Genomic DNA, 72,089 nt, shown 5'->3' on the forward strand with positions numbered 1-72,089 from the left:
TACCATTATCCCTGTACAATATATAATTGCATATCCAAAGATATGTGATAAATTCGGCAAGGTTATTGAATGATTAAAGTTGGAGATTTTTCCTGATTCTTCGATTCAAGCAAAATCTCGGGGGCTACTGACATAGGCATCCCCAATGGGCCTGCCGAAGATGGTACCCGGGTTTACTAAAAGCCCATAACTCGAATAATAAGAAGATTCGGATGCCCAAGATGTTATTAGGGAAAGCTAGAGTTGTATTAGGAAAGATAACTTGTAATCTTGCGGGACGGGTTTGAAACCCTCCCGGACTCTGTAACTTGTGTGTTACGAATCCCTCGGCTCTGCCTCCTATATAAGGGGGAGTCGAGGGACGAAGAGAGGATCGAAATCTGTTGTCAACAAAACCCTAGTTTCACAATCGTCGAGCACTTTTCGGCTGAAACCTTCGAGATCTACTTGCCCTCTACGTCCAACGAAACCCTAGTCTACAATACATAGGCATTGGCAAGTTAATACCTTGTCATTGGGCCTCCAAGAGAAGAGGTTTGTAGAACAGCAGCAAGTTTCCCTTAAGTGAATCACCCAAGGTTTATCGAACTCAGGGAGGTAGAGGTCAAAGATATCCCTCTCAAGCATCCCTGCAATTAAGATACAAGAAGTCTCTTGTGTCCCCAACACACCTAATACACTTGTCAGATGTATAGGTGCACTAGTTCGGCGAAGAGATAGTGAAATACAAGTATAATTGATGATTGTAAGTAGTAATTGCAATCTGAAATAAAGACGACAGCAAGGAAACATGTAGCAGAACTTGTTGGAAACGGTGTTTCAATGCTTAGAAACAAGGCCTAGGGATTCTACTTTCACTAGTGGACACTCTCAACATTTGTTATCACCAGAATTTGACCGAGTCAGAGGTGGGCCGCGACCAAGGTGGACTTGAAGATTTTATGTTGAAGAATATACGTGAATCGGCCTTGCTTAGCAAGTTTGGGCTAGTTTGCCCTTGTATCTGTAACATAGTAGGATACGTGTCGGTTAGTTAGATTTGGGCCCGTGCCCGGTTGGGACTATTCCCACGATTAGAAAGTCCGCTGGACTATAAATATGTATCTAGGGTTTATGGAATAAACAACAACTCACGTTCAACCCAAAACAAACCAATCTCGGCGCATCGCCAACTCCTTCATCTCGAGGGTTTCAATCAGGTAAGCGACATGCTGCCTAGATCGCATCTTGCGATCTAGGCAGCACAAGCTCCACGTTGTTCATGCGTTGCTCGTACTGAAGCGTCTTTGATGGCGAGCAACGTAGTTATCATAGATGTGTTAGGGTTAGCATAGTTCTTCGTATAACATGCTTACGTAGTGCAACCCTTGCATGTCTAGCCGCCCTCACGCCTATCTCAGGTGTGGGGGCGGCACCCTGCTTGTTCGTCATCTAGTAGATCTGATCCGTTACGATTGCTCCTTGCTCTGCAAGGATTAGTTTAATATCTGCAATAGTTAGGCCTTACAAAGGGGTGGAGGATCCAGCGGCACGTAGGGTGGCGTTCGCAAGTCCTAAACAGGATGTTCCGAGGATCAACGTTATGTTGGTTTTTAGGCCTTGTTTAGGATCGGCTTATGAGCACCGTGCGTGGCCGCGAGGCCCAACCTGGAGTAGGATGATCCGATTATGCGGTGAAAACCCTAAATCGTCGTAGATCTCATTAGCTATATCTTGATCAAGCAGGATCACCAAGTATTCGTGCACCCCGTACGAATCATGGGTGAATCGGCTCTTTGAGCCGATTCACGAGATAACCCTGAGAGCCGATCGAGGCTCGTATTTAATGTTTACGTGTATGCCATGCGGGGAACTAAGCGAGGCATCCCCATCACCTTCCCGACCAGGTATAGGTCAGGTGGCACGCCTTGCACTTCGCATCGCCGCGTGTGACCGAGAAGAGCATTGCGGGCCGTCGCTCGGAGGGGTCTCGGCCAGCCGCAGCTCTAGGCTCTTCCGGCTCTGCTTTGTGTTGACAGGCCGCTGCCCGCCGGTGGGTTTTGGCAGTCAACACATTACGGCACGCCCGGTGGGACAATCGTCTACATCAACCACATCGCCATCTACATACGAGATGGCGGCGGACGGCACGCCGATCACCTACGAGGAGCTGCTGACGAGCTCAAGAAGAGATATGACGAGATCAAGGTCACCCTCGAAGCCGACCTCATCGGCTCTTTCGGAAGAACCCGTTCCCATGGCATCGGATGGAAGGGATTCTCACCGCAAGGTGCACTCGATGGGATAGATCTCTGCCCCGTCGGAGGAACGCACCAGGGCCTACGGCGGAGATCAACTACTTGGTGGCTCACTCACTACACCGCCACTCTGAAAACTTGGTCAACGTGTTGGAGCGTCTCGCTCTGCGCGTGATCCGAGGAGATCATGAGCCACCGGTACTCGCCGTCAGGACCAGCTCTTGGGACGCATCAAGGAGAGTTGCCGCTCCGATCCGTCCACCGCTGCCATATGCGTTGGCAGCACCACTGAAGTGCCGGCTACACCGGCATTCGTCGTCTACAAGATTGGTGGTGACCCTAGTGACTACCAGTTCTTGGTGAGGCGCCTAAGGAGATCCCTCAAGGATACGCGTGCACGTATGTGCCCAGTTGTGGCAACAGCTGGGTACTCTCAAACCAGGCCACAACATCAGGGACTCCGGCGAAAACAGGAGAAACGTCGGCGACGAGCTTGAAAAGCAGACGTGGCTAACTAAGTACGCCACCCCGACGAAACTCCGAGCCCAGCTCCTGCGGTTGGCTCAGAGCTGGAAAAGCAAGCATGGCTGGCTAAGTACGCCACCCGGTGAATCTTCGAGTGCAACCTGCAGCCGGCACGACGGATCAGATCGGTACCATGCGAGAGACCAGTTCGGCATGGTGCCGAAAAGAAGGGCAATCGGCTATTCCAAGCCGTACCACTGACGAGTACGAGATGATCCCGCTGCCACCTAAATATCGGCTCACGACTTCTCCAAATTCGGTGGATCGGATGGCTCCAGCTCCATCGAGCACGTCGGCCGATATTTGGCGCAGCGGGACCGGCCGGTGTCGGATCAGCTACGCGTGAGGCTCTTTTCCACGGTCCCTCACGGGATCGGCTTTTGGATGGTACACCTCTTTGCCAGCAAACTCCATCCGATCTTGGAAGCAATTGGAAGAACAATTCCATACGCAATACCATTCGAAGCCTCCGAGTCTAGCATTGCCGATCTAGCACAACTACGTCGAAGCGCGGAGAAACGGTGACAGAGTACATCCGAGCGCTTCAGAATCTTAGGAACCGATGTTATTCGGTTCGTATAAGCTGAAAAGGAAACGATCGAGTTGGCAGTAGCTGGCCTTGCAACACAGCTCAAGGACATGGCCTCCCAAGCAGATTATCCCTCATTGGCGCACATGGTTCAGAAACTATCGGCATATGAACAGCGCCACGGACACTGTACCAAGACAAGTTCAAGCGTGCGATAGTCATGGTCGATACGAGAGGAAGATGAGGTGCACTGCGGGAGACCAAGAAGTAACGATGGCTGAGTGGACTCGGGGAGGAGCCCCCGTGTCCTGCAAATGGGTAAAGCCACCAGGGCCGCCCAGGGGATTTGATTTTGACGTGACCAAGACTGAACAAATCTTCGACCTCCTGCTCAAGGAGAAACAGTTGACGATTCCTGAAGGTCTCAAGTTCCCCACGGCACAAGAGCTAAACGGAAAGCCGTACTGCAAGTTCCACAACTCGCTTTCCCATGCCACCAACTGCGAGGGTGTGGCGTCGGCACATCCAAGCGGCGATAGAGAAGGGCGTCTAATTTTCAACCATGCACGCCATGAAGGTCGACACCCAACCCTTCCCCGCCGTTAACATGGTAGAAGTCATCTACCACGAGGGTTGCCAGCCAGGTCCCGCGTTCGGCATCAACATGGTAGGACACGGGAACCACTCTGGCAAAGATGGAGATGAGGGCAGCTGCTCTCATAGCAAGGATACAGAGGAGGCCGCTCCACGCGATCGGCTCCATCATGATGGCAAGCGCTACGTCACAGAGGGAGAGGTGAAGAACATAAGATATCAACGACCTCTCTCTGATCACCTCCTCAACAAATATGTGAGTCAGCATGACCAACGCCGACGGTCCAACTATGATGATGAAGGAGATCGTCTGGCTAGAGAAGCCAGAAGACATCGTCGGCATGATCGCGATGAGGAGGAGCACGAGCGCCGTGCCACGGAAAAATCAAGGGAGCAAGATGACAACGCCAGACACTGGGACTGCCCCTTCTTCAGACACTGCTGGGATTCAGGAATGAGCCGATTGCCCACAATCGGCAATTGCCCAGAATGCAACAAGAAGAAGAAGGAGGCAGCCAACGTGTCCGTGTTCAAGCACTTAGGGCCTCTCCCGCCACAAAGCAAACGTGCTGAGTCCCCTCGGTGGGCAGATCTCGAGGATTCAGAAGACGAGGGACAAGAAGAAGAAGACAGGTGCCACCGTCCTAGGTGGTGCCCTGATGGACTCAGCCGTTCCCAAAAGCGCAGGGTTCAGCGTTTGCGCGGCCTGGAGGAAGCCGAAAGGTTATACTTGCATACGCTAAGGAAGGCACGACCTGATCTGGCTGCAAAAGTTCAGCGAACCCTGGATGAAGAGGGTCATCCACAGAGAATGGAGTGGCGCCCCAAACAAAGGAAAGCCGATGATGAAACATCGGCTGGCACAAATATGGTGCTCGTCCTTCCGACGGAGCTTAGTGCTCCACGATTATACGATGCACTCAAGGTGGACGACGGCAAGCGCATAAAGTCAGAGGTTGGGTTGGTTTTATCCAGCCTGACCGAGTAGCAAGAACACACCAGTGAGCAAAACAAGGCGAGGCTGATCCTTGTGATCGGCCCCAAAAATTATGAAGGAGCATTATAGAACCTTCAGTCAGCGCTCCAATGGATATGGAGGCCGATTCCAGCAATCGGCCAAAATTATCTTCACCGCATATTCAGCACATATTTTGCTTGTGTTCAGCAACGATCTACTGGGCAGCGGCCGCGTCGGCAGATGAAAGTCAGCATGAATCTTTACGAAGCCGATGTGCAAGTGCAGTGCCCTGACTAACCATAAAAGCCGATATCTGCAGTCATTTGGCAGATTCGGCTCGGGGGGCACCTGAACACGATGAACATGGGAACAGGTGCAGGAGGACATGTGTGCAGCGAAATATTGGGGCCGATAGGAGAAAATCGGCCAGTAAAAAAATTTTTTTGGACAGCCGATGCAAGGGCATCGACTTTAGAATTGAGAAGCAGCCGGTGCGCAGCCATCGACTCTAGTGGAATTATGCGAGGTTTACCGAATCTCCACCAGATCCAGGCCAACTGTGGTGCCTTCTGCTTCTTCGCAGGAGTAAAACAATGGAAATTTCTTCAGCTGCTTCGAGCCGATCCGGGTTCCTGAACCTTCTTGGCGAGGATTTCCAATCTTTGGTGATAGTTCAGCCGTGTTGACAGAAGGGGTTGTCGGCTTTCTAAGGAGGAAAGGTGATCGGCTTTGGTGCGTCCTCTCTGACATTCTCGCCCCGAGTAAGGCTCGGGGGGCAGCAGGCCTGGTGGATACTCTGTTTAGGAGCCGATTGGGGTACCATCGGCTGGTCTTTCGTCGCCACCTTCTTCACAAATGATGAGTATTAAAGAAGACCATTAGGTTTGGTTGGAAGAATTCAAAGGCTTCCCTGAAGATTCTACATTATCCACCAGATTTCAAAATCATCAGTTGAAGGATGGAAGGGTGAATTTTAAAGGACCGATGCGTTGCTATCGGCTCATTACGCATTGGCAAACAGGGGACAAATCGGCAAGGTCAGTATGAGAGGGAATCGGCTAAATTGAGCTCAAAGGAAATCGGCAAAATCAAATTGGGGAAAGTTCTTCATTGATAGATTTCTTACATAAAGAGCTGATTGCTCTCAAAAGGAAGTACTAGGGGATACATTGCCCCATCTACTACTACTGGCCCTATACTAGAGGTCCTATCTACGGGCCGTCACTGCCCTCGTCGTCGCCGTCGTCGCCGCTGTCGGCGCTGCTCCCGGCGGGCTCGTCGTCGCTCCAATGGCCGCCGACCGGGCCCTCATTGTCCCCGTCCTCTTCATCAGCGTCATCGTCGCTGTCGAAGTCGCTGAGGTTGCCCGGCCAGGGGCAGAACCGCTTGGCCGGCGGCTCGTCAGAGGAGGTGTCATCCTCCTCCTCTTCCGGCTCCTCCTCCTCCTCGGAAGAGGTGAAGTCGCAGGAGAAGCGATCGTCATCGCTCTCCTCCTCCTCCTCCGTCTCCCCGTTGGCGAGGAAGCGGAGGTCGCTTTCCCCGTCGGTCAAGGACTTATCGTCCTCAGACCAGACGGAGAAGTCGTGGCTGGACTCCTCCCCAGCTTCAATGGCGCGGCGGGTGTTCGCCGCGTGGACTTCCTCCTGGGTCGGCTCCGGCGTCGGCTCACGGGAAGGGGAGGACTGGTTGGAAAGATCCGATGGAGCAGAGGAGGAGGAAGACATGGAGGCAGGAGGGCTTTTGGAGTGCTAATGCGGAGGAGATGCAGAGGAGAACTGTTCATGGCGGTTAAATAAAAGGGGGATATAGTGGAAATTCAATGCCACAGCAGTTTCCGAGGAAGTGGTGCCTAAAGAAAAAGAAAAAAAAACTGCCAGATCACGCGGAGAAGTTGAGAAGGCAGGACATCATGATGAAGGATACTGCGACGGTTCTGCCACGACATGACCCGACGAAGGAGTGATTTTGGAATTACCAATTCCAAAACCAGGGGGGCATGTGTTATCACCAGAATTTGACCGAGTCAGAGGTGGGCCGCGACCAAGGTGGACTTGAAGATTTTATGTTGAAGAATATACGTGAATCGGCCTTGCTTAGCAAGTTTGGGCTAGTTTGCCCTTGTATCTGTAACATAGTAGGATACGTGTCGGTTAGTTAGATTTGGGCCCGTGCCCGGTTGGGACTATTCCCACGATTAGAAAGTCCGCTGGACTATAAATATGTATCTAGGGTTTATGGAATAAACAACAACTCACGTTCAACCCAAAACAAACCAATCTCGGTGCATCGCCAACTCCTTCATCTCGAGGGTTTCAATCAGGTAAGCGACATGCTGCCTAGATCGCATCTTGCGATCTAGGCAGCACAAGCTCCACGTTGTTCATGCGTTGCTCGTACTGAAGCGTCTTTGATGGCGAGCAACGTAGTTATCATAGATGTGTTAGGGTTAGCATAGTTCTTCGTATAACATGCTTACGTAGTGCAACCCTTGCATGTCTAGCCGCCCTCACGCCTATCTCAGGTGTGGGGGCGGCACCCTGCTTGTTCGTCATCTAGTAGATCTGATCCGTTACGATTGCTCCTTGCTCTGCAAGGATTAGTTTAATATCTGCAATAGTTAGGCCTTACAAAGGGGTGGAGGATCCAGCGGCACGTAGGGTGGCGTTCGCAAGTCCTAAACAGGATGTTCCGAGGATCAACGTTATGTTGGTTTTTAGGCCTTGTTTAGGATCGGCTTATGAGCACCGTGCGTGGCCGCGAGGCTGGCTGGAGTAGGATGATCCGATTATGCGGTGAAAACCCTAAATCGTCGTAGATCTCATTAGCTATATCTTGATCAAGCAGGATCACCAAGTATTCGTGCACCCCGTACGAATCATGGGTGAATCGGCTCTTTGAGCCGATTCACGAGATAACTTTGAGCCGATCGAGGCTCGTATTTAATGTTTACGTGTATGCCATGCAGGAACTAAGCGAGGCATCCCCATCACCTTCCTGACCAGGTATAGGTCAGGTGGCATGCCCTTGCACTTCGCATCGCCGCGTGTGACCAGAAGAGCATTGCGGGCCGTCGCTCGGAGGGGTCTCAGCCAGCCGCAGCTCTAGGCTCTTCCCGGCTCTACACTGTGTTGACAGGCCGCTGCCCGCCGGTGGGTTTTGGCAGTCAACAACATTGCAATCATAATTGAATATAAATAAGCACTTCATCATACTACTCTCCTGTTGAATAAAGAACTCAAATTCATTGGGCAAGTGTGCAAAAGCACACCTCAAAGGCGTATTCCCAAGTACTAATAAACACCCCACACCGTCACCGTGAGCATTCATAGGAGGTACTAACACACCACAATTCATAAGGGAGTTACACACGGCGCACACACTGTCACCATTACACCGAGGTCACAGTAACTCCAAAGTTCACATAATAAAACACTTGAATAGCATATGACATCTAGATTGCAAAGCCTACGATCACATAGATGAACAAATAAGTGCTACTCTCAAACACTCTCTTGTTGGATAACAAACACCATTCATTGTGTAGGGCTACAAGAGCACACCTCAAGCCGGAGTAAACAAGCTCCACAACATCCGGAGTTCATATTAAAGTAACCTCTAGAGTGCATAATAGACAAGAGTAACATCTACATATTCATATAGATCACACCATGGGAGAGAGAGATGAACCACATAGCTACCGTTAGAGCCCTCAGCCTCGGGGGAGAACTACTCCCTCCTCATCATGGGAGACAGCAACGGCGATGAAGATGGCGGTGGTGTCGATGGAGATGGATTCCGGGGGCAATTCCCCGTCCCGGCGGCGTGCCGGAACAGAGACTCCTGTCCCCCGAACTTGGCTTCGCGATGGCGGCGGCTGCGTAACTTTTCTCGTCTCGTGGCTTATGTTTTTAGGGTTTTCGCGACGAAGAGACTTTATAGGCGGAAGGGCAGCCTCGGAGGGGTCCCGAGGGACCCACACCATAGGGGGGTGCCCCCCCTTGGCCGCGCCGCCATGTGGGGTGGGGCCCCCTTGGCTCCCCTCTGGCCCCTCTTCGGTGCTCTGGAACCTTCCGTGAAATATAAGATCATGGGCTTTTGTTTCGTCCAATTCCAATAATATTTCCTGTGTAAGATTTCTGAAACCAAAAACAGCAGAAAACAGGAACTGATGCTTCGGCATCTTGTTAATAGGTTAGTTCCAGAAAATGCATAAAATCATTATAAAGTGTGAGCAAAACATGTAGGTATTGTCATAAAACTAGCATGGAACATCAGAAATTATAGATACGTTGGAGACGTATCAAGCATCCCCAAGCTTAGTTCCTACTCGCCCTCGAGTAGGTAAACGATAACAAGGATAATTTCTGAAGTGACATGCTACTATCATAATCTTGATCAATACTATTGTAAAGCATATGAGATGAATGAAGTGATTCTAAGCAATGGTAAAGACAATGACTAAACAACTGAATCATATAGCAAAGAATTTTCATGAATAGTACTTTCAAGACAAGCATCAATAAGACTTGCATAGGAGTTAACTCATAAAGCAATAGATTTTTAATATAAGGTTTTGAAGCAACACAAAGGATGATTAAGTTTCAGCAATTGCTTTCAACTTGTAACATGTATATCTCATGGATAATTGTCAACATAAAGCAATATAATAAGTGCAATAAGTAAACATGTAAGAATCAATGCACACAGTTGACACAAGTGTTTGCTTCTAAGATAGAAAGAAGTAGGTAAACTGACTCAACATAAAGTAAAAGAAAGGCCCTTCGCAGAGGGAAGCATGGATTACTATTTTTGTGCTAGAGCTTTTATTTTGAAAACATAGAAACAATTTTGTCAACGGTAGTAATAATTCATATGTGTTATGCATAAGACATCCTATAAGTTGCAAGCCTCATGCATAGAATACCAATAGTGCTCGCACCTTGTCCTAATTAGCTTGGATTTACATGGATTATCATTGCATAACATATGTTTCAACCAAGTGTCACAAAGGGGTACCTCTATGCCGCCTGTACAAAGGTCCAAGGAGATAAATCGCATTTGATTTCTCGTTTTTTATAGATCTCAACTAAGGACATCCATACCGGGACAACATAGAAAACAGATAATGGACTCCTCTTTAATGCATAAGCATTCAACAACAAATAATATTCTCATAAGAGATTGAGGATTGATGTCCAAACTGAAACTTCCACCATGATTCATGGTTTTGGTTAGCGGCCCAATGTTCTTCTCTAACAATATGCATACTCAAACCATTTGATCATGATAAATCGCCCTTACTTCAGACAATACGAACATGCATAGCAACTCACATGATATTCAACAAAGGTATAATAGTTGATGGCGTCCCCAGAAACATGGTTACCGCTCAACAAGCAACTTATAAGAAATAAGATACATAAGCTACATATTCTTTACCACAATAGTTTTTAAGGCTATTTTCCCATGAGCTATGTATTGCAAAGACAAAGAATGAAATTTTAAAGGTAGCACTCAAGTAATTTACTTTGGAATGGCAGAGAAATACCACATAGTAGGTAGGTATGGTGGACACAAATGGCATAGGTTTTGGCTCAAGGTTTTGGATGCACGAGAAGTATTGCCTCTCAGTACAAGGCTTTGGCTAGCAAGGTTGTTTGAAGCAAACACAAGTATGAACCGGTACAGCAAAACTTACATAAGAACATATTGCAAGCATTATAAGACTCTACACTGTCTCCTTGTTTCTCAAACACTTTTACCAGAAAATATCTAGACCTTAGAGAGACCAATCATGCAAACCAAATTTCAACAAGCTCTACGGTAGTTCTTCATTAATAGGTTTAAACTACATGATGCAAGAGCTTAAACATGATCTATTTGAGCACAACAATTGCCAAGTATCAAATTATTCAAGACCATATACCAATTACCACATGAAGCATTTCCTGTTTCCAACCAAATAGCAATAAATGCGGCAGCTTTTAACTTTCGCCATGAACATTAAAAGTAAAACTAAGAACACAAGTGTTCAAATGAAAAAGCGGAGTGTGTCTCTCTCCCACACAAAGAATGCTAGGATCCGAGTTTATTCAAACAAAAACAAAAATAAAAACATACAGACGCTCCAAGTAAAGCACATAAGATGTGACGGAATAAAAATATAGTTTCACTAGAGGTGACCTATAAGTTGTCGATGAAGAAGGGGATGCCTTGGGCATCCCCAAGCTTAGATGCTTGAGTCTTCTTGAAATATGCAGGGATGAACCACGGGGGCATCCCCAAGCTTAGACTTTTCACTCTTCTTGATCATAGTATATCATCCTCCTCTCTTGACCCTTGAAAACTTCCTCCACACCAAACTCAAAACAAACTCATTAGAGGGTCAGTGCATAATCAAAAATTCATATGTTCAGAGGGGACACAATCATTCTTAACACTTCTGGACATTACCCAAGACTACTGAAAGTTAATGGAGCAAAGAAATCCACTCAACACAGTAAAAGAGGCAATGCGAAGTAAAAGGCAGAATCTGTCAAAATAGAACAGTCCGTAAAGATGAATTTTTTAGAGGCACTTAACAGGCTCATATGAAAAAGCTCAAAACTAATGAAAGTTGCGTACATATCTGAGGATCACGCACGTAAATTGGTAGAATTTTTTTATTCTTCTACAGAGAGATCTACTCAAATTCGTGACAGGTGGAAATCTGTTTCTGCGCAGCAATCCAAATCTAGTATCAACTTTACTATTAGAGACTTTACTTGGCACAACAATGCAATAAAGTAAAGATAAGGAGAGGTTGCTACAGTAGTAACAACTTCCAAGACAAAACAAAACAGTAGCAAAATAAAAACATGGGTTATCTCCCAAGAAGTGCTTCCTTTATAGCCATTAAGATGGGCTCAGTAATTTTAATGATGCTCGCGCAAGAAATAAGAGTTGAAGTAAAAGAGAGCATCAAGAAGCAAATTCAAAACACATTTAAGCCTAACCCACTTCCTATGCATAAGAATCTTGTACACCAATAAATTCATGAAGAACAAAGTGACAAGCATAGGAAGATAAAACACGAGTAACTTCAAAATTCTCAACATAAAGAGGGGAAACTTAATATTATTAAGATGCATATAACCACGTTTCCCTCTCTCATAATAACTTTCAGTAGCATCATTGATGAAATCCACAATATACCCATCACTTAAAACATTCTTATCATGGTTCATATGCATAAAATTATTACTCTCCACATAAGCATAGTCATTACTATTAATTGTAGTGGGAGCAAATTCAATAAAATAGCTATCATTATTATTCTCATCACCATAATCATCATATATAGGAGGCATATTGTAATCATAATAAACTTTATCCTCCATAGTAGGTGGACTGAAAATATGATAGTCATCATTGTAATCATCATATATAGGAGGTAAAGTATCATCAAAGAAAATTTTCTCCTCAAAACTTGGGGGACTAAAAATATCACAACCAGCTTCCCCAAGCTTAAATTCTTCCATAGCATTAGCAATAATAGTATTCAAAGAGTTCATGCTAATAACATTGCTACAACTATTTTGCAAACAAAGCTCCATGGGTTTTTTAATTTTCTCTTCAAACACATCATGTCCTAATTCAAGATAAAGTTCATAAAGATCTCTAATTTTTTGTTGTTTTCCATTATGCCTAACTAGTGAAAAATAAAAACAAGAAACAAAAAGATGCAATTGCAGGATCTAAAGGAAATAGCTTCGAGCACTCACACACCGGCAACAGTGCTAGGAAATAGCTTAGTAGTCGGAGGATGTGAATACCTTTTACCTTACCTCCCCGGCAACGGCGCCAGAAAATAGCTTGATGTCTACGCACGCTTCTATTCCTGTAGACAGTGTTGGGCCTCCAAGAGCAGAGGTTTGTAGAACAGCAGCAAGTTTCCCTTAAGTGAATCACCCAAGGTTTATCGAACTCAGGGAGGTAGAGGTCAAAGATATCCCTCTCAAGCAACCCTGCAATTAAGATACAAGAAGTCTCTTGTGTCCCCAACACACCTAATACACTTGTCAGATGTATAGGTGCACTAGTTCGGCGAAGAGATAGTGAAATACAAGTATAATGGATGATTGTAAGTAGTAATTGCAATCTGAAATAAAGACGACAGCAAGCAAACATGTAGCAGAACTTGTTGGAAACGGTGTTTCAATGCTTAGAAACAAGGCCTAGGGATCCTACTTTCACTAGTGGACACTCTCAACATTGCAATCATAATTGAATATAAATAAGCACTTCATCATACTACTCTCCTGTTAAATAAAGAACTCAAATTCATTGGGCAAGTGTGCAAAAGCACACCTCAAAGGCGTATTCCCAAGTACTAATAAACACCCCACACCGTCACCGTGAGCATTCATAGGAGGTACTAACACACCACAATTCATAAGGGAGTTACACACGGCGCACACACTGTCACCATTACACCGAGGTCACAGTAACTCCAAAGTTCACATAATAAAACACTTGAATAGCATATGACATCTAGATTGCAAAGCCTACGATCACATAGATGAACAAATAAGTGCTACTCTCAAACACTCTCTTGTTGGTAACAAACACTATTCATTGTGTAGGGCTACAAGAGCACACCTCAAGCCGGAGTAAACAAGCTCCACAACATCCGGAGTTCATATTAAAGTAACCTCTAGAGTGCATAATAGACAAGAGTAACATCTACATATTCATATAGATCACACCATGGGAGAGAGAGATGAACCACATAGCTACCGGTAGAGCCCTCAGCCTCGGGGGAGAACTACTCCCTCCTCATCATGGGAGACAGCAACGGCGATGAAGATGGCGGTGGTGTCGATGGAGATGGATTCCGGGGGCAATTCCCCGTCCCGGCGGCGTGCCGGAACAGAGACTTCTGTCCCCCGAACTTGGCTTCGCGATGGCGGCGGCTGCGTAACTTTTCTCGTCTCGTGGCTTATGTTTTTAGGGTTTTCGCGACGGAGAGACTTTATAGGCCGAAGGGCAGCCTCGGAGGGGTCCCGAGGGACCCACACCATAGGGGGGCGCGCCCCCCCCCTTGGCCGCGCCGCCATGTGGGGTGGGGCCTTCTTGGCTCCCCTCTGGCCCCTCTTCGGTGCTCTGGAACCTTCCGTGAAATATAAGATCATGGGCTTTTGTTTCGTCCAATTCTGAGAATATTTCCTGTGTAAGATTTCTGAAACCAAAAACAGCAGAAAACAGGAACTGGCGCTTCGGCATCTTGTTAATAGGTTAGTTCCGGAAAATGCATAAAATCATTATAAAGTGTGAGCAAAACATGTAGGTATTGTCATAAAACTAGCATGGAACATCAGAAATTATAGATACGTTGGAGACGTATCACCCAGCTGTGCTTGAAGGATATAGTGTTTCGAATTAGATCGCTGATGTAGATGAACTCTACGCCACTAATGGGTATGTACGCAGTATCATGGAGATCTTGTAAAAAAAATCATATTCACAAGGTCAACTATGGAAGTAGAGCTTGCTGCTTTGGAAAGATCCACTATTGAATCGGAATGGTTGCGTGAGCTCTTGATGGACTTGCATGTGGTTGATAAACGTATTTCGACAATTCTTTTGAATTGTGACAATCAAACAGTAATTGTCAAAGTGAACAATTCTAAGGGTAAATGTGAACTCATCAAGACATGTAAAGAGACATTTCAAGTCTATCAGAAAATTGCAAAATGCTAGAGTAATAACTGTTACGTATATTCAAACAAACAAAAATATACCATATCACTTTACGAAGTGGCTATCAGTCTATCACGTAATGTAATAAAAAGTGCGACGAGGGAGATGGGTTTGAGACCCATAGATGTTACACAATAGTAGTAACCCAACCTTTCTGATCGGAGATCCCATGAATTAGGAACTCGGAAAAAACAAGCTAGTGATTTAATTGAGGAGAGTATTCTGTAACCCTCTCTATGTGAAGATGCATAACTCTCAATGGTTGTAAGGCAACATGTTACCACCATGCTTTAACGTTTTTTCTGTTGGCTATTTTAACAAATATGTTGGCCTACAGAGTATTCTTGAAAGAACACACCTATATGAGTACGATTATTAAATGTCGCAATCTGTGAGATTTAGGTGATCTCTAAGTACACTCATGAAGAGACCAAGAAGTGTGACATACATGGTTCACCCGCGGGGTAGGCTAATGATAGCCATGTACTGGTTATGATTTTGAGTGAAATCTATTAACGCAAAACTTACAATTCAAGGCATAGTACATTGTTAAAGTGTGAAGGGATGTATCTTAAAGCTCTAGGCAGAAGTTTAACTTAATAGTCTCTGTTGAAACACTAGTATATAAACAAGCAGCGAGTATTGGTAAATATCTAAATGAGAATTTGAGATCTGGTGAGGGATTGTTGAAATAATGGGCTAAATACTTGGCCCGTGTAGTATATCAGATTTTCCTATAAATTTAAAAGCCAACATATGTGACAACCCATGTGAGTTTGAACCCAAGTTGGTAGCATCTCACAAGGGAGTGGAAAGAGAAGTGGGAGCAAAGTTTAGTCCCACATGGAAAGTTGGGAGGAAGTTGGACCACCTTATAAGATGGATTGTTTCACCACTAGTAAGTGAGTGAGAAGAGGAGTGGTACACGCAGGCTCCTCCTCCTCGCCTGTCTCGACTCGACACGTCACGACGCACCCGTGTTGAGTGGATTGAGCATTGAGCCGAGACTTGCTTTCTTTTTGTTGTTCAGGAAAACGAATTGAGTTCTAGATGGACGTGTGTCGCAGTTAGTAGGTTCGGGTCACTCCCGGATCATGGGCTAGTAACCGACTCGAAACGTGCGACGTGGGCGTGACCGACGTTGCCTAAGGTTTCCTGAGCCTATATTATCCCTTGCCCGACTACGATAGAAACACAGTTGATACACGAGTTAGAGTTTTGCCACCTCTCACTGCTTGCGCCACCACCGTAGCCTATTCCATCCCACCGGCATGCGAGAACGGGAGAACGGGTCTCTAGAACGACTCGCATTTGCGATCCTGTACGAGAGAGGACGAATTAGCTTTTTCGGAAGCACTCTACGGGACTGCTCAAGCTCTTCATAATGGGTCGTCTTCCTTATTAGTCGGGCGGTGCTCCCTACCATCATTGTCAACGTCGTCTACTTCGATCCGTCTTCACCAACTTTGTCATCAACAACATTACCGTTGCGACGACGACTACTACACCTCCACCAAATCGGTATGTGCAACATATCCCAATCTGTTTAGCGATGGATGTTGTAGCATATGCACTGTTGTTGTTCATGTTGCTTAATACATCTAGTGTGTTCGAGTTTCACATGTTAGTAGCTGATGTATTCATATTTAATATTCTGGAATTAATCACGGAAAATCTGCTAATTATCCAACACTGAGCACCGGGGCCGAGCGGAGCGATAGGCATCATCCGCCCATGGCATTGGGTCGCGGCGGCGCGACGCCAAGGAGGAGAATCAAGGGGCGAGGAGGGGGATCAACGGGAGGAGACCTAGAGATTGGTTGAGCTAGCCATGGTGGGCAACACTGTTCGCAACTCGCGTGTTCGCTTCCGTGTGGTTAAACTGGGGAAAGAGTAAGCAAAATTGGGCTTGCCGGCTGGGTCTGTTGATAGGCTGGTGACGAGCTAAGTTACAATACCTAGTAAAAGGAAATTACATTTTTGAAAGGAGGGCAACAACCCACTTTCGCCTCCACGATGCGAATCCCGTGAGTTGTCGTGGTTTTAGTTTATTATGAAACGGAGGGCATACCATATTTGTATATCTTCAATGCAACTGAATATGGTGTGGCCAGGAGTTGCTTCAACGTTAAGAAAAATACCAACCTCTTTTCCACCTCCGCTCTCTGTCTTGCACCCAACACTCCATCCCTCCTGCCACCCAAATTGACCGTACCACGAGAGCCGCTTCCTGCAAGGAGACGATAGCAATCTAACCATCAGCCACCCAACACTCCATCCCGCCGGAACACTTCTACCCGTCGTCTTGACATGTTGTAATATGTTTTGGTTGACTACTGATAAGGGAACTAAGATACTAACCAAATCACCAAGTGGTTTATGTTTTAGTCCACTGCAAGTGAGATTTGGTCACATTTCAAGTCAATGGTGACCCTCAAAACGTGAGAGAAGTTAAAAATATCAAGGCTAGCCTGTCGTTTAGTCATAGCTACGGCATGCTATGAAAATGGGTAGACTAGAACGAGCAAAAGAAAATTATAAATCTCTCATAATAATTCCTGCAGAATATATAATTTATTGGTATATCTACTTTTTCATAATATTAGAAAGTTTGAAACTATCGAGCCAGTTGGACGATGCTTGCAAACATGTGAGAAAGAGAGTTGTTTGGTGCAACAATGTAGTTCGATCCTTTATATGTATGATTTTTTGAGTTTTGTGGAAAAAAAACTGTCATGTTAATGGGTTGCTCCAGAGGCGTCCATATGGAAAATGGTTCAATCGGTGTTATTTGACGCCAAAAAAGGACAAACCCTATTTATACATTAGCATGGGCTATTGCACCCCGCTCACGAGGGAGAGGCTTGGGCCACGACCCTGGCAACAAGAACCTAGAGATTTCAGGTTTTTTTGCAATTTTTTTTGAAACTAGGTTGTGTGTATTACTTAACAAGTAGAGTCAACGGTACAATAACCCTTACAATCCCCGTTAACCCTTTCCAACACGCAGGAAGGAAAAGAGTCCAATAACACACCCCCATACCCCACATTTTTACAAAAACTAGTAATATCATGTGCCACATAATTACCAGCTCTATTGACCTTTTGCACTTCATAACCTGGAAGCATACTTAATAAATCTTTTATGTCCGACATGACAAAAGCCAATTGGGAATTTCTCCTCCTTAATCACATTAGCATTGTCACACTCCACCACCACGTGTGTTGTTGCTAGTGCAATAATAGCTTTAACACCTTCCAGAACTTTCAGCCATTTCTGCATTGAGGCAATGATTAGTTAACCCCTAGGCCGTAACTAATACCTTGCCTTCATGGTCTCTTAACACAGCGCCCTAGGTTCCCTTATTTTCCTCAATTGAGAAGCTAGCGTCAACATTTAGTTTTTTGCCATCTTTGGAACATTCTAGAAGGTTCTAGTCAGTTTTTGGTTCTAATCTCGGTTTTTCTGATGGATTTTAAAACATGTTCAAATATTCAAGATATTCATTTTAAAAAAAGTTCATATTTTGAAAATGTTTAATTTTGAAAAATGTTTAGATTTTAAAATAGATTTTGGAAAAATGAGTTCCGTTATTTTGGGCCGCTCCCAATGCGGCCCATGCAGGTTGGCGCTATCAGTACCGTGCGTGAGCGGCGAATAGGGGCTCCCGAAGGAGTAGTATTATTCTATACATTCGCCTCCAGCCCAGCCCGGCCCACCCAGCAGATACTACATGCAGCTCGAGAAGAGCCCTGTGTGAGCAGTAGCCAGTAGCCGTGCGCGCGCGCGAGCGAATGCCAGGCGAAGCCGCCGCTGTGACGGTCCCGGCGTACCGCACGCTCATCCACCGCCTCGCTTCCACCGGCGGCGTCGATGCCGTCCACGACGCGCTCGCCGCCGCGCTCTCCGCCCTCGCCCCCGCCTCCCTCCACCCGCTCTATGTCGCCTGCATACGCGCCTTCGCCCGCGCCGGCCACCTGCAGGCCGCCGTCGACGCCTTCGAGCGCATGGACCTCTTCGCCTGCCCGCCGCAGGCCCCCGCCTACAACGCCATCATGGACGCCCTCGTCCGCGCCCACCACCACCACCAGGCCCACAAGGTCTACGTCCGGATGCTCGCCGCCGGCCTCGCCCCGGACCTCCACACCCACACCATCCGCCTCCGCTCCTTCTGCCTCACCGCCCGCCCGCACGTCGCCCTCCGCCTCCTGCGCGCCCTGCCAGACCGCGGATGCCACGCCAGGCCCGTCGCCTACTGCACCGTCGTGTCTGGCCTCTACGCGCACGGCCACGCCCACGACGCACGTTGCCTGTTCGACGAAATGCTGCGCGGACCTTCACCATTCCCTGACATTGCTACTTTCAACAAGGTCCTGCATGATCTCTGCAAGAAAGGGGACATCTCCGAGGCCGCCGCGCTCCTCCCCAAGGTTCTCAAGCGGGGGATGTCCCTCAACCGGTTCACCTACAACATCTGGATCAGGGGGCTCTGCGAGTGCAGCAGGTTGGCCCAAGCCGTTGCGCTTGTGGAAGATATCATGGACGAACACATCACTCTCACGCCAGACGTCGTGACCTACAACACCCTCATCCGTGGCCTTTGCAAGGGCTCCAGAGCACGGGAAGCTGCGCAGTATCTTCGTAGGATGATGAACCGGGGCTGCACGCCAGATGATTTCACCTACAACACTATCATCGATGGGTACTGCAAGATGGGCCTGATGCAAGAGGCTACCGAGCTCCTAAGAGATGCCGTCTTCAAAGGTTTTGTGCCGGACCGGGTCACGTACTGCTCCTTGATCAACGGGCTGTGCGCTGCGGGTGACGTCGAGAGGGCGCTGGAGCTGTTTAATGAGGCTCAGGCAAAAGAACTGAATCCCGATCTTGTCGTCTACAACTCTCTTATCAAGGGGCTCTGTCGCCAAGGGCTCATCTTGCAGGCCTTGCAGGTCATGAACGAGATGTCTGAAGGCGGCTGCCATCCCGACATTTGGACATACAACATTGTTATCAACGGGCTATGCAAAATGGGAAATGTTTCAGATGCTACAGTTGTCATGAACGATGCCATTTTCAAAGGATACCTTCCTGACGTCTTCACCTTCAACACATTGATCGATGGCTACTGCAAGAGGTTCAAGCTGGACAGTGCTCTTCAGCTGGTTGAAAGGATGTGGACATACGGCATCATGCCTGATGCCATCACATACAATTCCGTTCTCAATGGCCTCTGCAAGGCCGGGAAGGCCAACGAAGTCAACGAAACATTCAAAGAGATGACCCTTAAAGGATGTCACCCAAACACTATTACCTACAACATACTCATAGAGAATTTCTGCAAGTCCGGTAAACTGGAAGATGCCTCTGGGGTGATAGTGAGGATGAGTCAACAAGGACTAACCCCTGACGCTGTCAGTTTCAACACACTTATTCATGGATTCTGTAGGAATGGTGAGCTTGAGGGAGCTTACATACTGTTTCAGAAAATGGAGGAAAGAGGCTACTCCGCAACAGCTGATACATTTAATATCCTAATTGGTGCCTACTGCAGTAAGCTGAATATGCAAATGGCTGAAAATATTTTTGATGAAATGGTCAGAAAGGGCTATAAACCTGATTCATATACCTATCGTGTCCTGATTGATGGATCATGCAAGACTGCAAATGTCGACTGTGCATACGAGCGTCTCGTGAAGATGGTAAATGACGGTTTCGTTCCTTCGATGGCAACTTTTGGTCGTGTAATAAACACACTCGCAATGAACCATCAGATTTCAGAAGCTGTTGGAATTATTCATATTATGGTGAGAATTGGAGTTGTTCCTGAGGTTGTAGATACCATCTTGAGTGCTGATAAGAAGAAGATAGCTGCACCAAAGATACTTGTTGAGGACTTGATGAAGAAAGGTCATATTAGTTACCCTACTTATGAAGTGCTGCATGAAGGAGTGAGAGATAACAAGTTAAATAGAAAGCATCAACAAATAGAGTATATTTAAGAGGCTGCCTCACAAAAACAACATCAATCATTCAGAAGCACCAAGGCAGCACAACTTTGATGGCGTCCCTATGAAGTGCTTATTCGAGAAAAATCACTAGAGGTGCTTATGTTATTAGGTCCTCAAAATATTGGATGCAACCAACCTTATTACCTCTCAAGGCTATGTTATCATGTTCTGCTCATACTATGCAGAGCATCTGTTTCTTGATGCAGGTTGACAAAGGTCTGTGGTAGTTCTCTATGCTTCACACTCCTTATATTTAAATTCTTCTGCATTAATTTCAAACTGCGTTACATTAAAGGTTAATGGGCAAGGACATAAACAAGATTGCAATCTTACTAATATTTGAATAATTGTCCTGGAAATACTTAGATTTTCTACTGTCTCCAAGGTAAAAGATGCTGCATGAACTTGCTTCGCCGTCATGTGTTGTTATCTTCTGGGATTACAGTTAATATACTTATGTTACTTTTCATGTCAGATGGAGAATCTTGCTACTGGAAATAAAGTGGTGTTGTGTGATCATTCGCCGACAAGAGTTGTGCTTCCCCTGCAATTGGAAATGGTTTCGGTATGCCAACCCTTCAAAGAAGATTAGAATGAGCTCAAGTATCAAGGTTCTGGATTGACATACGTGCAAATTAAAATCTTCAACAGTCCGCCGAAATGGTCCTAAGAAGCATCTATAGTGGGTTTTCAACAAAATAGCAGCTCCACCTAGGAAGCATTAAGCATATATAATGGGTTTTCACTTTTCAACAAAATGGCAGCTCTACAGTAGTCTTATCACAATCATTGACAAGAGAATGGTGACCCCACTTCAGCTGTTATTAAAGTTATCCTTAATACTTTATGAATTAACGTCATTCATATTTTATTTTCCAGCTAACTACATTCACAAAGTCAAAGAACTGAGAACTAACCAACAAGGTATCTACTTTTTCTTCTACTCCCTCCGATATATATACTTGTATATATTACTTGCCATTAGTATAGATGTATCTAGAACTAAAATGTGTCTAGATACATCTATAGTAGAATCAACTAATATGGATCGGAGGGAGTAGTTTATATTTGTCTTCCTAAATTCCACTGTGGCTTTATATAAAGAGGTACAAGTCAACTGAATGCATACTATCAGTAAAGTTTGAAACTGAGGATTGATATGTACTCTTGAGGTGTTAAAATTTGCCCCAGAATGTAGCACTTGGTATGCAAAACTTGTAGTTCGTACATAGAACATTTTACTCACTTTATTGGATCAACAGCAGGACGGGGCCTCTTTTTCCTTGTACTGGAACCGAGGAGGTGTTGCTATTAGTGTTGATGATTGTATTTGTATAGTTCTTGCACTTGTTCGTAGCAAAATGATTCGTGGCGTATTTGTTAACTTGCTGGGCCATGGTTATTCCAGAAATTAGATTTTTTTTAGTTAGCTTCTAGTTGCACTTGTAACTTTGTAAGTTGTATTGAAAGGCAAACTATGTACGCTCTTAAATTCATAGCTGTTTGGAAGAGCAAGAGGGCATGGAAGTAAATAGCATGAAAATCCGTGTCATGAAAATTTATACATGCCCATGTTCTTGCAGCTAGTTTTGGTTGACTCTTGACAAAATAGTTGTAGTTGACTTTTTTTAGGGTTAACTAAAGTATGATTTGAAAAAAAAGGAGATAATATGGGGAAAATCTTTTAGCGTCAGATAATATACTTATCCTCCAGTCGAAGTAACCATCTTCATGCATGCTTGCTCATAAAATAGTAGTTCTATGAGTGGACTTACTGAACCACAAGACAGAATCAGCATAAACAACATATACACAGACAGAGAGAGGTTTCCATTTCTTTATGTAGACATTTTTCAAACCTGGTTGGCAGGTTGCATCCCCTTAGGCCATGATCGATCCTTATCAGCTTATGTCATTAGAATATAAAACAAAAAAATACCAAAGATAAGCCTTTTCAATTAAAATCAGGACTGGGTACTACTGATAGAACATAAAGTGTTTTGTTTCCTCTACCTTCTTGTCTTGTTCTGTGTTTTATTCAGCACATGGTGACGGCATTGATGTCGTATGGTTGTGCAGTGGTGATGGAAGAACTTTCCTCATTCTTCAAAAAGAAAATCAGAATCAAATATATAATGCTTTGACTTATCACAGGGTAGCTAGATTCCAGCACCTACCAACTATTTGTTTAAGCTTAATGCTAGTGCTAACTCATTTCCCCATTCACTTACACCCACATTGGGTCTGCAACTGCCAACTGTGGCCATGGAAAGGATCAACTTGAATTAGTATATCCATATTCTGATATCATGATGCTAATATCTCCTCCACTCTGCTCTAGCAGTTCTATATTTATTGGGGGCAATGTTTATTGTTCACATGTAGTGTTAAACTGCAAATTGCACTACACTCGAGAATATACTAGTATTTTGATAGACATTATTATTTAACTACTAACAGGACGGTCGATGGTTGGACAGGTCTTTCCCTTCAAAATTAAGTCATGTTGATATGAGGCCATTCATGCCCACCTCAAACTCTCAAACGCACCTGCTTTCTTGGCACCACCTCTCATCCCTTGTTGTTTGCTGAATCTTCTACAGATTCATTATATTCCAGTAAGTTCCAGGTCTCATCAAAACCTTGTTAGCTAGCATCCGATCAAACTTTTCTTTAGGGGTATTATTTTGTGCTTTCTTGTACATCTGAAATGGAATACTTGATTTTGAAAAGTTTTCCCCTCTTTCCGCTTTCGCCGTTAGGGAATATATGGAGGTTAATTGTTGAAGTACAGACCTCATAAGCTTGTATATCTAATCTCACGAGTTACAACCCACATGTTTAGGTGTTCAAAGTACTAGTTAGAGAGTATGAGCTGTTCGTTGATTTGCCCAACCAACAATCACTTTGTTCTTATTCTCATTCATTTCTGGAAGTCATTTTTTGCTGATGTCTGAATAAAAAACCTGCAGCACCGGACTCTCAACCAGAAAAGGTTGTGTTCTTGCATTCAGGTCTGCAGCAGCTGCTTTCAAGATGTTGCCGCTTGAACATAAGCCTGAGTGTTGAAATTTGTGGATGGCAGTGACCTGCAGAACCTCCATGATATCTGCCTTCCTTTCTTTCAATTCTTGTGCTTCTTGCTTTTAATCTCTCAAGGTGTTTCAAAGGGCAGACTCCCACTGCAAGTGAGCGCGTGAGGGAGGGAGAGTTATGGGAGTTGTGCTTCTGGATTTCTTGGGCCAATTGATCAAACAACGAGCTTGTCTACGGTGGAAGCAAGCAGGCCGAGCTTCTTACCGTTGCAGTTAGCCACTTTATATTTTCTGAAAGCTCACTCGCAGTCTGCCACTTCTCTTTGCTTGTGTTTGTGCATGAGATTGAGCTGTGGCCGCATGGGGCTCAACAAAGAATTGTTGCAAGGTTTGTGTTCTGATGGTCTATGGAAATATGCAGTTTTTTGGTCACTCGAAAGCGAGAATGGGTAAGCTCTACAGTTTGTTATCTTGGATTTCTTCTTATCTGATTGGAGAATAGTATTGAACCAACATGGTGCATCAAAGAAAAACAATGAAGATGAATCAAAATGATGATGATTCTCGTGTCATAAAATTTATCAATGCTTATGACCATCCTTCAAGTGCATTCGGTTAGTTTGAAAATATAGTGACAGCTTATAAGTTATGACTGACAATAGAGCTACTGGTTTCTGGATGTTGTGCATAGAACACAAGCCCACAGTTTGTCCATGCAGTTGGCATGCACTAATACAAACATGGCATGTGAACTTTATTTTTATTATGGACTGGCATTTAGAATTTTGTAATTGTAAGTCTTGTTCGTGCAAGCCATATTTCACTCTTTCAAATGCATGATTGGCAAATTAACTTTCCAGGATATTTCACTCTTTCAAATGCATGATTGGCAAATTAACTTTCCAGGATATTGACTTGGGGAGATGGTTATGTTGATAAGATGACCAAGGATACCCAAAGAAGAGATCTTTATGATAATCTAGCTGATAGTGATAATCAGATAATATCACATATTTGGTCCAACAATGACCAGTATCAAAGCTATCCATTGTGCCCAGTGTTGTGCCCCATCGAGGCAGCATTGCTGAGCATGTTTTGTCATTCTTATTCTCTTGGAGAAGAGTAAGGATGAGTACATATTGTTCATTTTTTTATAGTCAACGTTACATGCACGTGTTTGATTGTCTAATTCCAACTTGACAGAATTATTGGTAAAGTAGCGGTTACGGGACAACATTGCTGGATATCTGCAAATGATTTTCGTTCAACATTAGTCTATAAGGTAAAGTCAGTTTACAGTTTCCTTTCCGTGGCGCAACTCTTGAACCCGCATAGCACTGGATGAGGTTTCAGGCTTTAGTAACTTTACTTTTCAGTATCACGAGGACTGGCAATTTCAGTTTGCAGCAGGAATCAAAGTAAGACCCGCTTACTATCACTTGTCCTCTAAGCTAATGTACATATGTGTTTAACCAGCAATTGCAAACTTATGCTTCACTAATGTGGTTTTTATTCTTTACCTGTAGACAGTTTTGCTTGTACCGGTGATTCCTCATGGGGTTCTTCACCTGGGCTCTTTACATATGGTATGTTCAATTAAATTTTCCACCCACATGTTGGATTAGTGCATATTGGTATTTAAGTGAGAACTCAACATGATTTACAGATATTTTTTACATTGTTCACTTAATTATTCCCTGTATATTTTCTTAGTTGACATGTGATATTTAAGTGACAGTAACAACATGGTTTAGACATTATGATTTTTTTAGAAAAATATTCCATTCTAGCATGAAACCAATCAGGTTCAGTTAATGAATCAATACATAGCACGTGGGGGTACCTTCCCAGCAGCATGGTTTATAGAACCTGCACCATTACTGCATAATCAGTGTATTGTTGGCAAAAACAACATGATAGTGGATGCTATTTGATGCTGAACAATCTTAATATATAGTGTTGTTGAGGCTCTTCCTTCACAAGGTTCGTATCTCTTCATACTAATCATAGTAGCAAATTCTCGACCTTCAGGTTCTGGAAAGTTCAGCGTTGGTGACACTCGTGAAGGACTTGTTCTATAAGATCAACGACCCCTCGATTCTTCATAATCCTTCAGCCACAGGGTTTGTCTCCTTGAAGAAACCTACTGCAAGTCTATTGGCGGATCCCCCAGACACACTTGCCCATGACTTATTTGATTTGATCAACAGCTCTGCTCAGCTTTTGAGGGTTGATCATCTTAATCTATCACACCCCTTCACTGCGTCAGAGTTTCCAATGGTAGATGATGTCATTGCAGGGGCGTATGTTACTGGTATAACAGCTTGCCCAGATGAAACTTCTGATGCCAATGAGAGTGATCTGTGGACCAGTGCACATGAAGGACCATCTGAACTTACTCACTGCAAGACATTGTTCGAGCAAGACATGACCAATCCCAATAGCAAACTGAGTTGCAGACCGGTAACTAACATGGAAGATTCAGATTATAATAATATTGATGGTTTTACTCTTGCATATATGGCACAAGAATATCAGGAGAACACACATGGTACCACTACTGTTTTAAATGATGATTTTGTAACTTCAAATTCTTTGGTTCATTCAAAGCTGCACAAAGATGTTGAGGCTATGCCCAGGGAAGATCTTGAGAACTTCGTGTGGCATAGTAGATCTAAACATCAAGAGTTTACAAGCCATTCTCTCCTTCAAGCGAATGAAAGCAGAACATGTTTTTACTCGCATCTTGAGAATAACGAGTATGCAGAGTTCTTACTAGACGCTATAACCTGTCAGGTTGGTAGTATTCCAAACAGTGTCTCTTCGCAGTCAACTGGTTCTTTGACTTCATCCCAAACACAAATTCAGAGAGAAGATCATGCAGTGAGGCTGGAGGAATTGTCAGTTCCAAACCACCCTGGTGGCCAGGATTTTTCACCTATCTCAGTCAATGATGGCTTCATGAGTTATAAAGTGACTGTTTCATCCCCTGCGGAAATCAACAAGACAATGACTGAAGAATGTATGGGTCGTACAATTCAAGACGTGCGAGGAGATTCAGTTAAAATAAAACATGGATGCAGAAAAACTGAGCTGCAGAAAGCAAGACCTAGAGACAGGCAGCTAATCCAAGACAGAATGAAGGAGCTGAGGGAGCTCATTCCAAATGCCACAAAGGTAGAGCTTCTAAATTCTGAAATGTATCTCCCTATTTTCAACTGTGTTTGTTTGAAAGAGACAAACAGTGTATTGATTCAATCTTCTTGCAAAAACAGTGCAGCATTGATGCTCTCCTGGACAGTACAATAACCCACATGGTGTTCCTCCAAAGTGTATCCGAGAAAGCTGAGAGGGTGGGTTTCTTCGAACTTATCTGTCATACTCCCTCCGTCACGGTTTAACAGGCGCACACGTAGTTTAATACAAAGTTTGACCATTAAGTTAGTCAACAAAATATATATTATATATCTACAAAAATCTATAACATTAGATTCGTATTCAAAAAAGGTTTTAAATGATATGACTTTTTTGACATATATTCTATATTATATTGACCAAAATAATGGTCAAAGCAATTTTTTGTACTACGTGCGCGCCTGTTGAGACGGAGGAAGTACTGAAGATTTAAGTTCATACATTATTTGCAATTTATGTGATATGTGAATTCTAATCTTCATCGACTTTGTCGTCATATCATAGTAGATTCTGATAATCGGACCATTTATCTTTCCAACACAGCATTTCATTTTAACATTTTAGGAAAAGTTCAACCGAGTGGAACCCATGAGGATGTTAGGTGCAGTTATAATTTGTGGGGTTCCTTTTTCTTGGACTTGGATCTGGATTATACTCTATTTAAACAAGCCATACACTATCCTTTCTTCATTTCCTCATGTTGGTAATTATTTGTGTTTGTAAACTACAAACCATGATTTGCTATTGCATGTTAGTTCGTACCATATTGTCAAGCTCTTAACATAATACTAGATGACCATATAATAAGTGAATACCATGTCGTTGGAACAGCTTCAGGACAAAATAGGAAACAGGGAGCTTCAGGCCAATAAGAATCTGGAAAACTGTCCACTGAGAGTCCAAGAGCTCGAGCAATCTGGTCATCTTCTCATTGAGGTCAGTAATGATGCATGCACTAGTTTTTCATCGATGTATCGGTAATCGTGCCTGTGTTACTTAATCTATGATTGTTTGAATCATTTGTACCCAGATGGTGTGCAAGGGGTATGACGTCTTCTTCGAGATTGCCCATCTGTTCAAGAACCTTGAGGTGAGCATACTAAAAGGAGAGCTGGAGTACCGTTCGGATGAGCTCTGGGCTTGCTTCGTCATCGAGGTACATTGTAGTTCCCTGCTAGTTAGAATGTTTCCAGCCACTTATGTTTCTAAGAATCTCATATCTGACATCCCACTCGCAGGCTTCGGAATGTTCAAACAAGATGCAGATTCTCTGTCCGTTGATGCATCTGTTGCAGAGGAGATGATCATGTTTTGTGACTTGTGTTGTGTCGTTTGGTTATGGCTAGCCATTTTCCCGCTTGAAGTGTGGCTCATTGAATAATGTACAGGAGACATGTGGTGCACTGGAACAACAGTTTGTTAATTGCAGACATCTGAGACTTGCTAGCTTGGTTCTTATATTTTTATTTTATTTTGAAAGCTTCACTATCATCTGAGGCGACCCAGAATTAATTGTGCTATTAAATAATATACTGTACTTTCGTCACAAGTTGTGCAATGCTATGATGTAAGAAAACATTGTATAAAGTTCATCTTATGGAAGATATTTAGAAACTACATCCTAGGAAATAACAGACTAAACTCCATTCATTCATTTTCCAAAACCACCAGCTTCTAGGAAAGCAGTAGAGTCTGTGACTACCTAGCTAACAGACTAAACTCCATTCATTCATTTTCCAAAACCACCAGGCTTCTAGGAAAGCAGTAGAGTCTGGGACTACCTAGCTAAATACAGCACACAATGTGTCAATCGACTGGAGCATCTTCACATGACAAGTTTTGCTAGCACACATCAACCTGCTATAAAATGGTCAATACTACGGGCTTGCAACTAATGCCACAAAGAGCCATCAGAGTTGGAGATTATTCACATGATACTTGGATCCAGATCAACATTTTGTCACCGAGCACTTCACATAACTCCAGTCATAGTAACATTCACACGAAGCAGAGACAGCAAAAGGCTACATTAGTTCACAGCATCCATCTAACATCTAAACCCTCCTGCGGGTGCGCCTGTCACTACCCTCAACGGTTTCAACTGGATTTGCATCTTCGTTGATACTAACTCCCCTTTTCCGGTTAACAGATGATGCAGGATCATCATCCACTACTGCAACGGTTGCTAACAAATCAGACAGCAAGGACGGACATGTCTCCTCCAAGTAATTAAAGCCTTCTGTCACCATCACAGCTGAACAAAGACAACAAAGGAACAGGGCAAGATGAGAATTCCAGCAGACAGATGGATAGCTTATTATAAATTGGAATTAAAAATTACAGCACAAGACCAACTGAATCTAAGTACAGGCCAAACTTGTGCAAAAAAACATTCTAACCACATCAACGGAAGTTTTACAAGGAGCCTAAATGGCGAAAATTACAATGGCATCGAACAGTAGGGGAAGTCCCTACATGAGAAGATACTTCATACTTGCAAAAAACATAATCATACGAAGAATACATCATAGGAAGATTATTATTCAAGAACTGAAAGTGCTAGCGAACATCAACTGGATGGCATTAACATGTCTTTGCCAATTTATGTATGAGTATGGAACATGAAGGACCTTCTGCAAATCCAAGGGGATAGATGCATTATGAAGCTCAAGGTGTGAATTGTTCTCCTTAACTTAATATGGTATTGTTACCATTTATTCTCTTGAAATCGTTGCTGTATGTTTATAGGGAGCAGATGTGAGGACAGTCAATTACAATAACTGACTTGCTTTATGATTTCACTTTCCTTATTGAAATCTAGAGAGGCTCTATGTTACTAAAAACGATAACCTAAGAGAATTTTGTAGTACTGCTTTAGAGAATATTACTTGTACTACTTTAGGGAATAACTAAAGAATACAATCCCACAGCTAGCTAAGAAGTAGCACATTTTGGTTCAAATGTACAGTTTGCAAGACTTAATCTGATAAGTATGGCAAGTTAGAAACTCTCATTTCCATGCATAAATATCTAACCCATGCTTTTGATAGCAGAAGTATCTGAACTTAGCCTTTTCGTGCTATTGTTCCAGGAACTCCACAAACAATATTTAGAGAGAATAATACATATTAAAGAAGTTACACAAATTAAGTGTTGTCTAGCAAGCATTTAAAGAGACCAGCCAAACAAACCAGTGGGGGGGAATCTGAAAGAGACAGTTGTGGCTAAAATAAAGACAAGAATGGAAAGGTGATTCTTATGTCGAAAAAAGATATTTGGAATTAGAATGCACAAATGATTATTTAAATGTCAATGCACCACAAAGCAATGATAAAAACACACTGCAAGTGAGAGCAGGAGCCTCATGCCCCCACCCTCTGGCACAAATACATCACACTGGTGGCGCATACCGCATATGCGCACAGATTGGCTTATGGAACTTACAGTTATGAGTTTTCAGCATTAGTGGATTACACTTGCATGATTACTGAGATTTTCAAATAAGCAACTGGTACTAAATATGAGAACATATTTATCAAACTTGATACTGCAAGTTGCTGAGAACAACATCAAACTATGTAAGGAAATTATAAAAACATAAAGAATAAGAGTGTTTTAACAATCCTAATGTATCCCCAACTATGTTACACCATCCGAGCATTTGAGCTTTTTTGCAATCATTCTATAGAACTGTCGTCATTTTGCTAGTGAGCACACATACACATGGTGAAACTTCCAAAGAAATAAAAAGTGGCAGTTACAGGATCAAAAATTTGTGCAGTATTGGAGTAAGACTAGTGAAGCAAACAGTTATAATATGTATCCTAGATATTCTATCAGCATTCTAACTGCCATTTTCAGAATATTAAAAAGGGACAGCCCAGTTTTGCCTACAACAGAATAGAAGGAGGAAAACTCTATGCAATAGAATTTAGATTCAATTATACACCAAAATTTCTAAGAAAGTACTCCGATACTGGGAAAATACTGAAAAACAGAAGATACACAGTGGTGTCTAATATTATCAACAAAAGGCTGCACATATATTCTGGAGAGGAAGGGAATACCTCCCAGGTTTTGTCGAACGGCAGTGAACTTTAGACATGCAGACTTGAGCTGAGCACAATGATGCTGTTCAGCTAGGGCTAATGTTGTGGCAACTGTTTCAGAAGTGAGGTCATCACATAACTTTGCCTCACACAGGATTCGAAGCCGATCCAATCCATATCTGTCAGCTGCTGCCAGCAAATGCTGTATTACTGCAGTAGATGTCCACATTGAAAAAGATCCAGCTAGCTCATGAATACCAGGGAGTTCATCAGAGTAAATGAAATTCACCATTGCCTGCATTGGAAGAGAGGTCATAACGTTACCATAAAGGGTGTTTCAATAAACTATCAATATAAACTGAAAAGCAGTGCGGTTGGCATGTAACCATTACCTTGAAGACGATAGGTTCAACATCCTCCACGACAACCCTGTCCAAGTCAGCTTTGCCAATAGGTCCAAAGAATTGCGCTTTGAATACAGGGGAGCGAGTTGCAAGAATCCATTTATGTGCCTGTACTTGCTCATCACCTACTTCGAAAGTTATGTCACAGCCAATGCGGAGTCTGAGGAGGTCCTTGAAGCAACGGCCAATGTCAGATGGGGGAACATCAATGTGGATATTCTTTGGTGTTTCGAGATGGTTCTTGACGACGCCTACTGTGCAGTTCATGACTAAGCAATCATCCTTGAGAAAATCTGATGTTTCTAATTGTGTCCTTCTGAAGAAGCGCTTGTAACCCCTAAATGGAGTAAATCACAGTTAGCTGCCATCACGGAATGGAAACTCAGGGAAATGCGATTTGAAGGAATTTAGGTTGCACATATAGATAGAGAGTAAATGGCGGGGAGGAATTTACCACATGGATCCTCTGTACTTGAGGGTGTATGGTCCGGCCTGCATGGATCGGTCAAAATGGGAGTGAACCTTGTGGCGTGCGCGGCCGGACTGGTCGAGGAGGGTGAGCTCGAAGAGGGCGCGGACGTCGGTGCCCTCGGAGGCGAGGGCGACGAAGACGGAGACGTAGCTGGCGTTGTCCTCGTGGTTCTTGCCGTCGGGGTAGACGTAGACGGCCCAGTCGTAGCCGCCGACGGCGAAGGTGTCGCTGGAGAGGTGCCGGCCGGGGCCGATGCCCTTGGCGAGGGAGAAGCCCTTGAGGGTGTACTGGTGCGAGCCACGCACGGTCTCGGTGACCGACCGCGACCACGACGGCCGCGGCACCGCCATCGCGCAAACCCTAGGTAGGCGAGATCAGGTTAATTCGGGCGAGAGGAGCGGGGGGTTGGGCGGGAGTGAGTAGATTACGCTTGGTATTGGCGGTGGGCTGCGGCGGCGCGGAGGAGAGAGAGGAGACCGAGCTGCGCCGCGCCGCGCCGCCTGGTTCCGGGGAGGCGGCCCGTCGATGAGGATGACGAGGGAAAGGAGGAGGGTGGGGTAGGTATCTGTTGATCATTAAGATTATTGGCATAATAAAGCCATTTCATTTTGGAAGAGCGTTTTTCTTCTTTCGAGTTTCCACTTTCTTGTCTAGTCTACGATAACTAAATTTGTCAGTGGACCCAAAATCATTTGAGGGCAGCTAGCAATACAGAGTCTCTGAGGCCAACTCTAGCTGTAAATTTGTCGAAATTGTAAAAAGACGGGTAGTTTTAAGTCTTCCTCGAAAAATCCGTGCAGATTAGTAAACTCGGATTTTGGTGGGACGGACATTTCCCCTCCCTCCTTTCCCGCTCCCGTCTCATCGCCGCCACTGATCTACCTCAGCACTCGCTATCTGGCGCTTCCGTGACCCGGGTTCGACGCCATGGACCTCACCGAGCTCCCGCACGCCACTGGCATGGTCGTGCGGCCTTAACTGCCACCTCCCGTGGCTCCAATAGTGTGCGCGGGTGCCCTGCCTCAAGAAGAGGAAGCGTGCCGGCACCCGCGTCGTCGTCGCTGGTGTTGCACGGGTTGCGGGCTCGATGGCCCGACCGAAAGGTGGGGTGGCGCGGAAGAAGCCGAGGGACAGCGCGGAGAAGAAGCAACTCGTGCACCGCAACGGCCTTTCTCCCGCCACCTGATGCATGTAAAATGCATACATGAACTTTGTCCTTTATCATATTTAATTCCCACATATTTGCAACATACATGATGATAATATCATGTTTTACATTGATTTATGGGGATTTACCAATGATCCCCTTTATTTGGGTTATAACGCTGCAGAACAGGAAAATCATGTTTTGTGTATTTTTCACTTTTAGAGACCTATACGGAATCAAATTGACCTGAGATTTCCGGAGCGTTACTTTTTCATCAGGAGAAGCAGCATGGGCTCTGGAAGCTCACCTGGAGAGGCCTAAGGGCCAAAAGAGGGCAGGTGGTGCGGCCTCTCTTTGCCCTGATTCTTTCGTGAACCGACGCATTTCGCCCTAAAAACGACTATATATATGATCCCGAAGAATTATCGGGTGGAGAGCACTGCACAAACACAGAAACACGAAAATGGAGGCTGCTGCAGAGAAGATTGGAGGGGGAAACTCGGTCGGGATCACCGCTGGAGGGATCGCCACCTTCTTCAACGTCTTCATCATCATCACCATGACCAAGCCGGAGTAGTTCACCTCTCGACTACGGGTTTGTGGCAGTAGCTTGATCTATTTCTCTCATGTTTTTCATAGTTTTTAGTGCCATATGAGATGCCTATCATGATTATGGTCATATGTGTAATACCTATGTGGTGGATCCTTATTCTATGATATTGTTTTGTGAGATCTGATCTTATTATATGGTGAGATGTATTGATAGATGCATATTATGTACCCCATTCTTAACATTATGTACTCATCCAACATCTATGCACGAGCGTGTGTGGGGTGATGTGTGTGTTAGATGTAGTAGCAGGTTTTAGTGATTGGATATTGACAATATGTTCAAGATCTATTATGGCTTTGCCTTTCTTTTGCTACCTCACTAGGGATAAAGTGAATGCATGTGCTATGTTCATCATGTGATAGTAATGATGATCTTGTTTGTTCAAGGTAGCGTATTTGATATTCAAACTTCATGTCAAAGTACTTGTTGCTATGCTCTGTTAATTCTTAATACAAGATTGATGAAGTTTCTTTCTTGTGGAGTATAAGAGAGGTGTGTTGCATCATCTCTATGATAGGACGTGATGCCCATATTGAAAGAGCAAGGTCTATACCCCGTGTTTTGTGTGTTTGATAACAACACTTGAATGAATTTAACCATGTGCATAGATTGTCTTTGATAGATTTGCAGGTGCACGGTGCCCTCGATGAACACTTCATCATCGGAAGACTGAAGCGTAGCTTATAGGTTTTCTGGTTTTGTGTGTGTGTCGCGAGGTGACGTGGTTGGAGAGGGAAAGAGAAAAACAGCAGATTCTGCCTGACCGGTACTACCGGTACCAGTAGAGGTAGTACCGCTACCCTACTGGTACCGCCCTGAGGTACCGCTATGGGTGTTTGCACTGAAAAGTCCCACAGAGCGAGTTACGGTACCTCTACGGTACCAAAAGCGGGAGTACCGCTCACAAGCGGTAGTTTCGACATGGTACCACTTAGGTACCGTAAGTCGAGTTAAGGCACTACCGCTCCGGTACCGCTGAGGTACCGGATGGATTCCGGGGCTCGCAGAGGCCCTAGCGGTACCACCAGCGGTACCGCTAGCGGTACTACCGTTGTGAGCCCACGTGGCGAATCTGTGGGGTAATTTCAAACCCAGAGCGGTACTACCGCTTGCCCAAGTGGTAGTACCGGTTGTGCGGGATCTGCACATAACGGTTGGATTTGGAGGGACCTATAAAAAGGCCCCTTCTTCTCCAGCTCGATTTTATCTCTTCTCCTCCTCTCTCCTCCATTGTTGCTGAGCTCAAACCTTGAGGATCTCCCCATCCACCCAACCAATCTTGCCCAAACTTTGTGGAGTGGTGGAGGAGGCCCCGATCTATAGTTCTACCAAGAGAGAATTCACCAATACCAGCTAGTCCTTAGTGGATCTTGGAGTTAGGGTTCCTATGGTGGGATCTTGGAGGAAGTGCTCCTATGGAGGCTAGATTGGAGTTGTGCTAGCCCCATAGGGTGTTGGGAGCCTCCGGTGTTGTGGAGCTCGCCCCAACCTTGTGAAGGAACCGCCGCCTCGACCGGCTACTTAGTGGAGAAGGGGAAGCTCCTTCGTGGGGCTTTCTTGAGGAAGAAGGTGAGACCTTCCTTCGTGGTGTGGCCGTCTAGCCTTCGTGGCTAGCACCTCCTCAACGCAGACGTACTCCCTTTTGTGGGAGGAACTGCGGGAAACAAACCTCGCCTCGGGGAAACAAACCTCGCCTCGTCTCCGCGCCCCCCCCCCCGGTTGTCCCACTCCCTAACTTTACTATCTTGCTTGGTTCCTTTGCTTGTTGCACTAGCCTAGGATCATACTAGGAACACCCCTATCACCAAAGCTATCACCTTTACTTCCGCATCGCATAAAAACTGAAAAAGACATAAAAATTGTGTAGCGCCCATTCACCCCCCCCCCCCTCTTGTTCGGTACGATCCATTCAATTGGTATCAGAGCAAGGTTTTCTTGCTCGGGCTTTACCGCCTAAGAAATGGCTAAACAAGAGGCGGCCGAGAATGGGTCCCTTCCAGGTGAGCTACCACCTCCACCATCTACCGTCGATAGCACAACGAATACGTTGGATGACCTCAAGAAATTGGAGTCATCCATCGTTAGCCAAATGAAGGCTATGATGATGGAGTTGGTTGCTCCAAAACCAACCCGCACCATAGATCCTAAGGCAAGTGCCGAGGTTCCTCCACCAAAAGCTAATCCATTTCCTCTTATTGGTTTTGTCGCTCAATCGACAAAAAACCCGCAAGAGGAAGGGCTTGGGGAGGCCGGCACTTCATCAAAAGGGAAGGATGAACCACCAGTTGCGGGACAATTAGGAGGTAATCATGCGGTGCCACCACCAAGTGATTACACCATAAATGTTCCAATACCCATGCCTCATATTTTGTCTCATGGTTCACCACCGCTACTTGAATCCAATAGCTTTGAAAATTGGTAATTCTTAATGCGTTCTCATGTGCGCAGCGCTTCTACCGAGCTTTGGCGCATCATCGAGGAAGGTTATTCACCAAGAGACCCAAAGAAATTGACTACAAGAGAAGTGGTGGATGACCAACTCAACGCCTCCGCCATCAACATGATTCACATGGCCGTCACACCCAAGGACTGTGCTCACATCCGCTCTCTCAAGACCGCCAAGGAAGCATGGGATAAACTCGACAAGCTCTTCCTTGGAAATGAGAGCATTCAAAGCTCTCGTCATGAATGAAGGAGAATCTCCAGAAGAGATGTATCGTCGCTTCATCGCTCTTGCCATGCAAATGCAAGATCTTGGAGCAACGTTTGTGGATGTCCATTGGATCAAAAGAAAGTTCTACAATGCTCTCCTCCCATATGAGGAAGTGAAGTTGACGGCCATCCACCAAAATGCCTCCTTCCGTTCTATGACATCAGATGAAGTCCTTAGTGAAGTCATCACTTTGGACATCTCCAAGAAGAATGTGGAGGATCTTGTTGCGTGGGCTCACAACACTCGCAAACCCAATCTTGCATTGAAGATAAGGGAACGTGAAGCAAGTGAAAGCGATGAGGATCCCATGGAGTGGAGTCCGGATGATCTCAAGAAAAACTACCATGAGCACATGGCTCTCGCCGCCAAGAGTTTTTGGGATGGAAACAAGTCAAGAGGCTCAAGACCAATAGGAAGCTCAAGATACTCACCTCGTGACTCTCCAAGAAATTTCTCCAAGAGCCCAAGGGAGGGGCAAAGAGGGAGAACGTGCTACAATTGCGGCGACAAGAGTCACTTCGTCGCGGATTGTATCTATGAGAGAAGGGGAGATAATGGTGGAAGGCTAGTCCACAAGGACAAGTTCAAATCCCTCTCCAAAGGTTTCTCCAAGTTCTCCTCCAAGCCCGGTGACGCCAAGGTCTCGTTCACCAAGAAGCCTAGACTTTCATTATCCGTGAGGAGTATTCCTCCGATGAAGGTGAAGAGCATGAAGACAAGAGCTCGAACAAGGAAGAGGAGGGAGTGGTCGCCGTCGCCATATTCACTCCCTCCACCTCCCTATTCGACTCTCCTAATGAGAACCTCGTCACAAACAACTCCCGTTGCCTCATGGCAAAGGTATCTTCGGAGGTAGAATCCCCTTCAAAACCTACATTCTTCTCTAATGCTATATCTATTGATGATGCCACTAGTCTCACCATTAAGCGTGAGATTGTGGGTTTGGATGCTTTTCTCACTAACATGAAAGGGGATACCAAGACCCATGTTGAGGCCCTCATGGCTCAACTTGGTGCGGCTCAAGAACTTCTAGAGGAGAAGGAGAGGCTTGAGAGGAGGCGACAAATGAGATTGCCTCTCTCACTAAAGCTCGTGAGGAGGAGGAAAATTTGCGTATGTCCCTTAAAGCAAGTGTCATTATCCTTGAAGACTCCAACAATGCTATCATCTCCCAACTCACCAAGGACCGAGATCATGCTCTTGGCTTGGTGGGTGAGCTCAAGAAGAAGAAGCTTCTTCTTGATGATGACCACGAATTGTTACTTGAGGAAGTTGCAACCCTCACCAAGGACTTCAAGTCCTTGGAGAGTAAGTATGCTCTTCTGTCCGAGATATGTGATCATCCTCAAGAGGAAGCTCCTAAGGAGAAAGTGGATGAAGGCCCTAATTCTTATTGTGACGAGCTCCTAGATCAAGTTTGCTCCTTGAGAAGACATAATGCAATGCTCTTGGAGGTCAACTCCCTTCAAGAACAAGCCTTGGATGAGTACTATCGCTTGAGCAAGGAGAAGGTGCCATGTTGAAATCATGAAGAAGAGATTGCCGCTCTAGAGAAACACAAGGCCAAGCTCATGGAGTTGAATGGGAAACAAAATGAGTCCTTGATGGAGTGGATCCGCTTGAGCAAAGAGAAGGTCACTTGTTGTGATCATGAAGAAGAAATTGCCACTTTGAAGAGGAGCAAGACCAAGCTCATAGAGATCAATTCCATGCAAGAGGACACCTTGAAGGAGTACTTTCCATTGAGCAAGGATCGAGTTTGTTGCAATCATGAAGATGACATTGCCACCTTAGAGAGACACAAGCGCCTACTCATGAAGATGAACTCTCTCCAAGAAGAAGCATTTATGGAGCATTTCCGGGTGAACAAGGCAAAGGAGGTCCAAGTGTTCGATATTACTCACCCCCACCCGGAGCATGAAGATGAGGTCAATCGCTTGAAGGCCAAGATTGATAGACTCCAAATCCAAGTCCAATACTTGGAGGGAGTCGTTGAAGCTAAAGATGGAGCCAATGAGGGCTCTTGCAATGAAGGAGGAGTGGCTACCAAGCCAAAGAGGAAGAGAAGAAGGAGGACCAAGAAGAAGAAGAACAAGGAGAACATGAGGATCAACCATGAGGAATGCAACCCTAACCCAAGGAGGGGTGGAGTTTTCGATTCCACCACAAGGGGCTTCGCCAGTTCTAACAACCCTTCTCATGTTCTTTTTGTTGATTACTATGGACATATTCGTGCTCGCTCTATTGGTCCTCAAGAGGACAATATTGTTGGAGATATGCCCAAGAGGCAATAATAAAGTGGTTATTATAATATCTTTGTGTTTATGATAAATGTTTGCATACCATGCTATAATTGTATTAACCGAAACATTGATACATGTGTGTTATGTAAAAAACAAGGAGTCCCTAGTAAGCCTCTTATATAACTAGCTTGTTGATTAATAGATGATTATGGTTTCGTGATCATGAACATTGGATGTTATTAATAACAAGGTTATGTCATTGGTTGAATGATATAATGGACACACACCCATATGAGCGTAGCATAAGATCAAGTCATTAAGTTCAACTTGCTATAAGCTTTCGATACATAGTTACCTAGTCCTTCGACCATGAGATCATGTTAATCACTTACACCGGAAGGATGCTTTGATTACATCAAACGCCACTGCGTAAATGAGTGGTTATAAAGATGGGATTAAGTATTTGAAAAGTGTGAGTTGAGGCATATGGATCAATAGTGGGATTTGTCCGTCCTGATGACGGATAGATATACTCTGGGCCTTCTCGGTGGAATGTTGTCTAATTAGCTTGCAAGCATGTGACTGGGTCACAAGAGATGACATACCACGGTACGAGTAAAGAGTACTTGTCGGTAACGAGGTTGAACTAGGTATGGTGATACCGATGATCGAACCTCGGACAAGTAAAGTATCGCGTGACAAAGGGAATCGGTATCGTATGTAAATGGTTCAATCGATCACTAAGTTATCGATTTGGGAGCCATTATATATGGATCTCCAGATCCCGCTATTGGTTATTGCTCGTAGAGGAGTCTCGACCATGTCAGCATTGTTCACGAACCGTAGGGTGACGCGCTTAAGGTTCGATGTCGCATAAGTAGATTCGGAATATGAGATGGAGACCGAAGTTTGTTCGGAGTCTCGTATGGGATCCAGGACATCACGAGGAGGTCCGGAATGGTCCGGAGAATAAGATTCATATAAGGGAAGTTGATTTCTAGGTTTCGGAAAAGTTCGGGATTTTTCCGGTGGAAGACCAGGAAGGTTCTAGAAGGTTCCGGGGGTCCCACCAGTGGGCCCACGACCCTAGGAGGCCTAGCATGGGCCGAGGGGATGCTCCCTAGCCTAATGGGCTAGGGGCACATGCCCCCCAAGGCCCAGCCGGCCAAACCCCTAGGGTTTCCCCAAAACCCTAGGGGGGATCAACTTGGGGGGGAAAGATTTCCCTCTTCCCCCCACTTGGCCGCCGGCCCTAACCCTAGATGGGGAAGGGGGCCACCCCAACCGACCTAGCCCCCTATATAAAGAGGGGAGGGGGTGGCCGGCCACTTCACCCTTGACCAAGCCCTGGCCGCCCCCTCTCTTCCTCCACCATATTGTTGTCCCGGCTTGGTGAAGCCCTGCAGCTTTTCTCCTCCACCACCACCACCACGCCGTCGTGCTGCTGGGATTCCGAGGAGATCTACCACACCTCCACTGCCCGCTGGAACGGGGAGAGGACGGGCTTCATCGACACCGTACGCACGACCGAGTATGTAAGTGTTGCCGGATTGCAGCACGGACGATCGACTACATCAACAACGAGATCTAATCTCATAGGCTTTGGAATCTTCGAGGGTTAGTCTCGCAATCTTCTCGTTGCTTCAATCTTGATAGATTAGATCTTGCTTCTTCCTAGATTGGATCTTGGTTTTTGTTCATGTTCACGGTAGAATTTTTTTGTTTTCCATGCAACGAACCCTTCAGTGGTATCAGAGCCGTGTCTATGCATAGATCTGTTGCACGAGTAGAACACAATGGTTTTGTGGACGATGATGCTTTTGTTGTTTTTAGTTAGTGTACTTTGCATCTTGCGGGATGGTGGGATGAAGCGGCCCGGGCTAACTTTACATGACCGCGTCTCGTGAGACTTGCTCCACGCTTGACATGCAACTTGTATTGCATAAGTGGCTTTGCGGGTATCTGTCTCTCCCACCATAGTGAAGATTCAGTTTGCTCTTTATATTGAAAACACTAGTATCACCGTTGTGGTTCATGTTCGTAGGTAGATTGGATCTCACTCGAAAACCCTAAACCACGTAAAATATGCAAACCAAATTAGAGGCGTCTAACTTGTTTTTGCAGGGTTTGGTGATGTGATATGGCCATGTGATGATGATTATATATGATGTATGAGATGTTCATTATTGTATTATGGCAACCGGCAGGAGCCTAATGGTTGTCTTTAATTTTTGTTAAAGACCTGCGTGTCTATTCATCATGTAATAGCTTTATTTCAAGTAGTTGTTATAGTAGCTATAAGTGATGGACAACCATGAAGCGGCGCCACTGACCTTGACGCCATGCTGGTGATGATGGAAATCATGTCCGTGATTTGGAGATGGAGATCAAAAGCACAAGAATAAAGGCCATATCATATCACACATTATGAATTGCATGTGATGTTAATCCTTTATGCATCTTATTTTTCTTAGATCTCGATGGTATCATTATAAGATGATCCCTCTCACTAAATATCAAGATAATAAAGTGTTCATCCTTAGTATGCACCGTTGCTAAGACTTGTCGTTTCGAAGCATCACGTGATGATCGGGTGTGATAGATTCTACATGTGCATACAACGGGTGCAAGCCAGATTTGCACACGCGGATACTAAGCTTGCCTTGATGAGCCTAGCATGTACAGACATGGTCTCGGAACACGGGATACCGAAAGGTATAGCATGAGTCATATGAATGATATGATGAACACTTTGAGTGTTCGCCTTTGAAGCTACATCTTTTCTCATGAAGATCGGACTTGGTGTAGTGGTTTTGGTTCGTGTGATCACTAAGACAATGCGAGGGATGTTGTTTTGAGTGGGAGTTCACCTAGTTAATTTAAGAATTAAAATTGAACTCAATTTATCATAAACTTAGTCTAAACTCTTTGAAAATATGTTGTAGATCATGGCGTCCCCCTCCATCAGTTTTAACCAGTTCCTAGAGAAAGAAAAGCTTAAAAGCAATGGTAGCAACTTCACCGACTGGTTCTGTCATGTGAGGATTTTCCTCAATGGTGGAAATCTGCAATATGTGCTCGATGCACCGCTAGGTCCCCCACCACCACCTGCAATATCCGAGGACGAAAAGAATGTTTTCTAGACTTGGGTTATTCGGTACTCTCAAGTTCAGTGTGCCATCCTGTGCAGCCTAGAGGCGGAGCTCCAAAAGCGTTTTGAGCACCACGACCCTTATGAGCTGGTCAATGAGTTGAAAACTATCTTTGAAACTCATGCGGCCGTGGAAAGCTATGAGGCATCGAAACACTTCTTTGGCTGTATGATGGAAGAGGGTAGCTCCGTTAGTGAGCACGTGCTTGCTATGTCCGGGCATGCGAAGAAGCTCAGTGACTTGGGGATAGTGATTCCTAACCAGCTGGGTATTCATCGTGTACTCCAATCACTGCCACCTAGTTACAAGAACTTCATGATGAACTACAACATTGAATGTACTAGGACGTCGCCTAGAGGGGGGGGTGAATAGGCGGTGTATAAAAACTTCTACTTGAGAGCTAAACTAGGCGGAATAAAACTACTAAGTGTTTACTAGTTTAGCTCAAAGCCTATCAACTAGGGGTTTGCCTAAGAGCACCAACAACCTATGCTAGCATGATGAGCAACAAGGTGATAACAAGCTAGGTATAGCATCAAGCATGATAGATATCACAATGTAAAGTGCATAGGTAAAGGAGCTCGGGTTGAGAAGTAACCGGTGCACGAGGAGATGATGATGTATCCCGAAGTTCACACCCAAAGGTGCTACGTCTCCGTTGGAGCGGTGTGGAGGCACGAGGCACTCCAATGAGCCACTAGGGCTACCGTATTCTCCTCGAGCCTTTCCTCCAAGGAGGAAAGCCTCGATCCACTAAGGGACCCTTGAGGGTGGTCACCGAACCCGTACAAGCTTGGGCAAACTCCCAAGTATCAAGCTTGAGGCGACTCCACAACACGGAGGCTCTCAAGTACAAGGCCACAAGAGGCTACAACACGCCACACCGGCAACAAAGCCACCAAGACACCAACGCGCCACAACCGGCTCCAAAACCACAAAGGTTACCACACTCCACAAAGACAACAACGCCACATAGGCTACCACGCCACAAAGACGACAAGGCCACAAAGTCTACAAGGCCACAAAAGGCTACAAGAACACCACTAAGGTCAAACACGCCCTCTACGAGACTGGAACCCCGGAGAGAACCCAAACCGATGCACCTAATGCAATGGCTAAGAACACCACTAAGATGCCAAAGTTATTCTCTCCCAAATTCCAACAAAGCTACAAAAGCTATTGGGGGAATAAGGGAGGAAGAACAAATATGAGGAGAAACACCAAATAACTCCAAGATCTAGATCTAGCAAGATCCCCTCACTTGGAGAGGGATTCAATTGGTGAAGCTCTAGATCTAGATCTCCTCTCTCCTTTCCCCCAAAAATATGCAAGAAATAGTGGGGGGATCAAGAGGAGGAAGAATCACTTCAAGGTCAACAATGGAGGAGAGAGAATGGAGGGGAAGAAGTATTTGGGTCGGAGGTGGAAGAGAGGTATAAATAGGGGGCCCAAAATAGAGCCGTTGGAGACAGAAAAACGGTTAGATTCGCGCAAAACCGGTACTACCGCTTTCAAATTGGTACTACCATTTGCGCCAAAACTGTGCAGAAAACGCTCAGAAAAATACCCCAAAGCGGTACTACCGCTGTGCAAACCGGTAGTACCGTTTGTGTTCGAATCCAATGCAAAACAGAAAAGAAGCAGTGCGGATAGAGAGAGAAAGGGGCAGCAACAGCGAGGCAGGGCATGGCCAGCGAGGCTCTCCTGCGCGGGAGCATGCAACAGCGCAGCAGGTGGGAAGCAGCGTGGGGATCGAGGGTGAGCGAGCGACGTGGAGGGATCCCGCGCGGGATCGAGCTGCTGCTCTCCCGCGGGTCAACGCTCGTGGCGAGCGAGCGAGCATGGAGCAGATGCGGGCGAGCACTGCGGCGTGAGCTGGCGCGTGGCTGGGCCACGGCCTAGTGCGGGCACGTGAGGCGAGCTGGCTTTGGGCGGCGCGGCCCACAGCTGGAGGAAGCCTGCGGGTGGAAGAAGAAAGGGACGGCCGGTACTACCGGGCCCGGTACCAGGCCGGTACCGTAAATGGGCTACGGTAGTACCGGGCCGGTACCGGCCTGGTACCGCTTGCGATCCAGTATACAAAACTGCGCGTGCGGTACTTAGGCCGGTACCGCCCGGCCAAATAATATTTATTTTTGTTTTCCTTTTCTTTTTCCAAATAGACGTAACTGTAAAATCCATAACTTGAGCTAGAAAAGTCGGAATGGCATGAAACCAATTTTGCCGGAAAGAGGACGACGAGAGCTAGCACTACAAAAGGTAAAAACATGGAAACGAGTGAGTGAAGATTTTCTCATGGTCATAGAGGTGTAACCTCTCAATATGGTATATCGGGAAAATCATCACCCTCGCACATGCAACATGCGATGCATCCAGAATCTGTTTCCGATGAGCTAGAGCTTGTCATGAGAATGAACACAAGCTCTAACCCATCTCATGTATAAGAACCAAGAACAACCAAGAAACACAATGCAATGCATGCAATGTTTGAGCTCTCTCTGATGATGCGATCCACTATCCTATCGAGCACAAACCTTATCCTTGCGCGTTCCTCTTGAGTCGGCAAGCTCCGTCTTCATCCTCTTCATCATTGTACATGTCACCGTCTCCATCTTGTACGCACGCCACCATCTTCTTCGATCTTGTACGCACACCACCGTCTTCATCCATCTTCTACGCCATCTTCATCTCTCTTCATCTTCAACACCGTCTTCGTCTCTCTTCGACACCGTCTTCGTCATTGTACTCCATCTTCTCCATATTGCAACCTTGAGACCAACACATGGCTATGGACTCGACCTAAGATAGATTCTCAATGCAACCGTTAGTCCAAAGGGATTGTCATCAATTACCAAAACCACACATGGGGTAATGGACATGTTCTTTCAAACATGCAGAACATGAATAAAGAGTTACCTGAACTCTTCTCCATGCTGAAATCTGCTGAGGTTGAGATAAAGAAAGAGAACCAAGTGTTGATGGTCAACGAGACCACTGGTTTCAAGAAGCAGGGCAAGCCTAACAATGAGGGCAACTTCAAGAAGAGCGGCAAGAAAGCTGCTGCGCCTCCTGAGAAGCCTAAGGCTGGCCCTAAGCCTGATACTGTGTGCTATTACTGCAAGGAGAAGGGGCACTGGAAGCGTAATTGCTCCAAATACTTGGCTGATCTAAAGAGCGGCCTCATCAAGAAGAAAGGTATATTTGATATACATGTTATAGATGTCTATCTTACTAGTTCTCGTAGTAGTGCCTGGGTATTTGATACTGGTTCGGTTGCTCACATTTGTAACTCGAAACAGGAACTGCGGAATAAACGAAGCCTGGTGAGGGACGAGGTGATGATGCGCGTTGGAAATGGATCCAAGGTCGATGTGATCGCCGTTGGCATGCTTCCTCTACATCTACCTTCGGGATTAGTTTTAAACCTCAATAATTGTTATTTGGTGCCTCCGTTGAGTATGAACATTATATCTGTATCTTGTTTAATGCAAGACGGTTATTCGTTTAAGTCAGAGAATAATGGTTGTTCTATTTATATGAATAATATCTTTTATGGTCATGCGCCTGAGATGAATGGTTTATTCTTGTTAAGTCTCGATAGTAGTGATACACATGTTCATAACATAGATGCTAATCGAATTAAATTGAATGATAATTCTACTTATATGTGGCACTGTCGTCTTGGTCATATTGGAGTGAAGCGCATGAAGAAACTCCATTTCGATGGACTTCTTGAGTCACTTGACTTTGAGTCACTTGATAGATGCGAAGCATGTCTAATGGGAAAAATGACTAAGACTCCATTCTCTGGTACAATGGAGCGAGCTACAGACTTGTTGGAAATTATACATACTGATGTGTGCGGACCAATGAGTGTGGCATCGCGCGGTGGTTATCGTTATGTTCTAACCTTCACGGATGATCTGAGTAGATATGGGTATATTTACTTTATGAAACATAAATCCGAAACTTTCGAGAAGTTTAAGGAATTCCAAAGTGAAGTAGAAAATCAACGTAACAAGAAGATTAAGTTTCTGCGTTCTGATCGCGAGGCGAATATCTGAGCTATGGGTTTGGCATGCATTTAAAGAAATGTGGAATATTTTCACAGTTGACACCGCCGGGAACACCACATCGTAATGGTGTGTCCGAACGTCGTAATCGAACTCTCTTGGATATGGTTCGATCTATGATGTCTCTTACTGATTTCCCATTATCGTTTTGGGGTTATGCATTAGAGACAGCCGCATTCACTTTAAATAGGGAACCATCTAAATCCGTTGAAACGACACCGTATGAATTATGGTTTGGGAAGAAACCTAAGCTGTCGTTCCTTAAAGTTTGGGGTTGCGAAGCTTATGTAAAGAAGTTACAACCTGACAAGCTAGAACCCAAAGCGGAGAAATGCGTCTTCATAGGATACCCTAAAGAAACAATTGGGTACACTTTCTATCACAGATCCGAAGGCAAAGTCTTTGTTGCTAAGAATGGATCCTTTCTTGAGAAGGAGTTTCTCACTAAAGAAGTGACTGGAAGGAAAGTAGAACTCGACGAGGTTATTGAACCTTCTCTCGTAGATCAGAGTAGCGCAGTGCCGGAAGATGTTCCTGTGCAGCCTGCACTGATAGGAGAGGAAGCAAATGATGATGATCATGAAACTTCGAACGAGGAAGCTACTGAACCTCGCAGATCGACGAGGGAACGTACCACTCCTGATTGGTATGTGATGTCTACGCACGCTTCTATTCCTGTAGACGGTGTTGGGCCTCCAAGAGCAGAACTTACATAAGAACATATTGCAAGCATTATAAGACTCTACACTATCCTCTTTGTTGTTCAAACACTTCACCAGAAAATATCTAGACTTAGAGAGACCAATCATGCAAACCAAATTTCAACAAGCTCTACGGTAGTTCTTCATTAATAGGTGCAAAGTACATGATGCAAGAGCTTAAACATGATCTATTTGAGCACAACAATTGCCAAGTATCAAATTATTCAAGACAATATACCATTTACCACATGAAGCATTTTCTGTTTCCAACCAAATAACAATGAACGAAGCAGTTTCAACCTTCGCCATGAACATTAAAGATAGAACTAAGAACACCAGTGTTCATATGAAACAGCGGAGCGTGTCTCTCTCCCACACAAGGTATGATCCAATTTATTCAAAGAATGAAAATAACAAAACGAAAATAAAAGCACTCAGACGCTCCAAGTAAAGTACATAAGATGTGACGGAATAAAAATATAGTTTCACTAGAGGTGACCTGATAAGTTGTCGATGAAGAAGGGGATGCCTTGGGCATCCCCAAGCTTAGATGCTTGGGTCTTCTTGAAATATGCAGGGATGAACCATGGGGGCATCCCCAAGCTTAGACTTTTCACTCTTCTTGATCATAGTATATCATCCTCCTCTCTTGACCCTTGAAAACTTCCTCCACACCAAACTCAAAGCAAACTCATTAGAGGGTTAGTGAATAATCAAAAATTCACATGTTCAGAGGTGACATAATCATTCTTAACACTTCTGAACATTGCACAAAGCTACTGAAAGTTAATGGAACAAAGAAATCCATCAAACATAGCAAAACAGGCAATGCGAAATAAAAGGCAGAATCTGTCAAAACAAAACAGTCTGTAAAGACAAAATTTTCTGGGGCACTTAACTTGCTCAGATGAAAAATCTCAAATTGAATGAAAGTTGCGTACATATCTGAGAATCACGCACGTAAATTGGCAGATGTTTCTGAGTTACCTACAGACGGGGCTGCTCAATTTTGTGACAGTAAGAAATCTGTTTCTGCGCAGTAATCCAAATCTAGTATCAACCTTACTATCAAAGACTTTACTTGGCACAACAATGCAATAAAATAAAGATAAGGAGAGGTTGCTACAGTAGTAACAACTTCCAAGACACAACAAAACAGTAGCAAAATAAAAACATGGGTTATCTCCCAAGAAGTGCTTTCTTTATAGCCATTAAGATGGGCTCAGTAATTTTAATGATGCTCGCGCAAGAAATAAGAGTTGAAGCAAAAGAGAGCATCAAAAGCAAATAAGAAACACTTTTAAGTCTAACCCACTTCCTATGAAAAGGAATCTTGTAAATAAACAAGTCATGTAAGCATAATGCAACAAGCATAGAAAGGCAACACAAGCGCAACTTCAAGATTCTCAATATAAAGAGGGGAAACTTAATATTATTAAGATGCATATAACCATGTTTCCCTCTCTCATAATAACTTTCAGTAGCATCATGAACAAACTCAACAATATAACTATCACATGAAATATTCTTATCATGAGCTACATGCATGAAATTATTACTCTCTACATAAGCATAGTCATTACTATTAATTGTAGTGGGAGCAAATTCAATAAAATAGCTATCATTATTATTCTCATCACCATAATCATCATATATAGGAGGCATATTGTAATCATAATTAATTTTCTCCTCAATAGTAGGTGGACTGAAAATATGATAGTCATCATTGTAATCATCATATATAGGAGGTAAAGTATCATCAAAGTAAATTTTCTCCTCCATGCTTGGGGGACTAAAAATATCATGCTCATCAAAACCAGCTTCCCCAAGCTTAAATTCTTCCATAGCATTAGCAATAATAGTATTCAAAGAGTTCATGCTAATAACATTGTTACAACTATTTTGCAAACAAAGTTCCATGGGTTTTTTAATTCTCTCTTCAAACACATCATGTCCTAATTCAATATAAAGTTCATAAAGATCTCTAACTTTTTGTTGTTTTCCATTAAGCCTAACTAGTGAAAATAAAAACAAGAAACAAAAAGATATAATTGCAGGATCTAAAGGAAATAGCTTCGAGCACTCACACACCGGCAACAGTGCTAGGAAATAGCTTAGTAGTCGGAGGATGTGAATACTTTTTACCTTACCTCCCCGGCAACGGCGCCAGAAAATAGCTTGTTGCTGTGGGAGGCAATTCTCTGTGGTGTAACTTTTCTTCAGGTCCCTGGCAACGGCGCCAGAAAATAGCTTGATGTCTACGCATGCTTCTATTCCTGTAGACAGTGTTGGGCCTCCAAGAGCAGAGGTTTGTAGAACAGCAGCAAGTTTCCCTTAAGTGGATCACCCAAGGTTTATCGAACTCAGGGAGGTAGAGGTCAAGGATATCCCTCTCAAGCAACCCTGCAATTAAGATACAAGAAGTCTCTTGTGTCCCCAACACACCTAATACACTTGTCAGATGTATAGGTGCACCAGTTCGGCGAAGAGATATTAAAACGCAGGTGGTATAGATGGTGGTAAACGGTAATTGCGATTTGAAGTAAATATTGCAGGAAGTAAAGATGCAGTAAAACAGTAAATAAGCGATGTTTGCAGTATTTGGAAACAAGGCCTAGGGATCATACTTTCACTAGTGGACAAGAACGAAGTTGTCATGGAGACTACGTCCACCAATGAATGCATTTTGGTTCTTGCTAACAAGGCGATCAAGCTTTGGGGCCAAGCGCAGCGACAACACTTTCGCTGCAACCTTGCCGATGAGGTGCACGAGGCTGATGGGGCGGTAGTCGCCGAGAGTCTCGGCATCCGGGCGTTTCGGCAGCAAGGTAAGCAGGGCCTGGTTGAGCTTATGAAAGCCTCTGCCCCGAAGCTCATTCAGCTGCTGGAATACAGCCAGTATGTCGTGCTTGACCAGGGGCCAGCAGGCCTGAAGGAATTCAGCGGTGAATCCGTCAGGACCTGGGGCCTTGCGTGCAGGGAGGCGCTTGACAGCATCCCATATCTCATCGTCCGTGAACGGCTCGTCGAGCTCAGCAAGGTCCGCGGCGGGGTCGATCAGATGCTCTAGGTTTAGGGTGCAGTCGCGGTCAGCCGTCGAGCCAATGAGGGCGTCGAAGTGGGCAAAAGCCGCCTCCGACATCTCAACCGGCTGGTCAATCACCCGGTCCCCCACCATGAAGCTGTGAATGCGATTCTTTTGACGACGGTAGGAGCATTGCTGGTGAAAAAATGTCGTATTCGCGTCGCCATCCCTAAGGTTGGCAATCCTAGCCCTTTGCCTAGCAATCGTGCGCTCGAGGGAAGCATACCCAAGGTGGGATAGCTTCAGCACCTTGTGCAGCCATAACTCGTGCGGCGTATCCTCGCGGGCTTTGTCGAATCGCAAGATAAGCTCCCTACAAATGGCCAGCTTGTGGCGCCACCAGCTTGGCGGCCCAACTTGTGAGCTTGCTGGCTGTCGCCTGGAGGCGTAGCATGAGCCGCTCATAGGGATCAGCGCTGCCCACCGAGGTCCAGGCCTCAGCAACCACTTCCTGAAAGCCTGATGTCTACACACGCTTCTATTCCTGTAGACAGTGTTGGGCCTCCAAGAGCAAAGGTTTGTAGAACATCAGCAAGTTTCCCTTAAGTGAATCACCCAAGGTTTATCGAACTCAGGGAGGTAGAGGTCAAAGATATCCCTCTCAAGCAACAATGCAATTAAGATACAAGAAGTCTCTTGTGTCCCCAACACACCCAATACACTTGTCAGATGTATAGGTGCACTAGTTCGGCGAAGAGATAGTAAAACACAGGTGGTATAGATGGTGGTAATATTGTAGGAAGTAAAGATGCAGTAAAACAGTAAACAAGCGATGTTTGCAGTATTTGGAAACAAGGCCTAGGGATCATACTTTCACTAGTGGACACTCTCAACAATGATCACATAAATAAATAACTTCTCTTCTCTTATGCTACTTTCAAAGACTCTATTGTTGGATAACAAACACCATTCATTGTGTAGGGCTACAAAAGCACACCTCAAGCCGGAGTAAACAAGCTCCACAACATCCAGAGTTCATATTAAAGTAACCTCTAGAGTGCATAATAGACCGTTGCAATTTAGACCGAGTACTAACATAGCATACACACTGTCAACAATAGCTATGAAAGGGGGAATAGATCACATCAATACTATCATAGTAATAGTTAACTTCATAATCTACAAGAGATTACAATCATAACCTACGCCAAGTACTACATGATGCACACACTGTCCACATTACATCATGAAGGAGGAATAGACTACTTTAATAACATCACTAGAGTAGCACATAGATTAACAGTGATACAAAGCTCATCATATGGATCTCAATCATGTAAAGCAGCTCATGAGATCATTGTATTGAGGTACATGAGAGATAGATTAACCACATAGCTACCGGTAGAGCCCTTAGCCTCGAGGGAGAACTACTCCCTCCTCATCATAGGAGACAGCAATGGCGATGAAGATGGCGGTGGTGTCGATGGAGATGCCTTCCGGGGGCACTTCCCCATCCCGGTGGCATGCTGGAACAGAGACTTCTGTCCCCCGAACTTGGTTTTGCGATGGCGGCGGCTGCGTAACGTTTCTCGTCGCGTGGCTTATCCCCTTAGGGTTTTCGCGCCGGGGAGACTTTATAGGCGGAAGGGCAGCCTCGGAGGGGCAACAGGGCTCCCTCACCACATGGCGGCGCGGCCAGGGTGGGACCCGCGCCCCCCTATGGTGTGGGTCCCCCTTGGCCCCCCTCTGGCCCCTCTTCAGTGCTCTGGAACCTTCCGTGAAATATAAGATCGTGGGCATTAATTTCGTCCAATTCCGAGAATATTTCCTGTGTAAGATTTCTGAAACCAAAAACAGCAGAAAACAGGAACTGGCACTTCGGCATCTTGTTAATAGGTTAGTTCCGGAAAATGCATCAAAACGATATAAAGTATGAATAAAACATGTAGGTATTGTCATAAAACTAGCATGGAACATGAGAAATTATAGATACATTGGAGACGTATCAGTATGATCCATGGCTAAATGTCATGATTGTGGACAACAATGATGAAGACCCTGCGACGTATGAAGAAGCAATGATGGGCCCAGATTCCAACAAATGGCAAGAAGCCATGAAATCGAAATGGGATCCATGTATGATAACCAAGTATGGACTTTGGTAGACTTACCTGATAGCCGCAAGGCTGTCGAGAATAAATGGATCTTCAAAAGGAAAACAGATGTTGATGGTAACATTACTGTCTATAAAGCTCGACTTGTCACAAAGGGTTTCCGACGAATTCAAGGAGTTGACTACGATGAGACTTTCTCACCTGTAGCGAAGCTAAAGTCTGTGAGGATTTTGTTAGCAATAGCTGCATTTTTCGATTATGAGATTTGGCAGATGGATGTCAAAACGGCGTTCCTTAATGGTGACATTGAGGAAGAGTTGTATATGGTACAACCCAAAGGTTTTGTCGATCCTAAAAATGCTGACAAGGTATGCAAACTTCAGCGTTCCATTTATGGACTGGAGCAAGCATCCCGGAGTTGGAACCGACGCTTTGATAAGGTGATCAAAGACTTCGGGTTTATACAGACTCATGGTGAGGCATGTATTTACAAGAAAGTGAGTGGGAGCTCTGTAGCGTTCCTGATATTATATGTAGATGACATATTATTGATTGGGAATGATATAGAACTATTAAGCAGTGTTAAAGGTTATTTGAATAAGTGTTTTTCAATGAAAGACCTTGGTGAAGCAGCGTACATTTTAGGCATCAAGATTTATAGAGATAGATCAAGACGCCTAATAGGGCTTTCACAGAGTACATACCTGGACAAGATTCTAAAGAAGTTTAGAATGGATGAAAGCAAGAAAGGGTTCTTGCCTATGTTGCCAGGTAAGGTCTTGAGTAAGACTCAAGGTCCGGCTACGGCAGAAGAAAGAGAGAGGATGAATAAGATCCCCTATGCCTCGGCAGTAGGCTCTATCATGTATGCCATGTTGTGTACTAGACCGGATATCGCACATGCTGTTAGTTTGACCAGCAGATATCAAAGTGATCCAGGAATGGAACACTAGACAACGGTCAAGAATATCCTGAAGTACTTGAAAAGGACTAAGGATATGTTTCTTTGTTATGGCGGTGACCAAGAGCTCGTTGTAACCAGTTACACCGATGCAAGTTGGGACACTGATCCTGATGACTCTAAGTCTCAGTCTGGGTATGTGTTTATACTGAATGGGGCTGCAGTAAGCTGGATGAGTTCCAAGCAGTGCACGGTGGCGAAGTCTTCAACTGAATCAGAATACATAGCGGCTTTAGAGGCTTCATCGGAAGTGGTATGGATGAAGAGGTTCATTGTTGAGCTTGGTGTGGTTCCTAGTGCATTGGACCCATTAATCATTTATTTTTACAACATGGGTGCCATCGCCAATGCACAAGAACCAAGGTCACACAAGAAGCTAAAGCATATCAAGCTGCATTTTCATTCGATTCGCGAGTACATCGAAGTTGGTGAAGTAAAGATTTGCAAAGTACACACAGATCTGAATGTGGCAGATCCGTTGACTAAAGCTCTCCCTAGGGCAAAGCATGACCAACACCAGAATGCCATGGGTGTTAGGTACCTTACAATGTAATCTAGATTATTGACTCTAGTGCAAGTGGGGGACTGTTGGAGATATGCCCAAGAGGCAATAATAAAGTGTTTATTATAATATCTTTGTGTTTATGATAAATGTTTGCATACCATGCTATAATTGTATTAACCGAAACATTGATACATGTGTGTTATGTAAACAACAAGGAGTCCCTAGTAAGCCTCTTCTATAACTAGCTTGTTGATTAATAGATGATTATGGTTTCGTGATCATGAACGTTGGATGTTATTAATAACAAGGTTATGTCATTGGTTGAATGATATACTGGACACACACCCATATGAGCGTAGCATAAGATCAAGTCATTAAGTTCAACTTGCTATAAGCTTTCGATACATAGTTACCTAGTCCTTCGACCATGAGATCATGTTAATCACTTACACCGGAAGGATGCTTTGATTACATCAAACGCCACTGCGTAAATGGGTGGTTATAAAGATGGGATTAAGTATTTGGAAAGTGTGAGTTGAGGCATATGGATCAAAAGTGGGATTTGTCCATCCCGATGACGGATAGATATACTCTGGGCCCTCTCGGTGGAATGTTGTCTAATTAGCTTGCAAGCATGTGACTGGGCCACAAGAGATGACATACCACAGTACGAGTAAAGAGTACTTGTCGGTAACGTGGTTGAACTAGGTAGGGTGATACCGATGATCGAACCTCGGACAAGTAAAGTATCGCGTGACAAAGGGAATCGGTATCGTATGTAAATGGTTCAATTGATCACTAAGTTATCGTTGAATAGGTGGGAGCCATTATGGATCTCCAGATCCCGCTATTGGTTATTGCTCGGAGAGGAGTCTCGACCATGTCTGCATATTTCACGAACCGTAGGGTGACGCGCTTAAGGTTCGATGTCGCATAAGTAGATTCGGAATATGAGATGGAGACCGAAGTTTGTTCGGAGTCTCGGATGGGATCCAGGACATCACGAGGAGGTCCGGAATGGTCCGGAGAATAAGATTCATATAAGGGAAGTTGATTTCTAGGTTTCGGAAAAGTTCGGGATTTTTCCGGTGGAAGACCGGGAAGGTTCTAGAAGGTTTCGGGGGTCCCACCAGTGGGCCCACGACCCTAGGAGGACTAGCATGGGCCGAGGGGATGCTCCCTAGCCTAATGGGCCAGGGGCACTGATACGTCCAAAACGTATCTACTTTCCCGAACACTTTTGCTATTGTTTTGCCTCTAATTTGTGTATTTTGGATACAACTAACATGGACTAACGCTGTTTTCAGCAGAATTGCTCTGGTGTCTCGTTTTTGTGCAGAAACTCAACTTTCAGGAAAATCCCCGGGATTAATTCCAATGGGCCTATTTTCACAGAAGAATAACGGAGCCAGAAGACCAGAAGGAGGGGGGCCACGAGGCAGCCACCCCACCAGGCGGCGCGGCAGGCCCCTGGGCCGCGCCGGCCTATGGTGGCGGTGCCTCGGGCAGCCCCAGGTGCCCCCCTATGGACTACTTAAGGGTTTCGACCTAAAAACGCACGGGGGTTAGACGAAATCGCCAGAAGACATCCAGAACTCCGCCGCCATCGCGAAACTCCGTCTCGGGACCAGAAACTCCGTTCTGGCACTCCGCCGGGATGGGGAATTGGAGGAGATCATCGCCATCATCACCACCGACGCCTCTCCATCAACCAGCCATGCTTCCCCCATCCATGTGTGAGTAATTCCCCCGCTGTAGGCTGAAGGGGATGGTAGGGATTGGATGAGATTGATCATGTAATAGTCATAAGATTGTTAGGGCATAGTGTCTAGTATCCGTTGTGGGTACTTTTATGATATTGTTGCAACTTGTTATGCTTAATGCTTGTCACTAGGGCCCGAGTGCCATGATCTCAGATCTGAACATGTTATTGTTTCATGATGATATTCATTGTTTTATGATCATACCTGCAAGTTGTATACACATATTGCTGTCCGGAACCCGAGGCCCCAAAGTGATAGAAATTGGGACAACCGGAGGGGAAGGTGGTGATATGAGGATCACATGTGTTCACGGAGTGTTAATGCTTTGCTCCGGTGCTCTATTAAAAGGAGTACCTTAATTTCCAGTAGATTCCCTAGAGGCCCGGCTGCCACCGGCTGGTAGGACAAAAGATGTTGTGCAAGTTTCTCATTGCGAGCACGTACGACTATATATGGAACATATGCCTATAATTGTTTAGTACTTGGATACTGTTTTATTACTATCTGCAAATGCCCTACCTTGATTGTTACATGAGTTCTCTTATCCATGCAGCGCCCGTTCATCCATCCCTGTGCCTACAGTATTTTAATCCTGCTGTTTACTATAATCACTACTACTGTCTTTGCTACACTGCTGCTGATATTTCACTACCGCTACTGCTATAAAACTGTTGCTACTGATAAACTCTTGCGAGCAAGTCTGTTTCCAGGTGCAGCTGAATTGACAACTCCGCTGTTAAGGCTTACAAATATTCTTTGGCTCCCCTTGTGTCGAATCAATAAATTGGGTTTTACTTCCCTCGAAGACTGTTGCGATCCCCTATACTTGTGGGTCATCAAGACTATTTTCTGGCGCCGTTGCCGGGGAGCATAGCTTTATTTGCAAGTTCACCTGGATTGATATTGTTTGCTGCAAATTCTCCATCATGGGTAAACCTCGCGATACTAAAGTCGCCATATTACCATCCACTACAAGAAAAGGTACAACTCTGAGTACCTCTGCTGCTCTTGAATCACCATCTGTGATAAGTCAACTTGTTTCACCACCACAAGCTTCACATGCTGGTACTTCTGCTGAATCTGAAAATTCTTATAATTTTGATGATGCTTCTGCTGTGCTTGATGATAGTGGTTCGTTAGGATCTTTTCTAGATGCTACAATTGCTAGGTCTAGACAAATTGAAAATACTGAAACTCCTAATGAAAATATTGTTACACCTGTTAATTCACCTGAGTCTGTTGAATACTCTAGTGATGATCTTGATGAAGATTATGTGGAACTTGATGATGATTTTATTGATAAATGCAATGCTACTACTGGTACAAGTAACCTTAAAAAGCTTATTGCACAACGTGCTGTTAGATATAAACTATTGATACGTCTCAAACGTATCTATAATTTCTTATGTTCCATGCTAGTTTTATGACAATACCTACATGTTTTGTTCACACTTTATGTCATTATTATGCATTTTCCGGAACTAACCTATTGACAAGATGCCGAAGTGCCAATTCCTGTTTTCTGCTGTTTTTGATTTCAGAAATCCTAGTAAGGAAATATTCTCGGAATTGGATGAAATCAACGCCCAGTATCTTATAATTCCATGAAGCTTCCAGAACACCGGAGAGGGGCCAGAGGAGAGCCACAGGCCCACCACACAGGTGGCCGGCGCGGCCCAAGGGGGGGCGCGCCCCCCTAGTGTGTGGTCCCACCAGGGCCCCTCCGAGGCTGCCCTTCCGCCTACTTAAGGACTCCGTCGCGAAAACCCTAGAAGAATAAGCCACGGGACGAGAAAAGTTACGCAGCCACTGCCATCGCGAAGCCAAGATTCGGGGGACATAAGTCTCTGTTCCGGCAAGCTGCCGGGACGGGGAAGTGCCCCCGGAAGGCATCTCCATCGACACCACCGCCATCTTCATCAACGCTGCTGTCTCCCATGATGAGGAGGGAGTAGTTCTCCCTCGAGGCTAAGGGCTGTACCGGTAGCTATGTGGTTCATCTCTCTCTCCCATGTGATTTTATGTGATCATGAGCTTTGTGATCTAGTTGAATATCATCTATGTGCTACTCTAGTGATGTTATTAAAGTAGTCTATTCCTCCTTCATGATGTAATGGTGACAGTGTGTGCATCATGTAGTACTTGGTATAAGCTATGATTGTGATGTCTTGTAGATTATGGAGTTAACTATTACTATGATAGTATTGATGTGATCTATTCCCCCTTTCATAGTGTAATGGTGACAGTGTGTGCGCTATGTTATTTCTCGGTATAATTGCAATGATCTATTATGCACTCTAAGGTTATTTAAATATGAACATCGAATGTTGTGGAGCTTGTTAACTCTGGCATTGAGGTGCTCTTGTAGCCCTACACAATGAATGGTGTTTGTCATCCAACAAGAGAGTGTAGAGAAAGTAGTATTTGTTTATTCAGTTATGTGATCAATGTTGAGAGTGTCCACTAGTGAAAGTATGATCCCTAGGCCTTGTTTCCGAATAAGTTACACCACAGAGAATTGCTTCCCACGCCATCAAGCTATTTTCTGGCACCGCTTGTTTACTGTTTTACTGCATCTTTACTTCCTGCAATATTACCACCATCTATACCACTTGTATTTCACTATCTCTTCGCCGAACTAGTGCACCTATACATCTGACAAGTGTATTAGGTGTGTTGGGGACACAAGAGACTTCTTGTATCGTGATTGCAGGGTTGCTTGAGAGGGATATCTTTGACCTCTTCCTCCCTGAGTTCGATAAACCTTGGGTGATCCACTTAAGGGAAAACTTGCTGCTGTTCTACAAACCTCTGCTCTTGGAGGCCCAACACTGTCTACAGGAATAGAAGCGTGCGTAGACATCAACTATCTCCTGATCCTAAATTTTCCACATCTCCTATAAACATTAAGGATAAGGATTATGATTTTTCTCTTGATTTATCTCATATATCTATTGTTGAGAAAACACCTTTTTGTGGTACTGAAAAAGAAAATGCTGTAGAACACATGATTGAGCTGTCTACTTTGAGTAGCTTGTTTTCTGATGATACCAAGAAGCGTACTTATTTTGTTGCTAAATTTTTTCCTTTCTCATTAAAGGATGATGCTAAAACTTGGTATAATAGTTTACCTCCTGATTCTATTGATAGTCCAAGTGGTTTGCTTGATGTTTTCTTTCGGAAATACTTTCCTGCTAGTGCTCAACATGTTGCTTTGCAGAAAATTTATAGTTTTGACCAGGAAGATGGAGAGAAATTGCCTGAAGCTTGGGCAAGATTTTGCTCTCTTATCAGAGCTCGGCCTGGACATGATTTGGAAAAGCATGATTTACTTGATATATTTTATAGTGGACTAACCATTGAGTCTAGGGCATACCTGGATAGTTGTGCTGGTTGTGTTTTCAGGAAAAGAACTCCAGATGAAGCGAAAGAATTATTGGCTAAAATAGGCCGAAATCATGATGATTGGACTACACCTGAACCAACTCCAACGCCAATATTGAAGAAGAGGGGTATGATTAAATTAAATGATGAAGATATGAGGGAAGCCAAGAAGTCTCTTAAGGAGAAAGGTATTAAATCTGAAGATGTGAAGAATTTACCTCCCATAGAAGATTTATGTAAGATAACTCCCCCTTCATCCATGATTGAGGTACATTCTCTTCAACGCTTTAGTAGGGAAGATATTCCGTATTCAAAACCTCCTGATCAATGTTTAGATGAGTTTGATAATTATATTGTTAAGCAAGATAATTTTAATATGAGAGTAGAGAATCATTTAATGAGAAATTCTCAAGCTATTAGTGAATTGCATGATATTGTGGAGAGAACCTCCAATGATGTTAAGATGCTTGTTAAACATTTTCATATGGTTCAAACTCAAATTGATCAACTCACTAAAGTGCAAAATGACTTGTTGAAAAATAGTTCTAAAGAAAAACATGCTTATGAAGTAACAACTAGAGGTGGTGTTTCTACTCAGGATCCTCTATATCCTGAGGGGCATCCCAAAAGAGTTGAACAAGATTCTCAACGAACTAAAGAAATTATTGCTCCTTCTAAGAAAAAGAAAAAGAAACATAAAACTGTTGTAGAATCCTCTGAGCCTGTTAATGATCCTAGTAGTATTTCTATTTCTGATGCTGAAACTGAAAGTGGTAATGAACATGATAAAGATAATGATAAGAATGATGCTTCTGATAAAGTAGAAGTTGAAGATGAACCTGACAAGCATGCTAAAAATAAAAAGTATACTAAAGAAGATTTTATTGCTAAGAAACATGGTAATGAAAGAGAACCTTGGGTTCAAAAGCAAATGCCTTTTCCTGCTAAGAAACTAAAATCAAAGGAAGAAGAACACTATAATAAATTTTGTGATTGGATGAAACTTTTGTTCTTGCAAATTCCTTTGACTGATGCTATTAAATTGCCTCCTTATTCAAAGTATATGAAAGATATTGTCTCTAACAAAAGGAAAATTCCTAATGAGGAGATTTCCACTATGCTTGCTAATTACTCTTTCAATGGCAAGGTTCCAAAGAAGCTGGGCGACCCAGGTATACCGACTATTCCTTGTTCCATCAAGAATAATTATGTTAGAACTGCTCTATGTGATTTGGGAGCAGGAGTTAGTGTTATGCCTTTTTCTCTTTACAAGAGACTTGATTTAGATAAGTTGATACCAACTGATATATCTTTGCAAATGGCTGATAAATCTACTGCTGTTCCTATTGGTGTATGTGAGGATGTTCCTGTTCAAGTTACTCAAAATTGCTTAATATTAACTGATTTTGTTGTGTTGGAAATGCCTGAAGATGATAATATGTCCATTATTCTAGGAAGACCTTTTCTTAATACTGCAGGGGCTGTTATTGATTGCAATAAAGGAAAAGTTACTTTCAATGTTGATGACAAGGAACATACTGTTTATTTTCCCAAGAGGATTGATAAAGTATATGGAGTTAATACAATTTCTAATTTGAGATATATCAAAGTGGGAGATATTGATTGTCCAATATATGAGCCTAAAGAAGAATATCAAACTCTTGTGATTGGATCCATATCAATACAATATAAGGTAACATGATTGATTTGAGGTTTATTTCTTCTTATGACATGTAAAAATTATTTGGTGGCAAGACTTGATCAACCTTGTTAACAAGTATATTTTATATGCATAGAAGAGCTAAACAACATTTCTTTCTTTCTCCACTTGTTTCACTTGCTGTAGCATTACTTGTTTTGTAAGATGCTTTGATTGTTTAGAGGTTTGAAAAATCTTTTTCTGCCCTGTAATAATAATTTTAACACCCAAAAATGTGCATTTTTCAAAGTTTTCAAAAATTTACAAAAATTATACTGTTGGTCTTATTTTTCGAAGAGCAACCTGGGAGTGCCTGGGGCTGACCAGTGGGGCACCCCAGGGCTGCCCCCATGAGCCGACGCGGCCAAGGAGGGGGGCGCGCCACCCTGTGGTGTGGGCCCCTCCTTGCCCCACTAAGTCATCTCTTCCTCCCATTCTACTCTCTCTCCCGAAAAAACTCGTACCAACTTTCTCTCACTCGCGTTTTTGCTCAAGAGCTCAGGATTCTTCGATCTCTTTGCTCAGCCCAGATTTCTGTCTGAAATTTGGCACATTTGCTCTCCGGTATGTGACTCCTCCGATTATCCAAATAAAACTTTGTTTGGTTGAGTATATCTTGAATATTTTGCTGCTGTAGGTAACATGTTAAGTGAGCTTGCATGCTTGTTCTAAGTTGTAAAAATTAGTTTTGATGCATGTTTAGTACTCTATCAAGTTCCTATAGTAGTTTCCCTCATTTATATGTCTCCAAATCAACTTTTATAATGTTTGTTGAAAAATTTCAGAAAAAGAAGATGAATAACCATACCTTTGGAGAAGTGTTCGAAAGAGAGACGACAAGCACGGGGAGGCCCTCAAGGGCAGCCACTCGAATTAGACGATCCTATAATGAGGATGTCATCGCACCGAGCTTCGAAGTTGAAGAGGATAATGGAGTTCCTAATGCTTCATCTTTTCCATGTTATGACTTTTTGCGTAATGCAGGGCTGCTTGATGATTTCTTGTTCCTCATCAATAATGTGGGCTTATCTACCTATATGGAAGATGAGAGGAGTCAATACTACATGCTCACTAAAAGCTTTGTTGAAAGCTTTCAGTTCAACAACTCACACTTCTCACCAACAGTTACATTTAGGATCTATGACAGGCCTATTACTATGAAGTTGAAGGATTTTTGTGCTGCATTGGATATTAACCCTGTAGGTACAGCGAAGAAGATCGAGAAAAGCCCCAAAGCTTTGAGGGAGCTCTATCGAGAAGTTACCAATGATGATGACCGCGCCATTTAGCGCGGCAAGATAAGAAACATTCAACTCCCTGCCATTAGATATTTCGCTTACTATCTTGCTACTAGCATTCTTGGTAGGGAGAACACTAGCAACATTTCTAGTTATCATCTTGCTTTCCTAGTTGCTGCGCTTACTGGGCAAACACCTTATCATCTGGGTGCCCTTGTTGCTCGTCGTTTATCCAATAAGGGGCCTATTTTTGGAGGAATTGTTGCCTCACGTATTATAGCATATCTAGATCTTCCTCTTGATCCTACTGATGAGAAATTAACTCCTATGAGGCTTGATATTGCTGCTATGAAGAGTCACCAATTTGTCACAACTGACTCTAGTTTAGAAAATATTGTCTATAAAATGTTGTTTATTGACGGGGATGAGAAGGAAATCCCTTTGCCGCAGGCCGACTTGTTCAGTGTTCACAGGAGACCGTGGTCGCGCTCTAAGGAGGAGGTGGATGAGCAGCTGAAGATACAAGGTTTCCACCAGAAGCATGACTCCGAGGATGCCGAGCCCTCCTACGGGTACACCGTCACGTATCCTGGTGCGTCTTCCAGCACATACCCGGAACAGGATCCTTCTTCGCCATACTACGGAGGTGCCACTTCATGGGCACCATGGGATTGATCTCCACTTAGGCCAAAAGCTTAAGCTTGGGGGTAGGTATGTCGGCATCACTTATTCATTGCATATTAGAATTGCTGGATACTTGTATATACTTGTTTAACTTCTTAAGGTGGTTTCTAATAAGAGGGAGATGATATTTGGGGAAGTGCTGTTTAAAAACACATTCTGTACTGATACCAAAAAAATTCCCAAAACAGCCAGAACGTTATTTTGCGAAGCCAATTTTTGTGCATGTTCCCCAGGTTATTATCTAACTTTCATTAGTTGATCACTTTTCGAGTTGAGCAGCGGAAGATTTTCGTAAAAATAGATTACTGTACTACTGTCAAGTTTTGGCAGATTTCTACCACTTTGCTTTTCTGTGATTCTTTTAGTTTTCATTCTCTTGTTTTTGCTTTGTTTCTTTCCTAAAACATAAAAAGACCAAAAATATTTCTGTTGTTTCTCTTTACCATTTGTTTATTTTGGTTTCTTGTTCTTATTTTGTTTTATTTGCTATCGTTGGTTTGCTATGAGAAAATCTAAAAAGATTTTGCTTTGTTTGCCTGTTTCCTTTTGTTCTTGTTTCCAATTCGAAAACACCAAAAATATTTGTTGTTCTTCTCTGGTTTTGTAAAGTTCACTGTGGAGTTCAGCGGTCTTCGGTGATTGGAGCTGGGTTTTCATTCCATATTATTCAAGCTACACAAGTGAAAGGCAATGATGACGATCTACGACAATCCGGCTGTGGTGAGAGGCTGGTATGAACTCTATTTGTTTTCATTTTTGTACATATACTCATCCATGTGAGCATGCTTAGGTGGTTCATGTGAGGTATATGTCATTTAATGAAGTCTAGTAGTTCATAATCTCTCATGTTTAGCTCCAATTTATTAATATGAGTAGCATGTCATAATTATTTGCTTGCATTGTTTTATTCATAGATAGGTATGACATTGTGGTATCCTCCTATGAATAATTCACTTAAATCGACTTGGCACATGATCACGCATGCATATGACTGAACAAAAGTCAATTAAGCCTCGATGATTTACTTTGCCTCAGAGTTCTTGTATCACTTTTATGCCTCTGTTAATTTATTTTGTCGCAAGCATGATTATGACAGTTATTGCTCTCTTGATTGTCGCTTCCTAGTCTATCGCTAGCCTTCACTTGTACTGAGCGGGAACACTGCTCGTGCTTCCAAACCCCTGAAAACCAAGTTATTCCAAAGTGTCCACCATAAATACCTATGCATGGCATTTCAAACCATTCCAAGTAAATTCTCATGTGCTACCTTTAAACCTTCAAAGTACTTCTCAATTTGTGTTAATGTTTTATAGCTCATGAGGAAGTATGTGGTGTTTTATCTTTCAACCTTGTCATTTACTCCCGACGGACTTTCACCAATGGACTAGTGGCACATCCGCTAATCCAATAATTTTGCAAAAAGAGCTGGCAACGGGGTTCCCAACCCCAATTAATTAACTTTCATCAATAATTCTCTTCACATGCTTTGCCCTGATTCCATGGTATGAGGATGTTGGAAGGCACCCGAGGATTCGGTTAGCCATGGCTTGTGTAAGCAAAGGTTGGGGGGAGTGTCATCCATAATGGAACTAAAATACATGTGTAAACAAAAGAGAAGAGGGATGATCTACCTTGCCGGTAGAGATAACGTCCTTCATGGGAGCCGCTCTTGAAAGTCTGGTTGATAAGGTAGTTAGAGTACCCACTATCATTCGTTGACAACAACAAACACCTCTCAAAACCATTTTACTTCTGTCTTTAGAAAAATGAAAAACTCTAGCACATGTTAATCCCTGCTTCCCTCTGCGAAGGGCCAATCTTTTACTTTTATGTTGAGTCACCATCCTTTCTTTGAGCACTTTCTTGAGAGCACAACTATCATTCTTAGTATAATATGCTTGTCCCAAAATGTGATTAATTGTGGTATAACTTTGATGCTTTTATCTTTGACAATCTCTACTTCTAGTCCAAACTTCAAAGGTGCTCGAGCATTTATGTTTTGCTGTACAAATACGGGCAAGCGAGATACCACATTATCATATCCTTTTATGAACATTGCAATCCTGCTGATAGACATGATTCATGATGCTTATTATTAATTTGTTGGTACCTTTTCCATAATTGACATAGCTATTAGATGACTTTATTTGCATGTGTCTTATTATGAATTGCCTAAGTACTTGTCCATATCATGAGAATATTTACATCATATGAACAAATGTGTTCGTGAAAGTTCTTTTATCGCACTCAGTTGTTAACTGAATTGCTTGAGGACAAGCAATAAGCTAAGCTTGGGGGGAGTTGATACGTCCAAAACGTATCTACTTTCCCGAACACTTTTGCTATTGTTTTGCCTCTAATTTGTGTATTTTGGATACAACTAACACGGACTAACGCTGTTTTCAGCAGAATTGCTCTGGTGTCTCGTTTTTGTGCAGAAACTCAACTTTCAGGAAAATCCTCGGGATTAATTCCAATGGGCCTATTTTCACAGAAGAATAACGGAGCCAGAAGACCAGAAGGAGGGGGGCCACGAGGCAGCCACCCCACCAGGCGGCGCGGCAGGCCTCTGGGCCACGCCGGCCTATGGTGGCGGCGCCTCGGGCAGCCCCAGGTGCCCCCCTCTGGACTACTTAAGGGTTTCGACCTAAAAACGCACGGGGGTTAGACGAAATCGCCAGAAGACATCCAGAACTCCGCCGCCATCGCGAAACTCCGTCTCGGGACCAGAAACTCCGTTCTGGCACTCCGCCGGGACGGGGAATTGGAGGAGATCATCGCCATCATCACCACCGACGCCTCTCCATCAACCAGCCATGCTTCCCCCATCCATGTGTGAGTAATTCCCCCGCTGTAGGCTGAAGGGGATGGTAGGGATTGGATGAGATTGATCATGTAATAGTCATAAGATTGTTAGGGCATAGTGTCTAGTATCCGTTGTGGGCACTTTTATGATATTGTTGCAACTTGTTATGCTTAATGCTTGTCACTAGGGCCCGAGTGCCATGATCTCAGATCTGAACATGTTATTGTTTCATGATGATATTCATTGTTTTATGATCATACCTGCAAGTTGTATACACATATTGCTGTCCGGAACCCGAGGCCCCAAAGTGACAGAAATTGGGACAACCGGAGGGGAAGGCGGTGATATGAGGATCACATGTGTTCACGAAGTGTTAATGCTTTTCTCCGGTGCTCTATTAAAAGGAGTACCTTAATTTCCAGTAGATTCCCTAGAGGCCCGACTGCCACCGGCTGGTAGGACAAAAGATGTTGTGCAAGTTTCTCATTGCGAGCACGTACGACTATATATGGAACACATGCCTATAATTGTTTAGTACTTGGATACTGTTTTATTACTATCTGCAAATGCCCTACCTTGATTGTTACATGAGTTCTCTTATCCATGCAGCGCCCGTTCATCCATCCCTGTGCCTACAGTATTTTAATCCTGCTGTTTACTATAATCACTACTGCTGTCTTTGTTACACTGCTGCTGATATTTCACTACTGCTACTGCTATAAAACTGTTGCTACTGATAAACTCTTGCGAGCAAGTCTGTTTCCAGGTGCAGCTGAATTGACAACTCCGCTGTTAAGGCTTACAAATATTCTTTGGCTCCCCTTGTGTCGAATCAATAAATTGGGTTTTACTTCCCTCGAACACTGTTGTGATCCCCTATACTTGTGGGTCATCAGGCACATGCCGCCCAAGGCCCAGCCGGCCAAACCCCTAGGGTTTCCCCAAAACCCTACGGGGGGTCAACTTGGGGGGGAAGATTTCCCTCTTCCCCCACTTGGCCGCCGGCCCTAACCCTAGATGGGGAAGGGGGGCCACCCCAACCGACCTAGCCCCCTATATAAAGAGGGGAGGGGGTGGCCGGCCACTTCACCCTTGACCAAGCCCTGGTCGCCCCCCTCTCTTCCTCCACCATATTGTTGTTCCGGCTTGGCGAAGCCCTGCAGCTTTTCTCCTCCACCACCACCACCACGCCGTCGTGCTGCTGGGATTCCGAGGAGATCTACCACACCTCCGCTGCCCGCTGGAACGGGGAGAGGAAGGGCTTCATCGACACCGTACGCACGACCGAGTACGGAAGTGCTGCCGGATTGCAGCACAGACGATCGACTACATCAACAACGAGATCTAATCTCGTAGGCTTTGGAATCTTCGAGGGTTAGTCTCGCAATCTTCTCGTTGCTTCGATCTTGATAGATTAGATCTTGCTTATTCCTAGATTGGATCTTGGTTTTTGTTCATGTTCACGGTAGAATTTTTTTGTTTTCCATGCAACGAACCCTTCAAATATTGATTGGACTATTTGGGTTCCCAAACCCCTTGTTACTAACATGATAGGATCCATTGAAAAATGGGTACCTAAATCCAAGACTTGATTCCTTGTAGGACTATGCTTCCGGTGGTGCTAAATGGGTGGTTGATAGTGGAGCCACAAGTCATATGGCCGGAAGCAAGGAAATTGTTGTCGACCTCGAGCCATCTCACTCTACCGTTTCTTATGCCGACAACACATGCTCAAGGGAATTGGGTCTCGACAAGGTGGTGGTAACACCCGACATCTCACTTGTGAATGTCCTCCTTGTCAAGACTCTTGGTTACAATTTACTTTCCGTTCATCAAATTGCATGTATGGGTCTTTGTACCTTTTTCGATGAACATATGGTGGTCCTCTTGTGGAGCAAGACACTCCGTGTAGCCTTTGTTGGATATGTGGAGAGCGGGTTGTATGTTGTTGACTTCTCCGGAAAGACGACATCTTCCGCTCTTTGCCTATTCGCTAAAGGTGACAAGGGTTGGTTATGGCATCGCCGACTAGCCCATGTCAACATGAGGACTTTGCAAAGTTCTCCACAAGGGGGGCCACATTCTCGGACTAAAAGAAGATGTTTCCTTTTGCAAAGATCGTGTTTGTAGGGCATGCGTACAAGGAAAAATGCATGGAGCTCCTCACAAGGCCAAGACAACCATCTCTACCACAAGATGCTTGGAGCTCCTACATGTTGATCTCTTCGGTCCACCGTCTCATGAAAGTCTTGGAGGGAAGAAATATTGCCTTGTCATCGTTGATGACTATTCACGCTATTGTTGGGTATTCTTCTTCAAGTGCAAGAGTGAGACTCAACGGACCATGATAGAGTTTGCCAACCAAGTTCAACGCAAGTACGACACCACGATCCTCGCAATAAGGAGCGACAATGGAACGGAGTTCAAGAACTACACCTTGGATGAATTCCTCGGCGAAGAAGGAATCCAACATCAATAATCCTCGCCATACACTCCCAAACAAAATGGGGTCGCCGAAAGGAAGAATCGAACCTTGATTGGAGCCGCCCGAACAATGATGATGGAGTACAAGTCCAACTACAACTTTTGGGAGGAAGCTATCTCTACCGCGGGCCATGCTACTAATCGCCTCTACTTTCGCAAGGGTCTAGAGAAGACACCATATGAGATCCTCACCGGTAACAAGCCTAATGTTTCATACTTCAAGGTCTTCGGATGCAAATGCTATGTGCTTGTCAAGGATACACGCCTATCCAAGTTTGATTCAAGAGCTCAAGAAGGAATCTTTGTTGGCTATGCAACGGATTCTCGCGCCTATAGAGTCTTCAACAAGTCAAATGGGCGAGTTGTGGAATCTTGTGATGTGACATTCGATGAAGATGATAGTTCTTTGGAGGAGCGAAGTGCTACTTGTGAGAAAGGAGATGCAATTCCCCTGGATGTCGTAGGAAGGATGGGTGTTGGCATTCGCCGACCTCAAGAGCTACCTTCTATGAGTACCGGGGAAGGACCAAGTTCCACCCAAGTGGAGCCATCTACACCACAAGGCCAAGCTTCCTCCATTGATCAAACAAGTGCGAGCCAACCACTACAACAACCTCAAGTTCGACATCAACAACCACAACAATCGCAAGCTCATCTACAATAACAACCACCACCAAGTGATCAAGGCCAATCTTCAAGTTCTACACCGGGCGGCTCGGGGACAAATGTTCCGGATAACACCTTTCCCAATTCCTCTGAGTCATCCGGCTCTCATGATGATGATGATGATGCCCCATACAACAACAATGATGGTCAAGGCGAGGACCTAAACCATGATGAAGACCAAGAGGCCCCACAATAACCTATTCCAATGGCCGATACTCGCCGTGAAGACACTACTACAAGACATTTGCGCCTCAAGTCTCATTCTTTGCGCAATGTCATTGGAGATCTAAAGAGCAAGGTCACTACCCGGAGGCAACTAGCAAACTTTTGTGAGCACCATGCCTTTGTCTCTATGGTGGAACCACTCAAGGTCAACGATGCACTTGAAGATCCCGATTGGTTGATAGCAATGCAAGAGGAACTCAACAACTTCAAGAGGAATGATGTGTGGACTCTCATGTACAGCTGGGCATGGGCAGCCCGGCCCGGACGGCCCGGCCCGAAAATTCCGGGCCGGGCCGAGTTGGGCTTGCATGTTGGGCCGGGTTCGGGCCTGAGTTTGGAGCCCGAACGTCGGGCCGGGCCGGGCCCGGGCTTACAAAAAATATGATTTTAGACTAGTTCAGGCCGGGCTTGTCGGGCCGGGCCGGGCTTTTCTCTGTTCGGGCCGGGTTCAGGCCCGATTTGTAAGCCCGAAGGTCGGGCCGGGCCGGGCTCGGGCCTGGGAATTTAGGTTCGGGCTTTTTCGGGCCTGGCCCGAAACCCGGCCCGGCCCGAGAAATGCCCAGGTGTACTCTCATGAAGCGACTCGAGATGCATGTTGCACTAGCCTAGGATCATACTAGGAATACTCCTATCACCAAAGCTATCACCTTTACTTCCGCATCGCATAAAAACTGAAAAAGACATAAAATTTGTGTAGCGCCCATTCACCCTCCCCCCTCTTGTTCGCTACGATCCATCCACATATTAATTCTGGTCTTACATATACTATTATCTGCACCTTCATATCTCATTGATGAATTGTTTTTTGTCCACCACAACTTTAAGAGAGAATAGTCAAGTGAACCCATGAACCATGGTCCACTTTTTATCATAAGAAACATCTTTAGATTGCTTTTACATTGTTTTCTATTTGCTGCACTATTTAATCTGAAAATATAAAAATATTTACTTTTCTTATTTGCATCCAAAACACCAAAAACAATCAACCTCTTTACATTTTTATTTAGTTATTTAATCTAGTTTAGTTTTTACTTGTTTTAATTCTACTTGTGTTATTTACATACACAAAACCTTGTGCTTGATAACCACACGGTGGAGTTGGGGATACAACGCATTTACTTTACCTGCAGGATTATTAGAAGAGAGAATAGAATACTCTTTCATCCAGTTCCCCGAGAGTTCGATATAAACCCTCGAGTCACCCTTGTGGGGAAAATACTTCGCTGACGCAACACTCTCCACTTGGAGTCCCAACATCATCACCACCCCGCCTTCGGCCGTGATCGACGCCCCGCACAAGAACTACGTCAGCTCCAGCAACGTGTTCGTCGATACGCCCAGAAGGTACGATGCACATGAGGTTCCAAACTTGTTTGTGGATCTTTTAAATGAGAGTGAGGTAAAGATTAGCAAGCCACCACTTCATGCTTACGGCTTGGATGGTGATGTTGAGGATGGTGCTGGTGATGGTGAGGAGGTTGAGGGTGCCGATGAGGGTGAGGATGACTTGGAAGAGATCGAGGAGAAGGTGTTCAATGTGTCTCAATAGTCGAGGAAGAAAAAGTGTAGTAAACTACACCAGAATCGAAGACACTTGCTTGGTGAGGGCATGGTCACAAGTGTCCATCAATGCAGCTACCAGCAGTGACCAAATTGGGAAGCACTATTGGCAACAGATTAAAGATAAAAAAAATTAAGCTCATGCCTCGAGTTGCTACGCCGATAAATCACTCCTACATATCACAACAGGGCCGATGGGATGTAATAAAAGCTAGTTGTAGCCGGTGGGTTGGAGCTATGGAGCAAATCCAGAATTCACCTCCAAGTGGCATCTCTATCGATTAGTATGTGAGTGCTTTTTTATTTTGCATTCATGTTGTGATTGTGTTGCTATACAAATGCATTTATTTTGCATTTGCTTTGTGATCCTAGGTGTTTCAATGGAGAGGTACAAAGCAATGGATGGCTCCAAGGGGAAACCATTTACACTTCAACATTATTGAAAGTTGGTAGATCATGTCGACAAGTGGAAGTTGAGGGAGCAAGCAACGCCACCTAAGAAAGGGGTCTTGCTAGAATTGGATTATGATAGTGATGAGGAGAAAGGAGAAAGCAATGAGGGGAAGCCAGATTGAACAAGAAGGCAAAATAGAAGCTAGAGCTTGAAGCCCAATGATACGTCTCAAACGTATCTATAATTTTTTATGTTCCATGCTAGTTTTATGACATTACCTACATGTTTTGTTCACACTTTATATCGTTTTGATGCGTTTTCCGGAACTAACCTATTGATGAGATGCCGAAGTGCCAGTTCCTGTTTTCTGCTGTTTTTGGTTTCAGAAATCCTAGTAAGGAAATATTCTCGGAATTGGATGAAATTGATGTCTACGTTCCCCCTCCTTTCCTGTAGACAGTGTTGGGCCTCCAAGAGCAGAGGTTTGTAGAACAGCAGCAAGTTTTCCCTTAAGTGGATCACCCAAGGTTTATCGAACTCAGGGAGGAAGAGGTCAAAGATATCCCTCTCATGCAACCCTGCAACCACAAAGCAAGAAGTCTCTTGTGTCCCCAACACACCAAATAGGTGCACTAGTTCGGCGAAGAGATAGTGAAATACAGGTGGTATGAATAAGTATGAGCAGTAGCAACGGTGCCAGAAAATAGCTTGCTGGTGTGTAGTTGATGGTGGTAGTATTGCAGCAGTAGTAACACAGTAAAACAGTAAACAAGCAATAGTAACGCAGTATTTAGGAACAAGGCCTAGGGATTACACTTTCACTAGTGGACACTCTCAACATTGATCACATAACAGAATAGATAAATGCATACTCTACACTCTTGTTGGATGATGAACACATTGCGTAGGATTACACGAACCCTCAATGCCGGAGTTAACAAGCTCCACAATTAATGTTCATATTTTAGTAACCTTATAGTGTAAGATAGATCAAAAGACTAAACCAAGTACTAACATAGCATGCACACTGTCACCTTCATGCATATGTAGGAGGAATAGATCACATCAATACTATCATAGCAATAGTTAACTTCGCAATCTACAAGAGATCATGATCATAGCATAAACCAAGTACTAACACGGATGCACACACTGTCACCATTACATCGTGCAGGAGGAATAGAACTACTTTAATAACATTGCTAGAGTAGCACATAGATAAATTGTGATACAAATACATTGCAATCATAAAGAGATATAAATAAGCACCTCACTATGCCATTCATCAGTGAATAAGTATTCTGTGAAATATAGCCTAAGAGACCCACACGGTGCACACACTGTCACCTTTACACACGTGGGACAAGGAGTCTCCGGAGATCACATAAGTAAAACTCACTTGACTAGCATAATGACATCTAGATTACAAGCATCATCATATGAATCTCAATCATGTAAGGCAGCTCATGAGATTATTGTATTGAAGCACATAGGAGAGAGATGAACCACATAGCTACCGGTACAGCCCCGAGCCTCGATGGAGAACTACTCCCTCCTCATGGGAGCAGCAGCGGTGATGAAGATGGCGGTGGAGATGGCAGCGGTGTCGATGGAGAAGCCTTCCGGGGGCACTTCCCCGCTCCGGCAGCGTGCCGGAACAGAGACTCTGTCCCCGGATCTTGGCCTCGCGATGGCGGCGGCTCTGGAAGGTTTCTGTGGTTTTCGTCAATCGTATCAGGGTTTTCGATCCGGGGCTTTAAATAGGCGAAGAGGCGGCGCAGGGAGGGTCGAAGGGCGACGACACCATGAGGCGGCGCGGCCAGGGTGCAGGCCGCGCCGGCCTATGGTCCGGGGGCCCAGTGCCCCCTCTGGTCCTTCCGGGTGTTACGGATGCTTCCGGTGAAAATAGGAACTTGGGCGTTGATTTCGTCCGATTCCGAGAATATTTCGTTACTAGGATTTCTGAAACCAAAAACAGCAGAAAACAGGAACTGGCACTTCGGCATCTTGTTAATAGGTTAGTTCCAGAAAATGCACGAATATGACATAAAGTGTGCATAAAACATGTAGATAACATCAATAATGTGGCATGGAACATAAGAAATTATCGATACGTCGGAGACGTATCAGCATCCCCAAGCTTAGTTCTGCTCGTCCCGAGCAGGTAAAACGATAACACAGATAATTTCTG

At 44.3% G+C, this 72,089-nt stretch overlaps 3 protein-coding genes across 10 annotated transcripts; 2 read left to right on the forward strand and 1 right to left on the reverse strand.

Annotated features, from left to right (window-relative positions):
• Positions 1-18,361: 18,361 nt before the first annotated feature.
• Positions 18,362-24,673, forward strand: LOC139829816 (uncharacterized). Of its 8 annotated transcripts, none has more exons than XM_071826388.1 (6): positions 18,362-20,809; positions 21,069-21,396; positions 21,473-21,517; positions 23,054-23,211; positions 23,566-24,077; positions 24,535-24,673. In XM_071826388.1, the coding sequence occupies exon 1, from the start codon at positions 18,380-18,382 to the stop codon at positions 20,582-20,584; it is 2,205 nt and encodes a 734-aa protein (XP_071682489.1). In that variant the 5' UTR covers positions 18,362-18,379; the 3' UTR covers positions 20,585-20,809; positions 21,069-21,396; positions 21,473-21,517; positions 23,054-23,211; positions 23,566-24,077; positions 24,535-24,673. The 8 variants fall into 8 exon arrangements, with proteins under 8 accessions (XP_071682489.1, XP_071682488.1, XP_071682494.1 ...); XM_071826387.1 differs by having other exon boundaries at positions 23,074-23,211; XM_071826393.1 differs by having other exon boundaries at positions 23,074-23,211; positions 23,608-24,077.
• A 158-nt stretch (positions 24,674-24,831) lies between these two features.
• Positions 24,832-28,372, forward strand: LOC127334135 (transcription factor EMB1444). Its single transcript, XM_071826395.1, has 8 exons — positions 24,832-24,910; positions 24,989-25,046; positions 25,155-25,214; positions 25,660-26,805; positions 26,904-26,981; positions 27,655-27,759; positions 27,854-27,979; positions 28,062-28,372. Exons 3-8 carry the CDS (start codon positions 25,212-25,214, stop codon positions 28,125-28,127), a joined length of 1,524 nt encoding a protein of 507 aa, XP_071682496.1. The 5' UTR covers positions 24,832-24,910; positions 24,989-25,046; positions 25,155-25,211; the 3' UTR covers positions 28,128-28,372.
• Positions 28,373-28,715: 343 nt separating this feature from the next.
• On the reverse strand, positions 28,716-32,310 carry LOC127334136 (BTB/POZ and MATH domain-containing protein 3). Its single transcript, XM_051360556.2, has 5 exons — positions 32,177-32,310; positions 31,731-32,108; positions 31,265-31,613; positions 30,891-31,167; positions 28,716-29,077 (listed from the first exon to the last, which is right to left on the reverse strand). Exons 2-5 carry the CDS (start codon positions 32,096-32,098, stop codon positions 28,878-28,880), a joined length of 1,194 nt encoding a protein of 397 aa, XP_051216516.1. The 5' UTR covers positions 32,099-32,108; positions 32,177-32,310; the 3' UTR covers positions 28,716-28,877.
• Between the last annotated feature and the right edge of the window lie 39,779 nt (positions 32,311-72,089).

Source organism: Lolium perenne, chromosome 2, assembly GCF_019359855.2.
Source record: "Lolium perenne isolate Kyuss_39 chromosome 2, Kyuss_2.0, whole genome shotgun sequence".
Taxonomy (NCBI): domain Eukaryota; kingdom Viridiplantae; phylum Streptophyta; class Magnoliopsida; order Poales; family Poaceae; genus Lolium; species Lolium perenne.

What these genes read in the sequence shown, in the direction of transcription:
- LOC127334136 (XM_051360556.2), bottom strand. Translation starts at nt 32,098, where the DNA reads ATGGCGGTGCCGCGGCCGTCGTGGTCGCGGTCGGTCACCGAGACCGTG. An exon ending in TTGAACCTATCGTCTTCAAG is followed by an intron (nt 31,168 to 31,264) that starts GTAATGGTTACA and finishes CTTCCAATGCAG; the next exon opens with GCAATGGTGAATTTCATTTA. An exon ending in CGTTCGACAAAACCTGGGAG is followed by an intron (nt 29,078 to 30,890) that starts GTATTCCCTTCC and finishes GTCTTTGTTCAG; the next exon opens with CTGTGATGGTGACAGAAGGC.
- LOC127334135 (XM_071826395.1), top strand. An exon ending in TCATTCCAAATGCCACAAAG is followed by an intron (nt 26,806 to 26,903) that starts GTAGAGCTTCTA and finishes TTGCAAAAACAG; the next exon opens with TGCAGCATTGATGCTCTCCT. An exon ending in GGGCTTGCTTCGTCATCGAG is followed by an intron (nt 27,980 to 28,061) that starts GTACATTGTAGT and finishes TCCCACTCGCAG; the next exon opens with GCTTCGGAATGTTCAAACAA.
- LOC139829816 (XM_071826388.1), top strand. Translation starts at nt 18,380, where the DNA reads ATGCCAGGCGAAGCCGCCGCTGTGACGGTCCCGGCGTACCGCACGCTC.